The 72,089-nt window shown below is 34.5% G+C and overlaps 1 protein-coding gene and 1 long non-coding RNA gene across 2 annotated transcripts; one reads left to right on the forward strand and one right to left on the reverse strand.

Annotated features, from left to right (window-relative positions):
- The first annotated feature begins 15,327 nt into the window (after positions 1-15,327).
- Positions 15,328-16,625, forward strand: LOC149546206 (uncharacterized). Its single transcript, XM_089791059.1, has 2 exons — positions 15,328-16,083; positions 16,202-16,625. Exons 1-2 carry the CDS (start codon positions 15,839-15,841, stop codon positions 16,278-16,280), a joined length of 324 nt encoding a protein of 107 aa, XP_089647185.1. The 5' UTR covers positions 15,328-15,838; the 3' UTR covers positions 16,281-16,625.
- Positions 16,626-18,334: 1,709 nt separating this feature from the next.
- Positions 18,335-35,449, reverse strand: LOC149546207 (uncharacterized). The gene is made up of 2 exons (XR_016353662.1): positions 35,164-35,449; positions 18,335-18,638 (listed from the first exon to the last, which is right to left on the reverse strand). It is a non-coding gene; the product is annotated as an uncharacterized LOC149546207 (long non-coding RNA).
- Positions 35,450-72,089: the final 36,640 nt, after the last annotated feature.

Consider the following 72,089-nt stretch of genomic DNA (forward strand, 5'->3'; position numbering starts at 1 on the left):
TTTCTTCAAAACAAACTTCTTCAAGCTTTGCAAGCTAAGAAAACTTAATAGAAGAAATACACAGAACTAGAAACTTTGTAAATCCTCACATGCAAACACCATGTAATTCACAAAACTAAGCTTTGATACCAATTGAAAGGAAATGAGAGCACCCCAAAATGTCATCTGAGATCAGTATGCACATCTTGTACCCAATAGTTTTTTGAACAACTTCTAATAAGAAAATAGAAGTGCATACTACTATGTCATAAAAATAGAAACAAACATAGTTGATTTCCCACAATTAAAACCTTAAAGGAAAGTGATTGCAATTTATCGATCTAAATATATTTTAGCAATATTACAACATACAGATTATTATTCTACAATCATGAAACTAAAAGAATGATATAGAATAGAGAAGACATATATATATGTGGGGAAAACCTTTACAAGTAAAAACCCCACCCTCCAAACCATCAAGCTACTGTATTATTTAACAACAAGTTACAATACATTTTCAGCCTTCACATGGAAATTTACATCTTGCTCCACTCTAGAGATAATCCAACACCATAACCCTATTTAAATAACTTCTCATCTCTCTCTTAATTCTCTACAAAAATGCCTTGTGCTTATAGATTTTTCGTACAAGAGGAAACTATTTCTAAAGCATCTACATTCAATGCATCTACAAATTAATTTAGAAACTTCCTTATGAACAACCCTTGCATATAAACAAAGCACAAGAGAATAATCACCAAAAAACATAAGCTTTATGTCTTCCTAATCCAAGTCTTTTCTCGTGGAATAATCCAACTTCATTTAGCAACTTTCCAAGAAAGCACAAATAAAACAATAAATTGTGGTAAGGTTGAGTCACCTTATCCCAATAGGGAGTTGCAACTTCCTTTGGGTTATAGCCCATATAATATAATATATTCATTTTTTAGTAGTGAGAATGGATTTGGATAGTAGATCCAAGTAGCTTACCTCGTCATGGTTTTTCTCTTTTTTTTTAAGACAAGAAAAAATAGGATTTGAAGGGATGAAAAACCCTATAGAAAATAGGTTTTTTCCAGTCAACACTAACTTTGTTCGGCACTTACATGATTTTCTTCTTCTCTTGCAAGACTTGAACATTATTGTCTTCTTTTCTTGTAACATGACTTAAACAATCAACTTATCTTGTCAAAGTCCAGTTAATCAAGTGTCCATTTGTGATTTCCTTTTCATAACTCAACATATCCTCTAGATCTTTTTTTACGAACAACTTTTCAAATCCTCTTCATTAATCAAATAGATATGACACTTAGATTAGATAGCACACTGTCTCACCAATAGGTTTGAGATCAATGACAACATAACAATTGTTCCAATTTTGTAGCTTCCAACAATGTCCCTCTTCGGCATTGATGGAAACACCTCTAGAAATTTTGGGAATACTTCAAGTTACCATACAATCTAAAACTTCTACATACACAAAAAACACTGACAATGTATTATATATGCATTAATACCCTTAGTTGTATTATGATTCATATCTCTGATCTAGCAACACCATAAGTAAATCTTATGAGCTCCCTCTTACTTAGCATCTCTCTGCCAGCTTTCACTTTCTCCCTCTATCATTGTAACTTAGATAATTTCTCCCTCTTGGATATTCTCTCCCGAGCTAGATATTCTCTCCCTCTTTGATAATAATGCCAAAGATATTTTTAACTCATACATCTTTCTCATGTAGATACCTTCATGTCAACTCTAAATTCTTCATATGTTATCTTTGTATGACTGATATATTTTACTATCATTTTTCTTTACTACTACTTAGGGAACTCCTAAAGTAGAACTATCTGAATCAATATGTAAGATAGTTTGATCAATACATTTGATGCAATGTTTCACTATAGCTCAAGTAGCTTTATCTACCTCTAAGATATTCAAGAGCATCCTTAGGTAAAGCTTTAGTGAATATGTTATTTGGTTTCTCTTTTATGTTCACATGCTGCAATTTCACTTCTTTGTCTTGAACTAGCTCTTTCAAATAACAATACTTGATAGAAATGTGTTATTTGTGTGCATAATAGGGTTCTTTGATATGTTAATGGAATGTGTTATCACAATAGATAACCACTAGAACAATAATCTCTTCCTTCATACCTTTAAAAAATTGCTTGATCTATATCCTATTTGAATAGTTCACTAATGTTGCCACATACTTAGCTTTAGCTATTGATTGGAAAATGTAGTTATGCTTCTTGCTTGTCCATGAAATCATTCTCTTTCCTAGAAAGAATGCACCGCCACTAGTGGTCTTTCTGTCATCAACATTTCCTGCCCAATCAGAGTCAGTGAATACCTTCAATTCAAATCTATCAATCTTCTTGTAGTACAATTCATAGTCTTTTGTTCCTTTTAGATATCTCAGTATTCTTTTCACTACCATCATGTGGTTTTCCTTAGGACTTGCTGAGAATCTTGCAACTATCCCAACTGCTAATGCAATATCTATTCTACTATAAAAAATATATTACAGTTCTCCAATCATTGATCTATATTGTTTTTGGTTCACATCAGCAGAGTCATCATTCTTAGATAATTTATGTCTAGTAACCATAGGTGTACTCACTGCTTTTGAATCTTCCATCCCAAAAAAATTTAGTATGTCCTTCATATATTTAGATTGAGTAATGAAGATACTTTGCTTCATTTGATACACTTGTAAACCAAAAAAAATTTATGTCACCAAACATTGACATTTCAAATTCCTTCTTCAATTCATCAGCAAATGATTTGTATAATGATTCCTTGCCTCCAAATATGATATCATTGAAACAAAAATTTTAGATAATAATACCGCATTGATCTTGCTAGTCTTCAAATATAGATTGTTGTTATCATTTGTCCTTGCTAATCCAATCTTCCCCAAATAGTTATGCAGTCTTTCATACCATGCTCCAGGGGCTTATTTCAATCCATACAAAGCTTTGTGCAGCTTGCACACCATATTCTTCTTGATGGGATCTACAAATCCTTCAGGTTGTTCTATGTATACTACTTCTCCAAGTATCCCATTTAGAAATGTAGATTTGACATCCATTTCATATACCCTGAATCCTTTATAAGTAGAATGTGTCAGTTGTGTTCTAACTCCTTCTAGTCTTGCTATAGGGGCAAATGTTTCCCTCTTGTGCATATCCTTTGCATACCAGTCTTGCCTTATTCCTTGTGACCTCACCTTTTTCATTTAGCTTGTTCATGAATACCCACTTGGTTCCACTATCATGTTTGTCTTTAGGTATAGGTATTAAGGTCCATGTTTTATTCTTTTCAACATGTTCAATTTATTCATTCATTTCTTGTATCCAATCTTCATTCTCCAAAGCATCTTTCACAAATTTGGGTTGAAGCTCACAAAGTAAGCATGTATCACTTTTGAGTCTTTTCCTTGTCATAACAACAAACTCTTTATCCCCAATGATTTGTTTAGGTGCATGATGTCTTCTCAAATATTTTGCTAACATGGGTTCTTTTCTTCTTTGTTCTTCAACAAGTTCATCTTGAAAAATGATTTCAAGCTCATTATCTCTCTCTTATTCAAGTTATGGTTCATGTTCTACACAGTCAACATTTTCTTCTTGATGTTTGGTTTCCTTAGTATATGACTCACATCATTTACCTATTGCTCGACACCCATAGTCTGCTACTCTACAACTAGATGTTGCACCTCGACATTCCTAGTCTTCTAAGGATCTGCACCCTTTTTTTCTTGTTCAAGTAGAGTGCTTGGAGCACTATCATTCACATATATGAATGAACTATAGTCTTCAAGTTTTTTCTTACATTCAACTTCATTTCTTTCTATATATTCATCAACTTTCACATTTGCACTTTCCACAACTTTGTTAGTGTTAGAGTTCAAACACTTATAAGCTTTGGTCTTAGTGAAATATCTTAGGAATATACCTTCATCACTTTTAGCATCAATTTTTCCATTTCTATTATCCTTAAGTATGTGACATTTGCTTCCAAAAAAATTGAAATACTTCACATTAGGTGCATATTGGTACCATAGTTCAAAAGGTGTAGTATTTGTAACTTTCTTGACTTGCACTATGTTCAAAGTATTGACAGTTGTACTTACAACTTCTCTCTAGTATTTATGTGACACATTTTTCTTCATCATCAATGTTTTAGCACAATCCATGATTGATTTATTCCTTCTTTTAGCTATTCCATTCTGAGGAGGGGTCTTAGGTGTAGACATCTATCTTTTGATTCCTTTGTCATTGTATAATATGTTGAACTCATTGGAAATGAATTCACCACCTCTATCATATCTCAAACAATTTAGACTCTTATTTGTCTCCTTTTCAACTCTGGCCAAATACCACTTAAATAATTGAAAAGCATTAGATTTTTCTCTAAGAAATATCACAGTCATCATTCTAGAGTAATCATCAAAAAATAGAATGAAATATTTGTCTCCACAATAGCTTTGAATACCAATAGGTTCACATAGTATGAACCAACTCCAAAATATCATTTGATGAGTATGTTTTTCTCTTGAAACTAGACTTTGTCATTTTTTCAAGGTGACATTGTTTACAAATAGCATTGTCAAGTCTCTTCAGCTTTGGAAAGCCCCTTACTCTTTTCATTTCACTAATGCTAACCAATTTTTCAAAAGTTACATGACATAACCTCTTGTGCCATAACCAAATGTCTTCAAGTTGTGCAAATAGATATGTCTCATTAGATAAATCTAGATAGAACAAGTTACCTTTTGTTTGATCACCACTTCCAATCAATTTACCATCAACATCAAAAATCTTGGCCTTTCTATGATGGAATTCAACAGTGTGCCCTAATTTGTTTAACTATCAAACACTCAATAGATTATAGCTAAGTCCTTCAACCCATTAAACATTATCACATTTGATCTTATTAGTCAATTGAATTGATCCTTTACCTTTCACAAGACATGGAACATCATTACCAAATTTAACACAACCACCCTTGTATGGCCCAATATCCTTAAATTTACTTCTATCACCAATCATGTGATTTGAGGAACCACTATCAATTACCCATCTATAACTTTTATTTACATTAAAGCATTTTTCTCATCTCCGTCAGAATCTTCTTTCATGGTAATGTAAACAACTTCTTCTCATTACTTTCAAATTCAGTATCAATTTTTTCTTCAGCAATATAACAAGATTTCTTACTTTTGTCCTTACAGTCCTTATTCTTCTTGAAGTCTCTATCATCTATTCTTCCTTTGTACTTTCTTTTCTTCCTTTCATCCTTGTCTTCTCTATCAGGATACCTTACAATAAAATGACCAACTTTATTGCATGAAAAATAGATTTTGAGAAGTTTACCTTTGTATTTTCCTTTGCCTCTGTCAAATCTCATAGGAATTAGTGCTTCAACTTCACCATTAGATGTATCACTATCACTTTTCACATGTTTTCCCTTTCCTTTCTTGTTAAGAATCAATTGTCATTTAAAAGAAGATTCAAGAGTAGTAGAAGTGTAACTATCAAAAAGACATCTCAAAAGTAGTAAGCATACCAATTGCACCTTCCAGGGTTGGGTCATTACCTACTGTGCATCTCAATTCTTGTATTGCAGAAACCCTAATAGCATAGATAGGAAGTAAAATTTTCAATACCTTGTTGGTTATTATTTCATCTTCAATATTTCCATTTCCTCCTCTTATAGCATTGAAAACCTCTTTGATTCTTGTATAATAGTGTACTATGTTCTCACCTTCTGTCATTCTCATTTCATCAAATTTTCTTCTCAAACTTTTTGATTTGGCTTTCAAGACATTATCATCTCCTTCATAGATAGTCTTTAATTTATCCCACATTTTTTTGGACTTCATGCACATTTCTATGTCATCAAACTCAGCATAGCTTAGAGTTGAAGCAATCTCCAACATTGACTGATTATGTTCTTTCTTTTCTTTCATTTATTGAGCTGTCAGAGGAACTGTTCTTATATTCACATATGAATTGTCCAAAAAATCCAACGCATCATCACCAATACTAGCTATATGAAACCTCATAAACATTTCCATGCAGAAAAATTCTCCTTGTTCAACTTTGGTACCTCCCTTTTCTACACCATGATCTTAGCTTTGAGTACCTTCAAACTTCTCTTTACAAGCACCAATGCTTTGATAACAATTGTTAGCATATTTAGAATAACTAAGAAGGGCAGATCAGTTATCCAAGGTCCAGATGTATCAATTGAATAAATAAAAACTTAAACAATTTTAGATCTTATCATATCATTGTTCAATCTCTACTCTAAACTATTAGCAACATTAGCTAGTTGTCCATTGTTCTAAAATAACATACTTGTAGAATGTAAACATTAATAAGTAAAATGTCATAATAACATCCACACAAGTTTGACACTAGGTTTTAACATAGAAATCCAATTTGGGAAAAACTGCCAGCAACATGTCACCAATTTTCACTCTTCTAAAGTGAGCTCTGTTAAGAACCAACTTTGTTAAAGGTTACAAAACACACTATTAAGTGTGACCTTGTTAAAGGATTTAATCACCCTGTTAAAAGTGGCCTTGTTAGAGGACTTTAGAACATTCCATTAGAATGTCACCCTATTAAAGGATTTACATAGACTATTAGGTCATTATGATTGTTAGGTCAACCTTGATTAAAGGATTTCAAATATTGTTCACAATGGTTAGAAAGTAACAACAAGTTTTGATTTGTTAAGTAACTCACTTTTGCATGTACAGATTTATGTTCAGCTCTCATGTACTAATTCACTGTCTAGCCTCCATTATCATCTCAAGTTTGATTCACTTGGAAACCCTTCAAGCAATCACCCTTCACTTCTTCTCAACTCAATTTAGCCTTCTTCTTAGATTCACCAATCAACAACATTAGTCACTACTCCAATTCTCTTGAACTTCTTTGCATGCACACAACCTCTCTACCCATACAAAAATTTCACCCTTGTACCTCTTTAAATAGGTAGTTCTAATCTTTTCTCACTTAAAAATCACCATAGATCTTAGGGTTTACGATTCAATCCATCAAATACATTATATTTGATCATCATTTTATATTTTTCTCTTATTTTCTATAAGCTTCTCTTGAAATCCAATCCCTTAGGTCGCTTAGCTAATCCTCTCCTTGAATTAAATGATCCAGCTCATCGATCCTTATCTTCAACACACTTTTCATATTCCAAGAAATCAACTTAGTCAGCTAGAGATTACGATTCCTTGCAAACACTTAAAATGTTGCTCCTCGACCAACATTGTTTTTTGACACTCGATCATCACTGGGTTAGTTACTATTTAACTTTTTGTTCGGCACGTACACTGTCACTCGGTCAATACTGATGCTTGATCAACACTAACTTTTATCGGCACTTAATGTGGCTCAATTAACACTAGCATCACTCAACATGTACTACAAAATTATTTAGTCTTCTACTCTATTGCTCAGTCAAGCCTATGCATTTGATCTATCTTTGCTCCCACTTTCAAGACCTGAGCATTAATCTCTTGATTCCATCATCATTGAAAAATGTATTGAACTCATTAGATATGAATTCACCTCCTCTATTTGATCTCAAGCATTTTAAACTCTTACATGTTTCCTTTTCAACTCTAGCCAAATATCACTTAAACATTTGAAAAACATCAGATTTTTCTTTTAGAAACATCACAATCATCATTGAAGAGAAATCATCAAAAAATAAAATGAAGTATTTGTCACCATAATAACTTTGCACTCCAATAGGACCACATAAATCAATATGAACCAACTCCAAAATATCATCAAAACAATAGGTCTTTCTCTTGAAACTAGACTTTGTCATTTTTCCCATTTGACATTTTTTACACATCAATTTATTAAGTTTTCTCAATCTTGGTAACCCTCTTATTCTTTTCATCTTGTCATATTGCTATCGGGATTTAACTGTGTGATTTTGAGTCAAACTCTTTTCATCTTACTAATGTTTACCAAAATATCAAAGTTCACATGACATAACCTCTTATGTTATAGCCAAATATCTTCAAATTGTGCAAATAGACATATATTTTCAGATAGGTCTAGGTAGAACAAGTTACCTCTTGTTTGATAGCCACTTCGAATTAGTTTGCCAGTAGCACCATAGATCTTTTCCTTCTTATTTTGGAATTCAACTCGATATCCTGAATTGTTCAACTGTACCACACTCAACAAATTATATTTCAACCCAATATGCATTGACACATTTGATCTTGTCATTTAGTATTATTAATCCTTTACTTTTCACACATGGGCATCATTTCCAAACTTAACACTACTTCTATTATAATGTTCTATATTTTTTAACTTACTTGTATCACTAGTCATATGAGGTGAGCAACCACTATCAATTATCCATCTTTCATTCTTATTCACATGTGAGATTAAAGTAGTTTTCTCATCTTCATTAGATTCAACTTTCACTATAACATAAAAAACTTCATCAGTTTCATCAGAATCACTATTAGAACCATCTTCTTTAGCAATGTAACAATATTTCTTACATTTTCCTTTGTATTCTTTGTTACCTTGGTTGTCTATGTTGTCTCTCCTTGCTTGGTATTTGTTGTTTTTCATTTCTTCCTTCTCGTCTATGTCAAGATATCTTGCTACAATATGATCAACTTGGTTACATGTAAAACAGATAATAGAAGTTTACCTTTGTATTTTCCTTTTCCTTTTGGTAGCCTTCTTGCCAATAATGCTTCGAGATCATCATCTGATTCACTATCACTATCTACATGGTTATTATTTTTCTTTCTTTTAGGTCCATCAAGGGTTAGTTAAGACTTGAAAGCACATTGAACACTAGAAGGTATATAGTTATCAAAATTTGACAATTCAAATGCAGTGAGTCTACCAATTAGACTATCTAAGGTCAATTCATTACAAAGTGTACATCTCGATTCTTGAATTGCAGATACTCTAATTGCATAGATAGGAAGTAAAGTTCTCAATACATTGCTTATCATAGTCTCAACATATATGTCTGCTTTGACTCCTCTAATTGCATTCACAACCTCCTTGATTTGGCAACAATATTGTGCAACAATCTCTCCTTTCGTTCTCATGTCATCAAACTTGCCTCTCAAACTTTTTGCTTTAGCCCTCAACACTTTTTTGTGTCCTCCATGGGTTTGGGCCAACTTATCCCACAATTTATTTTCATTAGTGCACTCCTTTAGATCATAATATTCAACATAACTCAAGAAAGATGCCAAACCTATCATCATTTTATTATGTTCATGCTTCTCCTTTATTTGTTCAATTGTCATGGGTCTAGGAACTTCAGTGTATTCATTTTTCAAGTAAAATAGTGCAAAATCTCCAAATCTAGATAATGCAATCTTATCAAATGTTTCCATGCTGGGAAGTTCTCTTTGGTCAACTGATGTGCCTCTCTCTTGTACATCTTGATCTTTAGCTTAAGTCCATTCAAACTTTCCTTTCAAGTATCAAAACTCGGATACCAATTGTTGGAATGATTAGAATAACTGAGAGGGGGGTGAATCAATTATCCTCAGGTCTAGATGTATCAATTAACTTATTCAAACTAATAAATTCACATGGCCAATATATCAACTCATCAACAACTTAACTTATTCATACATCATTTAGCTCTATGTTCAGTATATGTCGACTAACAAAAATAGACAATAGTAAATAGCATGCATCATGAAAATAGCATTGATGCAAGAGCATCCTAGGTGTAAGAGCAATCTTGCAACACCCAAAAAAAAAATTCATTTCAGTCTTTTCTATTTTAATAAGGACTAGTAGACAGGGTGATTACTATTTATGGTAACTTGCTATTTTTAGTAAGTTTGTCATATGAGCTTGGAATGTTCTCATTTTCTACATGAAGGTTCATTTTAGAGTTATAAGCCTACCATAAAAATCTCATTGCTCCAGCTTAAGTATCAAAGAAGTTATTACGGATTTTCGGTGGAAAAATTTGTAAAAAAATCTCCAGGCTCACTGTTGGAGGCTTTAGAGTGCTCAAATGAGGTTTGAAAACTCAATGGAATGATGTTTGCGTCATTTCGAGTCTGTAGATCATGAGCTAACATTTCTGAAAAGTGGTTACAATAGCCAATCGAAGCAACGGTTCGTGAGTTATGACCTTTCAAAGTTGGGCTACCTAAAATATCTAAAATAATTGTCAAAGATGTATTTGGCCGACTCTATATGTATTGTTAGGGTCTGTTGGCCCTAGGTATTAAGTTTCAATGTCTAGAACCTTCTTGGGTGACATAAAATTGCCTATTTAAGAAATGCCCGAACACTGCCTAGGATAGCTCTGGGTGATAGTTTGCATCTTGTCATGTAGATTACTATAATCAAGGCACCCATGTGGATTAGCATATTGTACTTGTGAATTCTGTAATTTTGTATTTACAATTCAAATAAGAAGCCCATATTTTGTTCTCGCATTTGTTGTTGTTTCTTTGTTTTTGTTATGTGTTTATGGTATTAAGAGGAGCACCCTTCATCAAACATTCACACATATATGACACTGGTATTGAACATAGAAGCCTAATTTGGGAAGAACCACCAAGTAACATGCTACCATTGTTCACTCTTCTGAAGTGAGCTCAATTAAGAGTCAACCCTATCAAAGGTTACAAAATACATTGTTAGGTGTGACCTTGTTAAAGGATTTAATCACCCTATTAGGAGTGGTCTCATTAGAGGTCTTTAGATCATTCTATTAGAATGTCACCTTGATTAAAGGATTTAAAAATGATTGTTAGGTCAACCTTGATTAAAGGATTTTATTACCATAATGGTTAGAAAGTAATAGCTAGGTTTGATATGTCAAGATACAACTCTCTTTGCTTGTTCATATCTCCATTCGGCTCATTTGTTGGTTCATTGACTAGACTTTATTATATTCTCCATCTCTAATCTACTTGGAAACCCTTCAAGCAATCACACTTCACCAATCTTCTTACTTTTCCTCTACTACTATGTTATTCATTGCCCTTCACAAATTCATCAATCAACAATGAACCAACCCACTTAAAATATCTCTTGTGCCTCCTTAAATAGGTAGCTTTGATCTTTTGTCGCTTAAACATTATTGTAGATCTTAAGGTTTGATCAAAGTCATTGAATCTGTCCATCATTTTGTCTTTCTTCTCCTTTCTTGAAACTTTTAGAAACCTCTCTTTGAATCCTTGCCTTAGATCACTTAACAAACTCATTCATGCATTGAATATGGCATCTCATCAATCTTTATCATTCACGCATTTTGACCAATCCAAAAATTCAACTATGTCGGCTTCAAAACTCGATTCTTTTACAAACTTTTTGTTTGTCGAGACTTGGTTCATCACTATGTTCTTCTATTTGGTCAACACTGTGTAGCTCGATCTCTACTATTGTATCTCACTCAGCTTTCCTTGGCTTACTCAGTCTTCACTACACGTGATCACTACTTCATTTTTCTTCATCATCTTGCTCAGCCATAACTATCATTCAGCTAATATTGTTTGCTTGACTATCTCTTAAGTTTCTTAATCCTTTGCTTCAATTTATCCATTGACCTAGTAAAACTATCACTCGGTCAAGCTTGTTCTTTACTCAACGGCTCTACTACACTTCAACTCAACTATCTTCTTCGCTTCATATAATGATTAAACAACACATTACCTTGTCAAAGACTAATTGATCAAGTGCCCATTGTAGTTCCAACATACTTGCTCCTTTTTACTCAACAACTTCACTAGTTCACCTAGTTATCTCTTGTTTCAAATCTTGTTCATCAATCAACTTATATGGCACTCTACACTATTAGCATAAATGAAAGATTGGGTTTATACCCAACTGACTGGCATAGTGTATTGTTGAGTGATTCATCTCCTTTTCAAACTCGAAAGCTATATAAGAGTTCAAGTTTATATGCAACTCGATGACTAAATATATTGTCGAGCACTTGGCCACTAAGTATACTAATAGAATAGCAATAAATAATTTTAGATTGTTCATTTCCAATTCTAAGGGGATTTTACCCTTGGGATCTCATAAACAATGTATAAATTGATTTTCGAAAGGAATGGAATTACTTATAGTTTGCATCACTTCTTGTCAAATTTCGATGTTCTCAAAAATAAGTTTGTTAATAACATAAGTTATATACCAAGCATTGTACTCTAAATCATAATTTGAATCAGTAAGTCAGAGAGAGTCAGTTGGGGAAGCTTGCTCAAAAAAGAGCTCTTGGAAGTCAAAGTTCTTGTGAGACAAATTTTAGTTTTATTTTACGACGAATAGAATTTAAATACAACTAGGGTTTGGCAAGATGTAATGCATGTTAAGTGTTTTATTTATTTTCATGAGAGATGGGTTCTTGTAAGCCACTCATTACTATGAAACATGTGTCAATGAGTTTGACTTTAAAACCAAATGATTAAATCATAATAGCAATATCACATTTCGTTTGTATTATAGTAGGACCTTTGTGAAAGATGAAAGTGGTGAACCTTTACAACTAAAGCAGGCAATTTGGAGAAACTAAGAGAAATAGTTGTCCTAGTTATTGAAGAAGATAATTATCCATATGTTGAGCACATAGAATATTAATAGAAAGGGGAAAGAGACTTAACATCGGGGATGTAGAACGATTGGCCAAGTTGTTAGATAGACAAATGATCGACATAAGTTCAACTCTCATTTGGTACCCAAATCAGAGTAACATGGTGGGTCTCATGTTGGTTCTATGCAACCCAATGGGATTACTCTTGCCTTCAATCATGCCTTCATGAGCCCAAGTTGGCAATAAAACCAAGCAAGGTAGGATGGGCAATAGGCAAGGTATTGAGGATGCCCACTAGGATACCAAAAGAAGGGAGATATACTTTGTAAAAATTGAATGTTTAATGGCAATGAATGTTTTTATATTCAACAAGATAGTATAACAGTAAAAATTTATTTTCACCTAGATGAAAATATCTCCATGAAATTATTTTTGATGACATGCTATCTATGAAATAGTTGTGATGAGGTAGTAATATAAGGGAAAAGTAAGATGCTTTCCCATGGATGTTAGAGGAAAAGGTAATGTCCAAACAAATTTTTTTTTTTAGTGAGTGAAGTTCATTTCACAAGAAAAGTAAAGGACAAGGGAAAATAAGACAAGATCTTAAATTGCGAGAAAAGGAGTAAAGAGTGCATCAAAGGCAAAGTTGTATCCATGAAAAAGGAAAGGAAGATTCAAATTCTAGTTGCAAATCAAATAAAGTGAAGAGTGCCAAGTGTCATTTATAGATTTAGTTTTAGGGTTTCATTCTCTTCCATATTTTCTTCTTCTTTCTTATTAAATAAATGTTCTAAATTTTATATATTGGCAAGGTAGACAAAGGCTTTGTCCAATATTACGAAGTGTCAAGTTAGGATGAAGTTCTACAACTACTAATCATTAGTTTACAATATTCAATGTTTCATGAATGTAATACTCTTTAAACATAATAACAAAGGATTATTCAAGTTTTTCATGCACATTTGTTGCATTTGAATTGCATTTTTTATTACTAACTTTTCAAGAAGCAATGTCATACTTTTATTAGTGTAATGCAAATTCTATATTTTTTAGGAAGAATTTACAAAATAGTTATTCGATAGGCTTTAGTGCTTTTGCTATTACAAAGTAATCATACTCTATAAGATCTCCAAAACATGTTTAATGTTGTGACATAAAATATTGTTTGTATGACTATGTAGCCCTTCTTGTGGCATTAGTCAATCTTGTGCACTTTTTTATTTGGATTTGGTCTCCCAAATTTCAAATCAAAATCTTTTGCTTTCAAGTTTATTTCCATCATCTTGGAGTTTAAATGTATAAAGGTTGTGTTTAAAATAGATATATTATCAATCATTTCTCTACGTGTTTGAGGAGGAGATGCAAATGGTGTAGTAAGATAAGTGAATTTGACCTTGGAAGAAACTACATGGTTAGTTGTGATTTAGTTTTCATCATAGTGGGATGAGTGACCTTGTGGGAAAGCCCTATGCTTCACGTCTATGAGCATCACCTAGATGCAATGAGTGCTTATTATCCCTTTCATTCTCATAAGAAATGGATTCTCGGGAACCACTACTCATGAAACATGTCTCAAGGAGTTTTAATTGAAAATTACACAATTGAATACTAATAGCAATCTCACAGTAGAGATGTTTTGTTTAAGTTATTTATTCTTAATAATATTCAAGGCAAATGGGATTATGCTTGTGATTGGTGAAATGTGAAACACTTATAAATTTGGAGCTATCCACTTTCATAGGTTTATAACTTCTTGTTTGTCAACAATTTAACATATAATTAGATTGACAATTAGGAATATCCTTTGAATCACATACAACTAAAGCAAAAGCCTTTGGTAGCCTTGTTCCTTGACTTTTCTTGTCTTTAGGGTATCGATAATTCAAGTTTCATATCTTAAATACCTAATCCTATAGTCTAGACTTTGTGTTTCTCCTTAAGATTGAAGGTTGCAAGAATAAATAACAAACAAATATTCTCTCTAATTTATCCTAAAAATACCATAAAAACTCATTTAAATCAAAACAGCATAATTCAAATTAATTGATATTGAGATTACTCAACAGCAACTACTTTACAAAAGCCAAATAATAATAATATATTCATTGTTTGTAGTTGAGGTCATATGAATCTAATATTATTCTAACTTCAACATATTTAACTATAAAATTTCTACAAAATCCTGCCCACTTTAACTAATATTGTGTATTCTTATACAACTCTTATTCCTCTAGAACTCTAATTACAAAACAACAAACGCAACTATTATTTAATTTTAAATTTATGGGCCCCTCTATTTAAATAAATAATTAAAAACAAAAGTTAATCCCTAAACCCTTCTAAACCAAGAGTCCTCTCAGTGCGGGTTTCTATGCATTCCTAATTCATCAATTTTTATTTTTTTAATAGAAACTTAATTATATATATATAACCCGGCGGCTGAAAATAAACAACGGGTATGTATAGATATGGATGATGAATAAATTATTAATCTAGCCCATCTTTTCATTTTAATTACCTGGACAAGGCACTACTATTTAAGTGTCCACCTGTTGCTTAACCTTTCCCTGTGTTCAGGGGGCCCTACAACGACCTGTAAATGGTAATTACATTCATCCTCAGGCAATCTTATAGAAATTTGAGACAAACAGTTCCATATTAATAGATTACCTTTTCTTTAGCTATACAAACAACGGTGAATTTGGTTTATGAATTTAGAAAGAACAATGTACATAAACGACACTAGCAGGTGAGGAAACTATAAAACAATGGGGAGACTGTCACAGTATTGCTATTTGCTGGATGGCTATAAGACAAGTTAGCGCATACAAGTTAGCGCATGCCAACATCAAGCTTTTCATCTACAACTTCTCTTCAATGATAAATCACGTTTTCATGACCAATAAATGATTGTTCCTGGGTTGAAATCCAAACCACGTATGAATCCATGGTAGAATATCCTTATCAGCGAAACAAATAGACTCCGAACCGAAAAGTGCAACATGTGATTTAACGAAAGTTAGGTTTTGACTATAACTAAGCTATCCTTCACTATCAATATTTTGCGTTTTTGTCTAGTAATGAATGTGCTGGAAAGGTCTGGAATCTGGATGTAAGGAGAGGAGATTAAACATAAATGCAAAGGGTCTGACTCGCAGACATCTGAAAGATAAGCTTGAGCAATTTGAAGTAGTGAAGTGTTGTTAGTTGTGGTTGTTTCTCAAGAAGTGTGAGTTGATTTATTAGAAAAATGGGTCCTGGAGGCCCAGGAGGACCAGGAGGGCCTGGAGGACCTGGTTGGGGTCCTGGAGGACCAGGAGGACCTGGTTGGGGACCTGGAGGACCGGGAGGGCCGGGAGGGCCAGGTTGGGGACCTGCAGGGCCGGGAGGGCCTGGAGGGCCTGGTTGGGGACCTGGAGGGCCGGGTGGACCAGGAGGGCCTGGTTGGGGACCTGGAGGGCCTGGTTGGGGGCCTTTTGCTTGCTTAGATCAATGGTATGCCTTATTACCACATCAGATGATACTAATTATTATCCAAATATATGATATGGTTTGGTTTTGTTCTGATCTTGCACCCAGTTCTCCATTTTAACGTTTGACAATTTGCATGCAGTATGTGGTTCCTCTGCTGCTGTGGATTGCTGAGAGGATGCTGTGGATTTTGCTGCCCACCTTTTGGGCCTCCTCGTTAGTTGAACTAATGCATCTTTAGATCCTTACATTAGTTAAGGTTATCATTTATATTGTTAATTGCAGTGTGTTCTGTAGAGAGTAATTTTTGAATATATCAAACATTCTTTGGGATTGGGTTTGTTATTGTAATTTTTCTCAAATGGAAGCTTGAGGAGGACAATTATCTTTCTATCCATTATGGGCTTTCAAAATAAATGGCACCCTGAGATTTCCTTACTGGGAAGACTAGTGCATATGGGACTCTACCACGTTTATTTTTAAGTTCCCATAAGCTGAGCCACTAACTTCCCCTTCATTGTAAATATTGATAACTAGAATAACAGTGCTCGTATATTGATTGTTCATATTTTGTGGTCAAGGATTACTACAACAGATAACCTCCTTATAAACTTATAAAGCATTGAATGAGTTCTCTTGAAGGTAAAATAACATTAAAAAAAGATAGCAGAGTAGCTAAGGTCCTCAAAACTGAAACAGAGATCGATGAGAAATTGATGGTATTTTTATTTTTTGGCAGTGCAAGACAACATTTTCGTATGTATTTTCATAATAAGGCCCTGCCAAAGATAGTATTACTGATCTGCGAGAAGTTGATGGTACTGTTTTTTAAGCATGGAGCAAGACAACATTTATATAGTACTGTTTTGTAAAAATATTTCTTGTATCATCATGACAATGGGAAAATTACAAGTTGGATTAGAAACATATTTATACACAAAAAATGGACCTCACATTCACCATTTACAATTAACCTTAAGGCAAAACAAGGAAAGAAATTGATGTACATATATGCCAGACAGGCAATGTTCCACAAAACTTGTTCGATTTTGATGCACCTAAATTTAAGAGAGAGAAAACATGCCTACTACGGGAAAGGCCAAAAACTAACATTATTTCCCTCAATTCATAGTAGAGTACAAAATGCAAATTCTACCAAAATGCCAGGAAGATTTAAACCATAAAAGACACAGTAAAATAGAATGGGGCTGTCTACATTGAGCGTCTCTGTTCATGTCTAAATTGTTTGGAAATTATCTTCAAATTTTGAAAGAATTTGTGTTTTGTGCAGTGAATGCTCATTTTCTTGAATGTGATGTCTAAAACAGATTCTTAATCCACTCCACAGAATTGATGTAGTGAGGATGAAAGAATGGGAAAACAGGCCATAAAGCAACTACAAAATTAACCATAGACAGCAATGACTTCTTCATCCATCTATATTTTGTTTTCATTGATCACATAATAATTTCAAGCAGCAAATTAATGAATTTCTCAAGGAGTAAAACATGACTCATGAATAGAGCTACCTTAATTGAAAATATGAAATGAATTCGTATGCATTGGAGAGAGGAGGTGAAATAATGTGGGTACATCTTGGGCAAAAAAACCTTTGTGGATTTTAAAACTCCAATGATGTTTCACTTGCTATATAAAAGAGCCAAAGGCATTAACAACTGCATGGAAGATGTTGAATCAAATGAAATGCTGCAGTACATAATGAAAAGCGAAAAAACAGAGCCAAGGCAGACTAGGACGAGAGAGAGAGAGAGAGAGAGAGAGAGAGAGAACCAAGAGAGTCAGGGATTAAATGAAAAGGTGATAATATCAACTTCCATGGATCTCCCTACCCTTCTGTAAAGCTCCACTTTGAGCATATATTGGAAGAGTGATTGCAACCATATCTGTATCAGGTTTTGTAATGTCAAACTGGATTTCACATTGAACATAATGGCTTTTCAAAGCACTCATTCAGTGAATATCCTATGATAATTGTGCGCTATAACACTATATCTTGCAGTAGTGTACTCTTGAATACTTGGAACATTGCATGATGACATGAAGAACTTTACACTCTTGAAGCATTTGTATTTGCCCCTTAAAAGAACAAAGTTCTGATCTATCTTAAAAGAAAACTATTTAAATACGATCAGTTTCACATCAGAACTACATTAAAGCTAAACAACAAACAGCAGTGAATTCAAGTTGAAATTGCAAAACTCAATATTCAACATAGTTTATCCCAACCAGCTAGTCTCACAATATTGGCATCAAATTGTAATAGAACAAAAAGGAGTCCTTAAAGCATTTCTTTCATTTAAAAGTTCAGCTACAAAATGTACATCAACTTCACTTCTATGTCCCGGATCTACAAGATTGAAAGCAGCCCAGTCAAGCAAATTTTTTGCTGCTGTTCAGCTAACTAGGCAACATGTGAACAGAAAGAATGTGCATTTCACATTTTAAAATTTCATTAAATTGCTCGGAATGGGGGCCGAGGGCCTAATTTTGGCTAGTTCCAGGAACTCTCTCTCTTTGTTGCTAGTGATCAGAATCTTATGGATTTGCTTCCTTTCTTCCTACTCCATAAAACATAAGAATTAAGTCTGGACTTGTTTTACCCTCTTCTCAAATTCCAAATGGAAAACAAATCCCACAAAAATCAGTATATCAAATTCTAAACATACAATTTTCTTGCTGAAATCAAATTGGAATTGAAAAGATTGTTATAGTTTAGGCAGATATGAACAATAAACAATATTAAGTTAATTCAAAAAATAGAAAAGACAAAAAAAATAACACAAAGATTCAACACAGTTCACCCGATATGGGCTACATCCACCAGAGAAACAGGCATCCACTTATTTTATTATCCAGCGAAAAGCAAATTACAGTCTGATACATTCTACACTACACCACTGGCAGTTTACCAATGTCAGTGGACAAATTACCCTAGGGAAATGCTTAACCCCATGATACATTGCAAGTATACAGTAACTGCCTAAAAATCAACAGGAAAATACAGGTTTGGGAATGCCTTTCCTGTAGAAAATAATATAACTGGGGCTTACAGAATGCCCACCTATATTTGCATACTTGTGTTCCATCTCAAAAATCCCTTATGAAACCAATTTATCAGTTGCACAAACAAGCATATGACTAAAAATGAATTCAAGAGATCATGATCAAGACAGTGGAGCTTCTTAGAGACAATTGAGTGACAAATGAAGTAAAACAATCTCATTTAACTCATTGAAAAATTCAACAGGATTTATCCAATCAAAGCAACAAAATACAATGTCTCCCCCAACCCATATGCTACCAAGGGCATGTTGTGCACATCACTGGTCATGTAAAAATTTACCAGGCGCACACAGCAGTTTATAGGGGACAGCTACCCAATTCTCGCAGTCCAAAGAAAAGCAATAAAATGCAAAAGATGGAAAAAAAAATACATGCTTAGTATCAGATGGTGTATTCAATGGAGTCCATCTCAGAAATCCCATATGAAACCAATTTATCAGCTGCACAAGCACAAGCCTATAAATAAAAATAAATTTAGGAGATCATGATCAAGACTATGAAACTTCTAGAACCGACAGACTGACAAATTAAGTAAAATAATCCTATCAACCCAGTTAAATAATTCAACCGTATTTACCTAATTAAAGCAACAAAATGCATTAGGAAAAAACATGCTATTAAAAAAAATACATACTTTGTATCAGCTTGTGTACTCAATGGAATTTGTAGCAGAAATGCATTTTGATTACTCTGAATGATATGCAGCGAAACAATAGAGTGAGTTGAAAGCCATTCAACCCCAAAAATCACTACCAAAATTGGGAGTATCAATTTAGTAAACTTTAAAACCCCAAAACTTGCAATCACACAAAAAAAAAAACCCAGAAGGCCTCCTTTAATAATAATATGAGCTGTGGATTTAACAGCAGCATATTAGAATAGCAGTATGTGACGCCACTGCGAATGATGAATTCAGAAAGAATGGCAGAAAAGGGGACAATTAATCTAAATGTGGCATGAATGATAAAGAGTATTTTTAAAGATTTTTGAACCAGTTGATATATATAATTTATGAATTCAAAGAAAAGTGAACCAGTTCTTTTACAAGAGTGATATTCTGTCAATATGCCCAAAATGCAATCCTGCAAATTTCATAGAAATAGCACCTAACCTAAAGACGGGATACTCTTCTTTGCTATTTTACCATTGAAAGGAATTATATGTCAATTTATGTTTTAAGTAATACTCACAAATGTCATTTTCGAGGGTACGCCTAATAGGAACCTTAATCCCACACAAGAGAATTTATTCCCAGATATCTAAAAGGGGGCCTAAATCTGGCATCTTTCAATAGAGCTTATTGTTGGAACTTGAGAAATTAATCTTCATCTTTTATTTTATTTTCAAAAATCACCTTAGTACCTTTAGGATTATTATGTTGTTAAAATGAATTGTTGATTTCCTGTACGTATATTGAGGTAGTTATGTGAACTAACAGGAATGGAATGCTATACAAACATTTTTACAATTCATTATAAATCTCTAAATTTTAATAATATAATTATATGTCTAATACTGTACAAATGTAGATACTTTTCACTTTTCCATTCTGGTACCAAAGCCCATGGCTTACATCATCGAGTACAGCAGAAACACTAGACATGAAGTCAAGCAGTATTAAAAGGCAAGCCACTGCTTCAGGATAATAATCAAGTTGGAGAATACCACCTGCAGGATTAAAACTTCAGATTGCTTATTATATTATGCCATGATGTCATCATATAGGATGTGTGTAATGTCGAATTAAACAAGATTTTTTCATAAAAGCTCATTTGTGATTCTAACTCTATCTATTGTTTGAGGGCAGAATGCTCAGTTTAAAGGTGAGCAGTGGGTGAGGATTTTGTCAATATTTTTTCCTGTAAAGTGGCAGAAATTTTCAGCCAAATATGCTAGAACAAAATTTGCCTAGTGTATTTGAACATTGGGATGATTTACAGCAAAAAGAGCATAACAAAAATGTCAATTGTAGAGGAAATAATATTCAAATGCTTTTTACTATTGTTTACCAAATGTTAGGAGTAGAGTCAAAAATGCATTTATTTCGAAAGGCAATATGTTAGTAAAAATTTGAATGCTCTTGAAGTTTAGAATGAATGAATGAAAGATTTTAATAATGTCCACAAGGCCAAAGCAGCCTAGGGGATACGCAAGCTAGCACACACCTCTAGAAAGGAGGAAGTGAACATAAGCGGGTTGTAACATCTTGACTGACTCATCTCTTTGCTAGTGGATTTTGATAATTAGGTTTGCAGTTTTGGCTAACTGTATTACCTCAAATATGTAGTTCAAGCTGCCTTCCTCTTAAATCTCCGCATACTCGGATCTGATGTCATTGAACACCAAGCACTCCATGACAAAATGGTACTCCATCTCAACAACCCCCATGTCACAGAATAGGCACGTCTTGTTTTCCCATTCCTGCTTTGGCACTCGCCATCTACCCATTTCACATCTCAATTGATGAGAATCAGTTCTAAGTTGGGCTATGAGCATTTTTGCTCTCCATTTGATATTTGCTCCTATATACACTTTTTCCTCATGATCATGACAAAATGGTACTCCATCTCAACAACCCCCATGTCACAGAATAGTCTTGTTTTCCCATTCCTGCTTTGGCACTCGCCATCTACCCATTTCACATCTCAATTGATGAGTATCAGTTCTAAGTTGGGCTATGAGCATTTTTGCTCTCCATTTGATATTTGCTCCTATATACACTTTTTCCTCATGATTTGCTGTGGGATTAAATTCCTTGATGCAACAATATTTTTTTTCCCTCATTGTGCCTCGTCCATATGACACTTCAAAAAATTTCACAAACAAACTTGTTTATTTCTTCATTATTGACTGGGCACCCTTGAATGTTAACATCCCAGTTTTTCATCCACTTGTCATTTTGCTTCTTCCATGTGCCTTTTCTCCTATCTAGCCTTTCCTCAGAGACTAACTTAGGCCAACGGTGGCTTTTCATACCCTGAGTTTTCTTTACGTAACTTAGCAGATGAATCCTTGCCACGGCTTCTAAGGGGAAGGAGTCAGCTTCTGCCAATAAGATCTCATAAGGCACGGTTGTTTTGATTTTGAGACTATTGATGATAAAATGTTTTTGCATTCTTTAACTTATCTCCCTTTTTTATCTCACATGCTGCTGCCTCTAATTTCACACCCATATAAGACCACCAGGGTGACTAGCAGACCAAATACCATTTTCTTGGTCTTCCAATCCCATAGTTTTGCTTTCCTACACTTATTTTGTGGAGAATACAATGATTTACAACCCTCTTGAATTCTTTTTGTCCTGCATGTTTTCCAACTAAGCTTTTTTTGAGAATCAATTCCCAAATATTTGTACTCATTCACTATCTCTAGAGGATTGCCCTCAAAGGAGAAATGTGCTTGAGGGCTTCCTATTTCTCTCCAAAGAGAAGATCACCACTTTGGTTTTGTTGCTGTTACACTTGCATTCCCACTTCTTGACAAAAGCTTTCCAATGCCTTCAGGTGTTCTCTCAAACCATTGGTCATCTTAGCAATAATGATGAGATCATTTGCACAATTCTAAGTTGGGCTATATGCATTTTTGCTCTCCATTTGATATTTGCTCCTATATACACTTTTTCCTCATGATTTGTTGTGGGATTAAATTCCTTGATGCAACAATATTTTTCCCTCATTGTGCCTTGTCCATATGACACTTCAAAAAATTTCACGAACAAACTTGTTTATTTCTTCATTATTGACTGGGCACCCTTGAATGTTAACATCCCAATTTTTCATCCACTTGTTGTTTTGCTTCTTCCATGTGCCTTTTCTCCTATCTAGCCTTTCCTCAGAGACTAACTTAGGCCGACGATGGCTTTCCATACCCTGAGTTTTCTTTACATAACTTAGTAGATGAATCATTGCCACGGCTTCTAAGGGGAAACAGTCAGCTACTGCCAATAAGATCTCATAAGGCACAGTTGTTTTGATTTTGAGACTATTGATGATCAAATGCTTTTGTATTCTTTCAACTTATCTCCATTTTTTATCTCACATACTGCTGCCTCTAATTTCACACTCATATAAGACCTCTAGGGTGACTAGCAAACCAAATACCATTTTCTTGGATTCCAATCCCATAGTTTTGCTTTCCTACACTTATTTTGTGGAGAATACAATGCTTTCCAACCCTCTTGAATTCTTTTTGTCCTAAATGTTTTCCAGCTAAGCTTGTTTTGAGAATTGATTCCCAAATATTTGTACTCATTCACTATCTCTAGAGGATTACCCTCAAAGAGAAATGTGCTTGTGTGCTTCCTATTTCTCTTCAAAGAGAAGATCACCACTTTGGTTTTGTTGGTGTTCACTTGCATTCCCACTTCTTAACAAAAGCTTTCCAATGCCTTCAGGTGTTCTCTCAAATCATTGGTCGTCTTAGCAATAATGATGAGATCATCTACACACAAAAGTAGTTTTATCACATAGCTAGTTAGCTGCACCTCCTCACCACTAGTCTTGTTTAACCATTCTTTCAACTTGTCAATGTAAACCCAAACAAAATTGGAGATAAGGATACCCTTGGTTGACCCCAATGTTATTGCCAAAGCATTCAAACATCCCATCTATAGTTCTGATTTTAGCCTTAACATGCTCATACAATATATATACTGCAGCCCTAAGCTCCTTAGGAATTTCCAGCTCTTCCATTCTATCCCAGAGTTTGTCACGCAACACCATGTCAAAAGGTTTTTAAGAGTCCAAAAAACAACAAAAAGCCTCATCCCCTTGGGTGATCCATATTTTTTCAACAGGGAATCTAAGAGTGACCCTGTGATTAGTAGTGGCATATTTTGGTCTAAAACCAACCTGCCCCTTAGCTCCTTTTCCCTCTATTTCTGCCCATCTACTAATTTATCATTCTACCATGGTGCCAAACAATTTGTCGAGAGGACAGACAATGATAATCCGATAATTTGAAGGGTTGTTTATGTCTCCACTTTTCTGAAGCGGTATCACCACACTAGTTGTGCAGTTTTGAGGGAAACCCTCCTCATTGACATTGTTGAAGATACAATTGATAAGAGGCGCAAGAATATCAAACCCCATTTCAAATATTCATCTTGCAACCCATCAATATCTTGGGATTTTCCTGCAGCTAACCTCTTTATGCCTTGAATAATATCTTTGTTGCTGAATAGATCAACTGTGCACCTAGTTATCAAGGTTCTATGCTCTCTCATCCCACGTTCATAAAGTATCTTGGCATACTCCAATCATTGAGCCCCTGTGATGTTATTCTCTATTTGCTTCTTCTTTGGTCGTAGCTCTTTCCAAAAACAATTGGGATTGTTTTTCCCAAGGTTGATCAACTCAAGCCTTGTTAAGTCCACATATTACTCTTTCTTTCGCCTTAACAACTTTTAATACTCCTCTTTGTTTTCTTTGTTCATTTCCACTCTCATACTCCTTTTTGCCATCTTGCACTCATTATCAAACCAAGGATTAGCTAGGAAAGTATCCTTAGTGTCTCTTTTGGGCCTTGATCTTTTACATTCCTCAAGAGCCTTGATGATAATAAGGGCAAGGCAAGATTATCTTTGTCAACAAGGTGTTGGTTCGGAATAGTAATATTATTTTCCTAATTATTAGACAACCGGTTAAGAGAACCTTTGAAAATTTCCTGAATTTCTTGTGTCATTAAAACCCTACCAATCGAGAGTACTTTCCTTCCTTGAGAAGCGGTTTGAATGTTTTTTTGTCCTTTTATGCGAGTGGCCAACTTCAATAAAATTGGATTGTGATCAGAATTTAGCCCAATTGGGTATTCCCCTATCTCAAATTCAATTATCCTTGAGGGGTAGCCTTGATAGCAAATGACATAGTCAACCACACTTTGTCCATTGTAGGTTTTACAAGTGGTGTCCCATTGCATATGACCATGTTGTAAAGGCTGCAAAAACCTAGTAATTCTGCCACATAGTGATTGACCTTGCCCTTGTTGTCCTGTGATGACCTTTGCCAGTATTGTGTCAATTCTTCTTCTAACCATAGCAGATCACTGCTTTCTTTATGACTGCTTTTGAGGTTGAGAGTTTGATTGTTTGCCATCCTAGCATTGAAGTCACCTATGATCAAAATTTCACCTAAAGAGCTAAAGGCAGAAATGTCCTTTTTGAGTGATGTATATGGATCTTCCCAATCAAGACTACTCTTCTTTTATGTTTTTGAGCCTTTAGGAGCGAAGTAGCAAGTTGCCACCCCTATAGACACTTAATTTTTTGTTATTTTCATCCATATGTACTATTTATTTACCTCTTCTTTCTCTATAATTATAAATCTGCCACATGTTTCCTTAATTAAAATGATAACACCTCCATGCCCCTTGCCACTTTCAGCCCATCCATTCCACATTGAGACTTTCTTATACCCCTCAAATTCCGGGACCTTACACCAATCACATTCATGTGTCTCTATAAGAAAAATAATGTCAATATCTCTAGCTATGGGCCCTAACCCACATCCTCTTCTCCAAGGGTAACCTCTACAATTCCAGCTAATTGTGTGTTAAGTGTTCCTGGTTGGGCTTGAGTTCCTATTTATTATGTGTTAATTTATCACTGATTTGGGCTTTTCCATTTTGCAGCCACGCCAATTTTCCATTTTCTTTTGTTGTTTTAACTTTTTCCCATTCTTTCCTTCTTTCATCTTGTTGGGTTATGGTAAGTTCTTCATCAAGATAAACATATTTGCCTTTGAGAAACCTCTTATTTCTTCGAATTTTGTTTTTTTCTTCTATATTCCTCAATGTCACCCTCACATGTCTTCCCTTGCTATCCTTCATCCATTTTCTGATTCTTTGGGTTTGTAGAACTACTCCATTCCAATCTAGTTGATCTTTGAGGAAGTTTCTTATTAACTCTTTTGTGTTTTCCTATTCTCCATAGTCTCTTGGCCCTTTGATGATGATGTTTGCTGCCTTTTCATTTCTGTCTTTCTCATACCTAGTTTGTCTCCTTACTTGCTTTTCTATGTTGTCGTTTGGCGCATTTGCTAGCCCCCTTACTATGTGAATCCACGACCTGACTTCTTCAATTTGCTGTCTTAGTTGGTTCTCTTTTAGTTCCATGACGGCCATTGCAGATTGGATTTCTTTGATTTGTGGGTCATTATCTTTGTCCCTTTCACTTCCTCCTACCGTGACTCCTGCTAATTCATCTCTCCTACCTCCTCCCTTAACAAAATCAACTCGTACTCCCCTTTGTCCATGTTAAATTGCAGTTTTTGTACTTGCTCTCTAAGCATATTGTTTTCTTTTGTTAGTTTCCAGTTGTTTTTGCTGATCTTTTTTACTTTAATAACCTCTGTGTGAATCCTCTCTTCTAAGGCAAACAACCTCTCTTTCATGAGTACTAGGTCATCAACATATAGATCTAGACATCACATCAAATGTGTTTTCGTTGGGCTGTAAGTATTTGAAAGCTCATTTTCTGTTGTGTTTGTTGTGTGAGAATCATCTACCTTACCTTTGGGAACTGGCATTGAATTGGATGTTTCATTTTTCTCCCTTTGCCCATGTTTCGTAATGTTAATAACCAAGGTTTTTGGTATCGGTTTTGGCAGTATAACTGCAAGTTTCCCCCTCTTCGCATATTTAACCTTTCGAGTCTTTCTATGTCTAATGATTCCTTTGTATTGTTTCGCATTCACATACACACAATTCCCCCTCGAAGTTGGCGCATTGAATTGGTGAAAGCCCAACAAGCCTAGCCATTGGGTGCCACTTGCTTCCCCCAGGTTGCCAAAGTTCCCAAACCCTGTTGGAGAGAACATCCCTAGAAAGACTAGAAAACCCCCTGATTTATCATCCCAAAGACGGGATTCTGAAGTAAACTATCCCCCTCAACCACTTCCAAGGTGTTTGTAATGACCTACTTGGTCTTCAAATAGATATGCTAATAGAAAATAAGAAATCCTTTGTTTTCTTTTGGGGCTTTTGTGTTTTTCTGATTTTTGTGCTTTTGAGATATATATGTCTATTTGTTTTATCCCAAATAAGAAAATGCTTTAATGAAATGACAGACAATAAATATTGTAAACAAATAGCTCATGGCAATCTGGTGCTCATTATTCAAATTATTTGGGAATTGACTTTATAAATAATTAAAATAATAAATTGCCAAGACCCTACAGCAGTATACATGCAGAATTTTCTCACTTCTCAGTTAAGTCACAGCCTTTCCATAATTTTGTTTGCATAATTCCCAAACAACATGCAACAATAGCTGTCACTGAAACTAGTTTCAAAAATCGAAACACATGCACATTATATCAAACACAGGCTCCACATGAGAAAACGCAGGCTTCTTTCAATCCAATTGCAAGCCCTTGAGGAGTAATGGCAGGCACTAACTATTAATTTGCAACCTCAAGTAGCACAGATGCTCAAACCTTGCATAGAGGAATGTATAGAGAATCGCCATCCTTTAGAAATGGTTGCCGAACCCAAGCAATCTTCAGACACTACCACTAATGAACAAACAACTGCCCAATGTGCAGAAGCCAAGTTTGAGCAACCCAAATATCATTCGATCACAGGAATATAACTGCACAATAGCAGAGATTTAGGCTTCCAGCCAGTCCAATTAACAAGTTGTAGATTGAGTTCAAATAGGGTCTGCTACTTGCAGATAATTCTCACACCACACTCGGAATTCCACGTTGCCAACTTGCAGGTCAAACCCACGCTCAAGTGCAAGCAGATTTTGATGTTTCCAATGCTCGGAGAATAACTCAAATGCTGACAATCACTCCTAGGGGTGAATCCCTAAATACCACAATGAATTACAGTCCAAGCATTTCACAGTTCTCAGAATTTACTCACTACACTTAGGGCCCGTTTGGTTGCTGGAATATAAATTAAGCATTGGCATTCAGAATGCTGGCTTTAGGATTCTGGAATTTGGAATCCAGATTATGATTAGGGAATCCAATTTGGGACTGTTTGGTTAACCAAGGATTCATTGTGAGAATATAGATTTCTTCCGTTTGGTTGCACATTGTGGAATTGGAATACTAGCCAAAATAACATGCAAAATATTATCATCTAGCTATAGCATTATCATCATGCAAAAAAATTCAATACTTATTCGGTTTGTTGAAGTCCAAACATTTTTAACAAGCATAAAAAGATTAAGTCATGTTGAAAGTAAACATTATCATAACAGACAAGGATGAGATTGTACTAATGGATACTAAAACTTTTATGACTTGTTCTATAAAAAAAATACCATTGATTATAATTCACATAATTACTGATATGAAATATGTATATTGTTCAAGTCTTGTTGAGTGAATCCGAATCACAAGAATTGATGAAATAAGAGTTAGAAACATCCCATTAAAAAATATATATTTGTAGAGATCCAATAAAAAATGTGATCATCACAACATTCAAACTCATAGGTGCAAAGTCTAAATGTTTATATTAAAATTTTACGAAATCTTACCTAGAAACACTTTTACGCCAGAAAAAAATCAATAGAGTAGATTGTTTTTGTCCTGCATACGATTCATTTAACTGAGAAACAATGTATGTGAAAAAGTTATTTCAACAAACTTTTTTGCAATAACTACCGAGGCGGATCACGCGGAAAAACCTTAATAAATTACTCAACAGTGGCAAATATATGAGCAAGTAATAGCGGAAAATTTTCCCCCCATTTAAAAAATTAAATTTCAAAAATTAGTGCAAAAAAAGGTACCCCGAAATGGGCATCCGGATGTCAAACCCAATTAAATTTTACTTTAGTTGAAATCCTCATTTTCAAAAAATGGTATTTAAAATGGGAATTAAAACGGGAATTCCAAATAACAAGTATTTTGAAGGAATTTGGAATTCTTGATTTGGGGGTCAAATGGGGATACCGGATTCCACTTTTTTCCAATTCCAATTCCGATTGTGTGGACCCAAACAATGGATTAGAATTTTTTAAGAATTCCGAATGCCAATTCCATTCTAATTCCACCAACCAAACGGGCCCTTACCAGAATTCAATTACTCCAAACCCCAGTTGCAAATAATTTGTCAAAACACTATCAACCCAATCTGTCTCTTAGCACGGCAATCACAGAAAAGAGACAAACAACCCTTTGAGAATAATCTGCAATACCTCAACTGCAGATTAGTTGCTCACTAAAACTCAAACCCTTATACTTCAATAAGGGCATAGAAATCCACAAACTTGGAATTGTCACAAGACAACAAAGGACAAATAGATAATCAAATAATTGGATTTTTTTCCAATGAAATGAACTCAAATTTATAATCTCTTGTTGGCAAAAGTTTCCCAAAAGAACTCTAACTCCAAAACTGCGAAAGGTTCCAAAAAGAACTCAACTCCTAAAACTTTCCAATACAACTCTTTTAGTAATATCTTTTATGACATTATTATAATACAATATTATTATTATAATAAAATATTATTATTATAATAATGTGACTTTAATAACTAATTAATAAATAAGAGCTCGCACAACTATAACCACATTCGCTGCAAGTGACAACCAACTGTCAGAGCTACCCACTGCACTGTCAAAAATTTAAATAGACTTACTAAAAATAGAAGTCTGCAACTAAGGCCCCCTAATCACCCTATCAGCTCATGAGGGTCGCTACATGATGAACTAACTCAACCATCCGCAGAAGCTTGCCAAAAATGGGGACATCATAATCCTCCCTCCTTGAGATTGCATGTCCTCAAGCAATCAGGCATTTCACCGAAACCTACACCGAGATCCAATAGGAAACAAGTGGAATCCATGTCACTGCTGAACCAATTGTATGCCAACATCAAAACCAACACCATGACCTAAAGCACAGCACCCAATACTTGTGTTAATGATGCAGGAATTAGGACATCACTGGTAGATAAATGCATAGGAGATCTTAGCACACTCTCCTTCACTACACCTACCCAATCATCCTGAAGACAATCCATCTTAGGCACAGACCAACTCTACGCCCGATGCAAATCCTGAACATGTGAGTCAAATATAAGACTATATACACTTATCACAGTATAAACTCTACTGCCACCATGACTATCCTCCTCCTCATCCTCAGGCTTTTGTGATGACTCTCCCTCAACAATATCAGTATAAACCCACGTGCCATGATTTGCCAATCCCTTAGGCCTCAATGCACAAGTCTGACCTTTAGAGAAAGGCCCTTTGCACCAAAAGAAAAGTTGTCTCCTCCTCAACTCCTCTCTGGATGTATCATCAAAATTCCATGTTGACTTCCCCTTTTCTTCAACAATTGACAAGGACTCCTCATCAACAAGTGGAGGAACAAAAGATTTCAAAGCAACCTTGCTTTGAGAAGATGGCTCCCAAGTCTTATGCATTCCTCATCGCTACCTGTAACGAAGATGGGTCCAATGACTTCACCCATCCACAGAGTGGCTCAATCAATCCCTCCAAAAATAAACAACTTGTCTGTGCTCTGAAATATCATAAACCATGGCTGAGAGCCTCTAGAACTCATTATAATAACTCTCTAATCCACTAGACTACTTCAGTTGAGCCAACTCACAGAAGTACACCTTTGGATCCTTCTTATCAAATCTCTCAAGCAAGCAATCTATAAAAGCCTGATAGGAAGTCATTTGATCATGCCGCAAAGAAACTAACCCACGGTACCACCAACCATGGGCAGCTCCATCCAAATGTAGCACTCCAAATCTGATAGCGTCCACCTCAAACATAGGACACGAAGCCAAATATGTGTCGAGCTTATGGATCCAAGCTCGAGTTGTAACTCTCCTCCTATCGTCAAAGTGCTCCAACGTCATCTTACTGGCAACTTGTTGTAACTATGTCTGTTGAGGCCTTTGTCTCTCAGGTGCCGACCTTGCCCTAGAATGCTCTTGCTTCTGAGTCAGGAACCTATCAAAGTTCAAATGCTCTTTAATCACTTGTGGTAAAGCATTCCAATCCGCAAAGTGCGCCACCACGTCATCAGCAAAAGGAGCAACCTCAAACTCAACACTAACCACATCCACCTCGAATCTCATAAACATAGGCCTTTGCAACCTATCATGAGTGCCAGTATGTCAGTCAGCTCTGTCAATTAAACCATTTCGATCCTCAACTCGAACCCGATGTCCATCTCTATATCTATCACCATCTAGGGTTCTATCCTCGACTCGAGATCTATGAGAACCAACATTAACATCTCGAGCCCTCTCCCTATTTCGTTCCCATGGAAGTGCTATCTATCGCAGAGTATCAGAGAGCTGTTGTAGCACACTAGCCATCTGGTTCTGTTCGGCTACCAAGTTCCTAAATGTTTGCTCAGCCTCTCTATCAATCTTGGAACCTCTACCTGCATCCCTATAACCTATACCAGCAGAACCATCTAGACTACCATCTCCACCATCGCCCACTGTACCAAAATAAATCTCAGGATCACTGACTTTGGGAGGAGATGTGTAACCTCTCCGGGTATAAAGCATACCAAACCTCCTATCCCCATCCATAACGCTGAAAACTAAATCTCCAAAATTAAGCACTAATCAAATTGAGCCCAATCCCTATAGTCTGGTAGGAAACTGCTTTGGTACCACTGTAATGACCCTACCTAGTCTTCAACTAGAATGTTAATGGCAAATAAGAAATTCTTCATTTTCTTCTGGGGATTTTGTGCTTTTCTGATTTTTGTGCTTTTGAGATGTCTTTTTGTTTTTTCTCAAATAAGAAAATGCTTCAATGAAACGACTGAAAATAAATATTGTACACAAATAGCTCATGCCAATTTGTTGCTCATTATTCAAATTATTTGGGAATTGGCTTTACAAATAACTAAATTAATAAATTGGAACCTATTTGTGTAGACGCCAATTGCCAAAGACTATACAACAGTTTACATGTAGAATTTACTCAATTCTCAATTAAATCGCAGCCTTCACATAAATTTTTTTCATAATTCCCAAACAACATGCGACCACAGTTGTCAATGAAACTAGCTTCAAAAATTGAAACACATGCTTGTTATATCAAATGCAGCCTCCACATGAGAAAGTGCAGCCTTCTTTCAATCCAAATGTAGGCCCTTGAGGAGTTATGGTATGCACTAACTATTAATTCACAGCCTTGAGAATGAGCGCAAATGCTCAAACCTTGCACACAGGAATGTATAGAGAATCGCCACCCTTCAGAAATGGTTGCCGAACCCAAGCAACCTTCAGACGCAGCCACTAATGGCCAAATGGCTGCCCAATGTGCAGAAATAGGCGCCAAGTTTGAGCAACCCAAATTCCATTCAATCACAAGAATATGATTGCCCAATACTAGAGATTTAGGCTTCCGTCCGCCCAATTAACAGGTTGCAAATTGAGTTCAAACAGGGCCCGCTACTTGCAGACAATTCTCACACCACAGTTGGAATTCCACATTGCCAACTTACAGGTCAAACCCACGCTCAAGTGCAAGCAGACTTTGATGTTTCCAGTGCTAGGAGAATAACTCAAATGCTGACAATCACTCCTAGAGGTGAACACCTAAATACCACAATGAATTATAGTCCAAGCAATTCACAGTTCTCAAAATTTACTCACTACACTTTCCAGAATTCAATTACTCCAAATCCAGTCACAGATTATGTGTCAGAACACTATCAACTCAATCTGTCTCTCAGCACAATAATCATAGAAATGAGACAAAAAATCTTTTGAGAATAACCTACAATACCTCAATTGAAGATTAGTTGCTCACTAAAACTCAAACCCTTATACTTCAGCAAGGGCTCAAAAATCCACGAACTCAAAATTGTCACAAGACAACAAAAGCCAAATAGATAATCAAATAATCGGATGCTTTTTCCCACAGTTGGAAAACTTGGACTCTGCAACAACTCGCCAAGCCCTCAAAGTTTATTTGGGAAAAAATCGACCAGATTTTTAAAAAACTCGGGCAAAACTCAGAAACCTAAAAAAACTGCTTAAGTTTAATTAAAATCCTGAAAATTTCCAACACAACTCTTCTAGTAATATCTCTTAATGACATTATTATAACAATGTGACTTTAATAACTAATTAACAAATAAGAGCTCACACAATTCATAATCACATCCACTTCAGGTGACAACCAACTACTAGAGACACCCATTGCACTTCCAAAAATGGCAACTACCAAAAATAGACTTGCTAAAAATAGCAAGTCTGTAATTGAGACCCCTTAATCACCCTGTCAGCTCACAAGGGTTGCTATAATGAATTGATTCAACCATTCGCAGAAGCTCACCAAAAATGGGGACATTAACCCTAGGTTGTTATGTGTTGTAGCCTCACGGATGCCGATTTGTGATTCTATTTTCTCAGACTGATCAAACATTGTGTTTTGCTTGACAGTTTTAGTTGGCTGAGACCCATCAAACTCTGGTGTGTCTCCAACATTTCCCTCCATAATGACTACTCAAGGTTCACTGAAGTTTTAAAGGTGTTTTTATCTTGTGTGGATTTACACACTAAAAGTAAAGAGGATTTTGCAGTTGTATGTAGAGTTGTGAGGACTTTTTGCCCTTTCTCAGCATGAGATAAAGGAATAGAAAGAAAAAGAACAAATATAAAAGACCAGAGGAGAAACATAGGCCACATTTGAAACCCGAAGCCCAAAACCCTGTACCTTGTCACTACTCTGCTCTTGTTAACCCTTGTCATTTGGCCTTGCATTGTTCTTGATAACCCTTATTAACTTTGCACTCAGCTCAACCCAGAATTTGGCTCAACCCCGCATTTGGCACAACCCTATGTTGGGAGCAACTTTTTCTTCAGCACAACCTATGAATGTCGGACGACTAAGCAACGGACAGTAAAGAAAAAAATGATTTAAGTACTTATATGGTGTGACAATTTAAAAAGAACTTGCTTTTGATAAATTTCAAAAGCAAAAGCAATTAAATATTTGTCATCAACGAAGCATGGAGGAATTAGTGATGAGGCACATATTTTAAAATGCAAATGCTAGAGGTTCTCAGCTCAAAATTCACAATGTTTCTGTTATTTAAACGTTTTTGTGTTAAAAATTAGAGTTGAAAGTTCTTCATTTCTTTTGAGGGTCATGAGACAACTTCAAAGGTGGTAATCTAAACCTGGAAATTTAATTTGGGAGCTACATCCTTTGAATGTTTACAACACCGCTTGATAGAAATCCACCTAGTTTTAAAATTGTTTTTCTAAAGAAAATGTATTTGTTTGATTTGATCAGCAAACTTTTGTTATGAGAAATGTAAACCTTTGAGTAAGAGTGTTGGGAAATAACATTTACATATTGAATAAAGACACCTCAGTGCTCGTGATTTATTATCGTTACCGAAATAATAAATAATTAGATCCTTGTAGGTAGTTTGGAATGGTTGTGGGAAATTATAGAATTGCAATGCTTTATATGCATAAACACAATTCATTGTAAATTCCCATGTAAGCTTTAATATTACTATATTTGTTCATTGCCGTACAAATATAGATGCAAAAATGAAAAAAGTTTTCCAGTATTTATTTCCAGCATACCCAACAGGCATCCTACTTTTAACAGAGCTTATAACAGGCACTAATCCTGCATCTTTCAAGAGAGTTTATAGTTCTCATATGCATTTATCTGGTTTTACTTTTTCCAAAGCGTTTGTACTGGCCGAGCATATTTTGAGTAGTTCGTCATTTCTAAAAATCAAAGTGATCTTATCAAACCATTTGGAGGTCTTAGCTAGGGTTTCAACATAGGTTTTCCAACTCGTGATCCTCAGCCTCCAACAAATTCATATATCGTTTGGCAGATTTTTCACTCATGAATCACTCCTATCATGGAAGCTGTGATTCCTGCCTAATATATACCCCTGGAATTCTATTATTCTTCATACTTGAAAGATTCAAACTTTAGAACCTCATTGAAATTGATTTGACAGGGATTGTTCAGTTACATAATTTATTGAATTTTGTATAAATTGCCATATGAAATCAACGCAGGCAAACGTGTTCCTCACCGAAAAAAGAAATAAATGATTAAGCTGAAGCCTTGACCCCAATACTGAATGACATGTCTTCAATGATGAGCACGAGCAATATCAGCGGCAGGAGGGTAAAGCACCAAATCGCACAGACGGACTTCTTGGTGTCGTTTTGGTGGGTAATACTAGTACTCGTGAAGTTGTGTCTCTGGGCATAACTGATTCACGAAGAGCAAACCGCAGAACTCTCCCATATATCCCCAAAACTTGGTCTCAAAAACATTTCTCTGCCGATGCCATGGCCTTAGAGGGCTAAACGGCGTTCCCCGCATTAATTCAAATAAAATATTTTAAATAAATTTTCCCTCATTTATAATTAATAATATATAAAAAGAACGGGTATAAGTTTCGCTTTCCACTTGGCATGCTAGGTGAAGGAGAATGACAATGTCAATGCTCTTGGGAACAAAAGAAGTCATTGTTCTACACATAAGCGCACGATCACATTACATAGGTAGCACAAGTATCAAAGGTTTCCTTTTTCAAGGTAGGGCCGACAACAGCGGCAATCGGTGCAGGGGCAAATTTGGTTTGGTTGGCAGTCTTGGCAACTAGTGGGCCCATTCATCCAGTGCTAAAGGCTTTGTTATTACTAGTGGGTCCATATTTGCGGGCTTCTAGAGGTAGATTCCAGGTACGCCTTTTCCCTTATTCTTACCTCTTACATTTCAATGTAGACCTATTTGGGCTTCCTTTATTATTGCTTCTAGCTTTGGTAAATTTACAATGGTAAAACAACATAAAGAATCTATATCAAGGCACCAGTGTGCCCTCATGGAAGGAACAAATGAGGAAATCACAGAAACACCTGTAGAGAAGATACTTGTAAAAGTATCATTGATTGATCAACCAAAGATAATAGAGACATAGCTAGAACTAGGTGGGTCCACCTTGCAAAACACAGGATCTGTCAGTAACAGGGTGGCAGAGAATCTGATAGTCAGGGCACCTGTAACAGTAGAACAACAAACTAATCTGGGAGAAGCTACGAAACACAATGACATCTCTGGTAACAATGGCTTGGTCCTGACATACGGGGATAGTTTAATGCACAGCAGCATCATCAAGTGGAATCAAGGGAGCTTCCTCATTCTTCCAGGACCCTCAGCCAGACACACGAGTTCATTCAATCTTGGAGGGACAAATGGTAATTTACCCACAAACACTTTGAGCTTCTCACAAGCCAGTGGACCACCCACAAGAGGAAACTACACCTATGTGAATGCCAAGCAATATAAAAGAATAATTAGGCGGAGAAAGATACGAAAGTTTTAAAATGCAAAAAGAGGGAAGTTAGCAGCTTTACTTCCGAAACCGATTCCACATACCTCAGACAGCTCAAGGGAGGCAAAAATAAATCTGAGGCTGACTGAAATCTCTGAAACAATTAAGCAGTTTGATAATATCAGAGATATTAACGATAAAGAGAAGACAAATAATTCTCAGGTGATAGACACAGTGGAAGATGGGCTGCCAAATAATTACAGCCCCACAAGGACACCTATGACGTGGTATCCAGACATCTTTGTAAACGATTTGGTAGCTATGAAGGAGAGGGTGTGGGCACTTGAAGAGAGGAGCCAGATAGAAAGTATCACAATGAAAAGAGTTACTGAGGATAACTGGAAATTGACAGCGGAGGTCAAGTCACTTAGAGAACAAATTCAAAAATTGCAATTTAATATGGAAAAAGGAGAGTATGAATTAATATTGTTAAAGAAAGAAGTAGGAGAAAAGAGGACAGCAGCAAGTACTACGGGAGAAGGAGAGGCTACGGAAAGAGATAAAACTCCGCAAATGAAAAATATACAAGATGCCATGGCCAATATGGAAATAAAAGAGAATCAACTCAGAGAACAAATTGAAGAAGTTAGATCATGGGCTAACATAGTAAAGGGACCAGCAAATACTCCTATTGTCGGAGACAGATTAGAGAGGAAAAAGAAAGAAATGAGAAAGCAGCAAATATTATCATCAAAGGACTACGAGACTATGGAGAACAAGAGAAAACAACGGATTTAGTTAAAGACTTCTTTAAAAACCAATTAGACTGGCATGGAACAACCATACAAGCACAAAGAATCGGAAAATGGATTAGAGGAGGCAAAGATAGACATGTTAGAGTGACAATGAGGAATACAGGAGATAAAAACAACATTTTCAGCAAGAGGAAGTTTCTTAGAGGCACACACATACATCTTGATGATGACATCACCGTAACTCAGTAAGAAGAAAGGAGGAAGGAATGGGAAAAAGTGAAAACAGCGAGAGAAAATGGCAAGTGGGCATGGCTACAAAATGGCAAAGCCCAAATTAGCCACAAAATCACATGCAATAAATAGGAACTCGGGCCCACCCAGGAACATTTAACTATAGTTAGTTGGAACTGTAGAGGTTATCCTTGGAGAAGAGGACCTGGGTTAGGGCCGATAGCTAAAGATAATGACATCATTATGCTTACCGAGACACATGAGCATGATGGATGTAGGGTTCCAAATTTTGAAGGGTATAAGAAGGTATCACTGTGGAATGAGAAGATAGATAATGGTAAGGGGCATGGAGGCATCACCATTCTAATAAAAGAAACTTGGAGCAGATTTGTAAACTTAGAGAAAGAAGATGTAAACAAGCAGGATATTTGGATTAAAATAATAGAGAATCAGATTACTACGAGGGTGGTTGTCTGTTACTTCGCCCCAAAAGGCTCAAAAATGTATAAAAAGCATAGATTGGATCGAGAAGACCCATTCGCTGCACTCAGAAAAGACATAGCAGCCTTTAGCTCTCTAGGGGAAATAATGATAATAGGGGATTTCAATGCTAGAACAACAAACAACCAAACTCTCAATCTTAAGGAGAGCTACAGTGAAAGCAGAAACCCAATTTGGCTTGAAGAAGAAGGGACACAAAAATGGGAAAGATCTTTGCAGGATAGCATGGGAAAGATTAATCATTTTGGTATTGAATTACTAAGTTTATGTTGCCTATATAACATGGTCATATGTAATGGTTTGGAAAAGTGGCCTAAATCAGGTGGAATCACATGCAAAAGATACAATGGACAAAGTGTTGTTGACTATGTAATATGCTCGCAAGAATATGTTGCAAAGATAATTAACTTTGAGATAGAGGACTGCCCCATGGAGCTAAAATCTGATCATAACCCCATTTTGGTAAGGGTGGCCACTCACTTTAAAGATCAACATATTGTCCCAAAACCTTTACAAAAGAGGAAGAGGATTCCAATCGGCAAAGTTTTAATGACACAAGAAAACCATGCTACTTTCCAAAACTCTCTTTTGCGGCTGTCTAGAGTTTCGGGAAACCATCCTGAGTCTGATAAACAACATTTCATGGACAAGGATAATCTTGTTCTTACTATCATTAAAGCACTGGAGGAGTGTAAAAGATCTAGGGCCACAAGAGAAGCCAAGAACACTTTTTTGGCTAATCCGTGGTTTGATGAAGAATGCAAAACAACAAAAAGAAATTGGAAAAAGAACATAAATAAAGAAAGTAGAAAGGAGTATGATTAGCTGATTAAAAAGAAGAAAGGAGATTATGTAAATAAGAGAAGAATCGAGTTGATTAATCTTGGTAAAAACAACCTCAGAAAGTTTTGGAAAGAACTTCAGCAAAGAAAAACTCAGATAGAGAACAACATAACAGGAACCAAATGGCTGGAATATGCCAAGACTCTCTACGAGTGTGATCTAGGAGAACGTAGAACCATGGAAATAGAGACTACAGGGGAGTTATTCAGCAAAAAGGATATTATCCAAGGCATAAGGAGGTTAGTTGCCAGTAAAGCGCAAGATATAGATGGGCTTCAAGCTGAATACTTAAAATAGGGTGTTGAAACCCTCACACCACACATCACTAAAATTTTTAATAGTGTCAATAGAGAAGGTTTCCTTGTAAAATGGACAACAAGTGTGGTGATCCCACTCCACAAAAGTGGAGATGTAAATAATCCTTCTAATTACCGAACCATCATGATCAATCCACTTTTTGGCAAGTTATTTGGCAGCTTGGTAGAACAAAAAATCAGCAACTAGGCTGAAACAGAAGGCAAACGTGCAATAGGGCAAGCAGGCTTTAGACCGAAGCACTCTATTATAGATCATGGCATCACTCTTAGATACTTGATTGAGAAAGTTTGGGACACTCCGGGGAACGAGGCTTTTTGTTGTTTCGTGGACTTTAAAAAAGCATTCAACACAATGCCACGTAATAAATTATGGGATAGAATGGAAGAGTTGGAAGTTCCTAAAAAACTTAGGTCAGCAGTTTACAGATTATATGAGCAGGTCAAAGCTAAAATCAGAACGACAGAAGGGCTATCAGAAAATTTTGACAGCAACATCGGGGTTAAGCAAGGGTGTTCGCTATCTCCAACATTATTCAGGCTCTATATTGACAAGTTAGAAGAGTGGATAAACAAGACCAATGGTGAGGGGGTGTAGCTAGCCCACTTTGTGATAAGATTGTTCTTATATGCAGATGATCTCATAATTTTTGCTAGAACAGCTAAAGGTTTGAAAGAGCACTTGATAGCACTAGAAAATTTTGTCATGAAGTAGGAATGCAAGTTAACACTAGTAAAACCAAAATTATGATCTTCTCGCTAAAGAAGAATAGGGGGATACAAGACGAGTTTCTATTGGAAAATAGCCCACTTGAGATTGTGGAAGAGTACAAATACTTGGGCATCGATTTTCATAACAAACTCAATTGGGATACTTGCAGATCAAAAAGGATCCAAGGGGGCTGGAAGGCGTTATACTCTTTACAAAACAAGTGTAGGAACGCAGAATTATGGGATTGGACGACCGTGAAAACTCTTTTTGGTTTGCTGGTCACTCCGGTTATTTTATACGGATGTGAAGTGTGGGGAGGTAGTATTTCCAAACAGAAATGGCAGCAAGTAGAAAGAATTCAAAAACACTTCATCACATGCAATCTTAAAGTCAAGACCACAGTTTCGTATGAGATCCTTTTGGCGGAGGTGGGTTCCTATCCATTAGAAGCCGTTGCTTTGGTCCGAATGATAAGCTACTTAAAGAAAACCCAAGGTCTGGAAACACATCGTTGGCCCAAGTTGATCATAGAGGAAAAACTTGTGAGGCGGAAAAGCACATGGATGAAGCAAAATGACAAATGGATGCGAAAATGGGATATCAACATCCAAACTTGCCCGGATAACATTACAGAAATAAAAAAGTTTGTCAATGAAAAATTTCACAATATTCTGTGGACAAGATGCATAGGGCGAAAAAAATCCTATTACATTAAAGAATTTAATCCCACTTATAGTCATGATGAAAAGGCCTATATAAGAGCACCTATTTACTAGAAAGCAAAAATGTTGATGGCACAACTTAGAACTAGTTCACATTAGCTGCGATGTGAAACTGGTCGGTGGCAAGTTCCAAAGGAAGAGTGGGCAGACAGAACATGTTTATTTTGTAATATGGGAATAGTTGAGACAGAGCAACACTTTGTCAAGGACTGCCTAGCTTACAATGACATCAGATCTGGTTATACAAAAATATTGCAGAACAAGGACTTCAACTATTTATTCGAGGAAGATCAAGTGAAGAGAGCAGCTGATTTGATTACCAAACTTCAGAGAAGGAGAGACAAGTTATCCAAAACTTTACAACTGACTAGTTCCGCTCCTGACTCGGGAGGGTGATCGCATGGGTCCCATAGACTACTTTAGTCTCATGGACATCATTAAAATCTATCATATCATATCATATCAAGCATTACATGTGCATTTATGTAGACCTATCAAAAATACATAGACATCATTTGTTTCAAAGAGACACGTGAGCACCAAAGATGTAAGAGTCTAAAGAATATTTGAAGTTAATAGTATGGAATGAACTAGTAGGTAATGGTAGAGGTCATGGAGGTATAATGACTCTAGTAAAAGAAAGAAGAGTGTTTCATTCGTTAAGAAAGGAAGACATTAATAAATAATTTATATGGTTCAATTTTTTTTAAAATAGTAATTATATAAGGGTTGCATTTGTTCTTGATGTAGGAGCATCTTTGGTTGACATGTTATCCTGCTCATTTGTGTTTATTCTACCAGTTATTGTCGAGTTTCGGTCATTGCCAAGTTGCAACAATTGTCGAGTGCTAGTAATTTTGCAGTTTAAACCAAGTTGAGGTTATCCCACATCATGTTAACACTCAGGTTAGCATGTTATCTCATCTCGCTTTGCAGTGTGTGTCGAGTTCCACAGTGTGTGTTGAGTGACTCTTCATGTGCCCAGAGACTCTTCATGTGCCAAGTGGTTCTTCATGTGCCGAGTTTTCCTATTGATGCCGAGTGTTAGCATTTTGGATGTGTTTTCTGCATTTTTGGTGCGAGCTGACTTGCGAGATTTATTTCGATCGTGACATTTATGATAAGATCTTGCCTTGGGATGTGTCTAGACTGTTGTTGGGTCGGCCTTCCCATTTTGTAATGTTCTAGAATGTTTTGTAAGCCATTTTGGCAAGTATAAATAGGGGTCTTGTGGAGTCTTTTAATGATTCATTCATTTTGGATGGAATGATATTCTAGCTTGGGAAGGGAATGAAGTATAGATGCAAATTTTGAAGAGCTAGGGTTGTGGCTTAGAAACCAGAGGATTGCTTGGTGGACCTGAGGGTACAAGTGTGGATTATTCTTGTTGTTCTTATCCAGTTATGTATTTGGACTAGCTGGGATTGGGTTTGTAAGTTGGATCTTGTTGGATCTTGCAGAACTAATTTTGTAATTGTTTTTTGTATTTGGCCCTAACCCGGAAGGCCTTATAGCTAGGCATATTGCATGTAATCAGTTATATCTATGAATAAAGAGTTGTGATTTGGTATCAGATCTTGCATTATTGCTTCTTGTTGTTGTGTTTTAGCTGTGTGGTTATTTGTTGGGGGCTAGGACATCTCCTTTGGGGATTTTCCTACCTTGCACTGCATCAGTTCCTCTAGTCTCTAAAACTTAAAAGAAGTGTGGTTTAGACCACAAAAGCCCTTTTGCAACCTTAAAGAAGGACATTGTTATGTTCTTGTGGGAAGGCGATGATCTCCATGTTGGGGATTTTAATGTTAAGAGTACAAGAAAACAAGCTTGTATACTCAGCTATATAGAAAGCAATAATCCCATAGCTCACAAAGGATAGAAAACATCACTAAGAAAGAGTACCAAATGACATTAAAAATTTCAACCATTTTTTGGGAAGAACTAGTTACTTTATGTGGCACTTATTATGTAATAATTTGCAATGGTTTAGCTGGATGGCCAAAGTTGAGTACTCTTACTTCCAACACTTACAATGGGGAAAGCATGGTTAGTAGATACAATTTGTTCACATAATTTATATGAAAATATTGAGAAATTTGTGGTTGGTGAACACATATCGGATATGAAATCGTATCATAGACTTACGTATGCCAATTTTTTTGTGGGTGGAAAAGAAGCATCTTGGAGGCAAAGGCTTGGTGTGTTTAGCAACCACTTATATAGGTAGACTTATATTGACTCAAAAAAATGGTAACGCTTTTAAGAATATGCTTGAGAGGCTTTGTAAGGAAAAGAAAATCTAGTTACATGGTATTAATAACCACGAGTTAACAAATTTGATTTGTAAGGCTCTTTTAAAGTGCAAAATAACAAAGAAAGGAAAGTTTGAAACAAATAGTTTTCTAGCTAATGCATGGTTTGATGAGGAGTGTAAAATAGCTACAAGAAATTTAAGAGATCTAAATAAAGAAAGCCATGACATCAAATCTTACAAGCATATAAGACCGCAAATAGGGAAGAACTAATCTTTCTTAGTAAAATTAACCTCAAGTTATTTTGTAAGAAATTTCAATGAAGAAAGAAAGGAATTTACAATAATACAATGACTACCTGATGGTTTGATTATGCAAGACAACTTTGTGAACAAGTGTGTGAGGTGGACCTGTCATCCTAGGTCAATAATAAGACAAATATTTTCACTATGTACCTAAGCTAGAGATGGGTGCTAAGAAGTAGGGTGTTGGTAAAGAAAAAGAATCGGTTAAGCTTCAAGAAAAGTATCTCAAATGGGGCACAAAAATGTTTGCACAACACATTACAAAAATATTCAATAATATCATCCAACAAAGGTTTTCCTAAAGATTTAACAACTACTTTACTAATATGTCTTTTAAGAGCAGTGATGTCAATAATCCCTCCAATTACAAAACAATAATATGTAATCCTTTGTTTGCATAACTTATGGCAGCATGATAGAAAATAAAATTAGCAAACGGGAAAAAGAAAAAACATAAACATGCAAAAGGTTTAGTTGGTTATAGACCTAAGCATTTGAGAGTTGAAGCCAAGAAGGGTTTCCTAAAGACTTAATAGCTAGTTTACCAATACCCCTTTTTAAGAGCAGTGATGCTAGTTATCCCTCCAATTATACAATGATAATGATTAATCCTTTGTTTGTAAAAATATTTGGCAACATGTTAAAAAATAGAATTGACAAATGGGAAAATGAAAAATATGAACATGCAAAAGGGCGAGTTGGTTTCAAACTTAAGCATTTTGTTAGGATTAGTGAGATATAACTAACAATTACATGCAAATATAGCCAATATCATAAATTAATAAGGCTCACATAAGAAAATGCAAGACACAAAGATCTAACATGGTTCACCCAATCCCTAAGTTACGTCCACCAAATGACGAGTTCAATCTCTTCTTGTTATCTAGTGATTACAACCTTATTACAATTTGTAATCCCTTGCAACTCAATATCACTACAAGAAGCAACTATCTCATCACACATTGTATTAAATCCATAACCCTAAGCCATTTTATACAAAATTTTTGTCTACAAAATTAGGGCTAGAATAATTACAACATGTTGGCTTGCAAAAAAAAAGCCAGAAAAACATGCCCAAAAAACAAATTCTTAGAGGTTGCCACCCCCAAATCCCCACTTGAGGCTTGACTCGATCCCAAACCTTGACAAGGATACATGGTGAGTGTACAATACTTTTATGATCAACCACCGAAAGATAACAATCTCTCACTTGCAAAATAATCAGACTCCACACAAAACAACAATGGAACACCTCCCACTTGGAGATTGATCCTCTAGAAATATCGCTACCCCACGAGGCTCCCACTAGATCAAACCAACTTGGCCTCAGTTTTTCATTTATTTTGTTCAGTCTAGAATACCAACCAAAGTTGAATAGGAGTTCAACTTCTCCCTTGTCACGACCTTTATAAACATATATGTTGGATTATCATCTATATGTATCTTGTCTAGCTCTAATTGTCCATCATCCAATACTAGCTGAATGAAATGGTACCACAATTATATGTGTTTTGTCTTTGAATGTAGAGCATAATTATCTACAAGATGAATGACACTCTAGCTATTTGTAAACAAATAATTATCCCCATATGGGTGTCCCAATTCTTCCATGAAGAACTAAAGCCATATGATCTCCTTGGTTTCCTCTATAGTATAAGCATACTTTGTGTTTGTAGTAGATAAAGCATTCACCTTCTATAACTGAGAAATCTAACTCACTTCTATCCCACCAACAATAAATATATATCTTGTAGTACTCTACCTAGTATCTAGATCCTCTGCCAAATCTAAGTCAACATATCCTTGTAAATCAGTAGTAGAGCCCCCAAAATGTAAACATTTATTGGATATTCCTCTCAAACATCTGAGAATCCATTTGACTACATTCCAATTCTCAATCCCAAGATGACTCAAATACCTGCTAATGACTCCCATTGCATGTACAATATCTGGCCTAGTACATAACTTGGCATACATTAAAATTTCTATAGATGAAGCATAATGTATTTTGGACATTTTAGCCTCCTCTTCTTGTGTCTTTGGACACATTTCCTTAGTCAATTTCAAATGGCCAAGAAAACATTTGTTGATAGCTTTGGCATTCTTCATAGAGAAACATTGCAACACTTTTTCAATATAATCAACCTGAGATAGAGTCAATTTCTTGGTTTTCCTATCTCTGTAAATTTTCATACCAAGGATTTGTTTTGCTACCCCCAAATTCTTTATAGAATGAGAAAATTTTAAACATATAAACATAAACTTATGTATTTGTTATCACCAACCTATTAAAATAAACACAATGGTTAGAATGATACCAAATATAACATGCTCATTCATAAAACTATCAAATTTAAGATGTCATTGCTGAGATGCTTACTTCAAGCCATGTAAACTTTTCTTCAATCTACACATTAAATTCTCCTTACCTTTGACCTCAAATCCTTGTGGTTATTCCATATGTATTTCTTCATCTAGATCACCATGAAGAAAATTTGTTTTAACATCAAGCTATTCTAAATGCAAATCTTCAATAGCCACAATACTTGAAACAATATGAATAGAAGTCATTTTTAAAAATGTAGAAAATATATCATCAAAATCAATTCCATTTTTCTATGCAAATTCTTTGATAACTAACCTAACTTTAAATCTTTTCATACCTCCATCCTCTTCTTTTAGCCTGTAAACCCATGTATTTTATAAATCCCTTTTACTTGTAGGCAACTTGCATAAATTCCAAGTCTAATTTTTCAACAAAGAGTCCATTTCTTTCATCATAGTAGACTCCTGTTGAATCTTTCTATCCACCTACACAACTTTATCATAATATCCAAGTTCACCAACATCTATTAATAAAATAGAATACAATGTGGGAGAAAATCTTTCTAGAGGTCTAATTAGCCTTGTAAACAATCTAACATTCACTGGGGTTGTGGTATTTGTTGTTGTGGAGCATAAGGAACTATTAGACAATCATCTTTTGGAGTATCATCAAATACTGCATAATCATCTTCTTTCTTCTCACATTGTTGCAATAGATCTTTGTACAACACTTTCTCATTGAATATGGCATCCATGCTTCTTACAAATTTATGATTTTTGAAATCCCACAACATATAACCAAATTCATAAATGTCATGTCCAAAAAATAAAAATTTCTTTGAATTAGCATCCAACTTGGTTCTATTTTTAGAATCTATGTGTGCAAATGCTTCACACCTGAAGGTTTTGAGAAAATAATAACCCACCTTTGTACCAGTCCATGCTTTCTCTAGAATACCACACCCTAAAGGAGTAGAGGGGCCTCTATTAGTCAAATAAATAGTCGTATTGACAACATCTACCCACATGTTTAAGATCAACCCAACATGCAACCTCATGCTCCTTGCACACTCCATTATTATCCTATTCATGCATTCAACCACTCCATTTTCCTGTGGAGTTCTTGGAATAGTTTTTTGCCTTCAAATACCATTAGTGGAACACTAACCTTCAAATTTATTACTACAATACTCACCACCATTATCAAATTAGAGACATTTTAATCTTTCACCAATCTCATTTTCAACCAAACTTTTTTGTTCCTTAAAAGTTACAAATATGTCTGATTTCTATATAAGGAAACAAATCCATACTTTCTTAGTTGCATTATCAATGAATGTAACATAATAATGAAATCCATAAAGGGAAGATACTAGAGTTGGTCATCATATATCTATATACACAAGCTCTAATTTCTCATTTTTCTTTTCCTTCTCACTCTTCACAAAACTCATTTTGTTTTGCTTTCTAGAAACACAACTTTCATAGAAATTCATATTGACACATTTTAGACCTTGTAAAACTTTCTTTAAATGAAGTAATCTAATGCCTTTCTCACTCATGTGACCAAGTCTATTGTGTCATAGTGTTGTTTCAAAATCTCTAACATATGTTTGATGTTCTTTCCACTCAACTACAAGAACTATTCCCAAGCATTTATTTATGTAAGAATTTACCTAAGGTAAGAATGAAATGCCAAGATCTAGAAGCTCAAGAGATAGCACAAGAGAGACAAGATATGATCAAATGAGAATGGACTAATCGAATAATTGGATGAATACATCATAGAAGTGCCTTGTATATAAAGGCAATCAAGATGACTAGGAGTCATGCAAAAAGATAAGCATACCAACTAAGTGCATGTCCACCAAGAATGGATTTTCCTTCATTGTGCATGAATGTACATGCAACAAGGAGAGGATAAGAATACAAAGGTGTATCTCGTAAAGAGATGTAGTAGACAACATGTGCTTAATTGGAGTGCAAACTACTATGCTGTCTACATGATAACTCATGTGAATGTGCAAACTCCTAGGTGTCTAAATGACAATTAATATGTTAATGCATTAACTTAAGTAAAATTAAGTAAAGTGTAAATAGTATATACTTATTTACACCAGCAATATTTGTCTAAAATAATTAAAGTAGAAAGAACAATATGACATGTACAAAGATGTAATGTGCTTACTTTCATGCATTTTTTTACTACTAAGGAACCTTTGAAACTTTTAAGTGACAATGCAACCCTCATCACTTAGTTTCCCTACTGAAATTAAATTCCAACCCAATCTTGGAACATGTCTTACTGATGTAGGAACATCTTGCATCACAAAAAGGGGGTGTGATCAATTTTTTTTAAAAAAAAAGTGGAGGAGAGAGAAAGTGACTAAAATTAGAGGAAAAATAAAATAAAAAAAGGAAAAAAGGAAAAAGAGGAGAGAAAGAGAAAAATCTATTTTCAAGGTGCATAGGTGGCATAAGTAGAAAATTAAGAAAAATAGTTGTCATTCTATTTATCGAGGTGTGTAGGTGGTATCTTAGAAGTTTGTGGAAAGTTCCTTAAATCATGCATTTAATATTTGTTGTGATCCACAAAAGAAATGTAATTTTCTAATTTGGCTACATGGTGGTGCTTAGTTGTATTTGGGTGGGAATTAAATATTTGGTTTAAGGTAGTTTTATTGACCTTTTATCCCACATTGGTTGTGTTTGTAATGTCTTGGGTTGGAAGTGCCTATTTAAGCAAGGCATATGAGCATTTGTAATCAAGCTCTTCAAGTGTAAGCTCTTTAAATAGAAGCTCTTCAAGTGTAAGCTCTTCAAGAAAAGCTCTTCAAGTAAAAGCTCTTCAAGTGTAAGCTCTTCAAGTAGAAGCTTTCAAGTGTAAGCTTTTCAAGTAGAATCTCTTCAAGTGTAAGCTCTTCAAGGTAAGCTCTTTGAGTAGAAACTCTTCAAGTGTAAGCTCTTCTTGTAGAAGCTCTTGGTGTGCAAGCTAGTTGGAAGCTCTTAGTGTGGAAGCTCTCTTATATTGTAAGAGTTTGGAGTTCTCTCATTTGGATAATATTGTAATGAATGTCAAGTATTAATGGATGCTTTATGAAGAACTTTATCTTCTCTTTGTCTCCATATTGTTGTGTTCTTGGTTGTGAATCTATAAGGGTGGTGTGGCCCTTCATCACTTACCTCTTGTAGTAGCCAATGATTCCCATTGTGTAACTTAATCTTAATTTTTCATTTTCCAACAATTTAACATGGTTCATTATCCCCCAAATAAACATGCCCAAAATACCCTGAGACATATTCAAGAAAACAACCTCTATGGGAGTAGTATGAAATAAAGCCCCTAAATCTAAAACCCATGAACCATCAATATCTTCCAAGGAAAGAAGAGAAACATCCTCTTTTGATTTATTACTTACCATATTTGTCTCCTTGTTTGTATCCTTCATTGTTCTTTTGAGTCCAACGATCTTTCTTCTTGTGCCCTAGTTTTCTGCAGTACCAACAATCTCTTAGTCTCCTAGATTGAGACCTATTTCCCTTTGATTTTCCTCTAAACTTCTCATGATTTCTAGAATTATTTTCTCTCTCATTTTTTTGCCTCTACGATGTGCATTCAAAACACTTTCTAACAGAGATCCACCTAATCTTTTCCTACAAGTTTCCTCAGTCATAATCACACCTATAATATCATCAAATTTTAGGGTATTAGAACCATAAACAAAATCACTCACAACCATTACCAAGCCATTCCACCTTTTGGGAAAAGAACACAAAATCAAGAGAGCCCTGATTTCTTCATCAAAATTGATATTTATAGAGGATAATTGACTGGTAAGTTTACTAAAATCATTTAAATAATCAACAATATATCCACCTTTTTCCATCTTTATGTTCGATAAATACTTCATGAGAAATACATCATTTGAAGTAGATGGATTTTTATACAACATTCCTAGGGCTTGCATCGACTCTTCCATTGTCTTAGCTTTCATAATATTAAATGCCACTGATTGTGCTAGGCATAGAAAAATTCTTCCAAGTGCCTTTCTGTCTAGAATATGCCAATCCTCATTTGTCATAGTTGCCGCTTTCTTGGCCTTCCCTTGTAGTGACCTCCATAAATCCTTCTATTAAAGATTTTCCTCAATTTGCATCTTCCATAATTAAAGGTTCTGCCCATTAAACTTCTCAACCTTTATATTACTCTCATCTTCCATTGCACTCACTCAACTGTGAGACTTTTGCTCAATCATTAGACTTTCTTGCAGAGGATAACTCAAACAACCTTTCTTTGATACCACTTGTTAGGATTAGAGAAGCATAAATAATAATTATATGCAAATATAACCAATATTGGAAAATAATAAAATACATAGAAGAGAACACAAGACATAGAGATTTAAAGTTGTTCAACCAATCCTTGGGCGATGTCCACCAAACAATGAGTCCAATTTCTTCTTATTATCAAGTGATTACAATATGATTACAATCTATAATCCCTTACAACTCAATATCACTGCAAGAAGCAACTATCTCATCATACAATGTATGAAATCCCTAACCCTAAGAAATCATATTTAATATAGAAAATAGTTGACACTCAATCCTAGTGCAAGATAGCTCAATCTCACCATTTCTAAAAATCTGGACCTAAGATGAATTGACTTTTGTTAAAGCATTTATCTACCTACTATCTTATGTGTTTTCCTATAAGAAATTTGAAATTTGTGGAGGTGATATTAAACTAATAAGTTAACATTATTTGATCCATGAAGTAGGTCCCACAATGCATGCCAAAAATGTGTGGAATAAAAGGATTTAAGAACTTACTAACAACCTAGGTTAAACACAATTTAAAGGAAAATTTGAAGATTGGACATCAAAAAGAAACTAAGATAACAAGAATAAAAGCTATTAAAAGAGAATTATCAAGCATCCTTTGTTGAATATATCAATAATTTAGCTTAATAATTTATTATGTGTCCTCACTATAGTGTATATTCTCCATGATTATGAAAAGTTTTGAGAGTGGTGGTTTGATAATGAAAATGAAACTATGATAATGGGCCTAAGATGAGTTAAATAATGCTAAGATTGTACTAAAAATGGATGTAAGTCATACAATCATGAACGCTAAGATCCAAAATTTAGCTCCATAGATAAAATGATAAATTATAACATTACTATACATGAAAGTGGATGAATTGTAAAGGAAATGGAAAAGTTTAAATAGGATTTGAGTACAAGGTGAGCGGTCTCCAAAATGAAACACTTGTCACTATAAATAATAAATGTCATTTCAAATAATGATATGTGAAGGGGAGACTAGGTGTCCATTTTATAGGAACACCAAAAAGAGAAGTCATTTTTCTAATTAATTAAATATGAATGTGTAGATATTTGGATAGGGTTGGTAAATCAAAGGTTCAGATGGATAATATTAGTTTGAACCTTGGGTTAGTTAGTGGGATGTAGGTTATATGTGTTGGAAATCTGATTGAAAAGATCATTGTGAGAAGAAGATTGATTAAAAGAGGGAGATTGTTGTTAAAAGAATGTTTTCAATCATTGTTTTGTCATTAATGTCAAACCTACTATTTGTAGGAATGACAATTGCTTATAAGATCCACTTACTGTCACTTAGTTGATTGATGAAGAGGATTTAATCAACAAGATGTAACAAGAGCACCTAAGGGAAAGGTTGAGTTATGATTTTGTAATGAAGTACAAGGATTAGTTAAGACAATGGTTAAATGATGTATTGGTAACATACTTGAAGATACAGAGGTTGGTCACACTTAGAAACATTAGAAGTATAAGTTGTAACAAGGTTGACTACAAATCTTAAACTAAGTTCATTAGTGGGTGCTGAGTACGCTAGTTCAAGCTAAGCAAATTTTCAGTTGGAGTCGAGAAAATGCAAAATCTAGTGTGTGCTGAGTGAAGTTCAAGTGTCGAGTGATATAGAAGGAGCTGAGTGTTAGAAAATCTTAGTATTTGTTGAGTGAACTTTAGGTACCGAGCATCAATAAAATGTAGTTGATGCCAAGTAACATAGTATGTGTTGAGCACCAGAATTTCAATAGTGCCAAGTTGCTACATTATTGGAAAAGTCAAAGATTCGCCAAATCTAAGTCGATAAAGTTGTTACCTTGAATTTTGTGAACTATTTGGAGGATAAGGATGATGAGTTGGTGGTACAGAATTTCATGTAAACCATTTTTGAGCGAATTTAAGAGGATTCTTCATGATGTTTCTAGAAGAAACAAAATATGGTTTAGATTCAATGAATCCTACCTAATCCATACAAATTGAAATTAAAGGAGGGAAGAATTGATTGGGAAAATAAATTCCAGACTTCTATTTAAGGAGTCATAAGCCAAGAAGCAAGAGCTTCTAGAAGTGCCAAATTGCGAAGTGGTTGAAACAGTGTCAAGAAGAAGACATCTAGGAGAAGGAAGAACAAAGCATAGAGACTCTGCTTCAAGATGATTGCACGGGTACATTGAGCATGGAGACTCAAGGAGGCAAAGCTTGAAAGGATGGCAAGGTGTCAGAGTTGCAGAGATTGAAAGCTAGGCAATGTTATGAGCTAAGAAGTGATCTAAAATCTGCAAGTTAAGTTATACATTGTAATCAGGTCAAAACCCCTTATTGTTACTCTCTAGTAATTGTATTAGTTAGGGTAAAAGGAAATCCTATGGACTTAGGTTGGTTTAATAGCCATTTGTAAATCCTTTAACATGGTGGCATTCCAAGTGAATGTTCTAAAGTCCTCTAACCAGACCCACTTCTAATGGGGTGGTTAAATCCCTTAACTAGGTCACATTTAATAGTGTGTTGTAGCCTTTAACAGGGCAGGCCTTTCATAGGACATCACTTCAGAAGAGTGAGAATTGAGTAGCATGTTACTGGTGGTTTTTCCCAAATTTGGTTTCCACGTAAATCACTATGTTGTGTTGATCTTTTTATGTGTTATGCTTGCATGTTGATTTATAATAACTTGTTGAATAGGAATGTTTTAAGCTTGGAAGAACGAATGGTTGAATGGGCACACTTTACTTAGTGAAAAAGTTTGAATTGGACATTTGGACCTTGAATAACTGATTCACCCCCACCACCCCCCTGCTCCCCTCTTAGTTATTCTGAAGCATTTCTAACAATATGGAGATAAAAGGGATAAGGTTGGTTAGGATCAAGGGTTATTTAGTAGGTTAGGTTGGAGGTTTAGGCTAGAAGCATGGTAAATGTTAGGAGATATTAGGTCTGAAATTGATTTGATTATTTAAATTAATTCATTTTGGAGCAAAAGAGGAAGATGAAAAAATAAATTAAATTATTTAGTTTTTATTTTATTTTAATAGAGGAATGGGGGGAAATAATTAATTAAATAGGTTATGGCTTTTAATTATTTAATCAAATAGGGTATAACTTAATTGATTAGATTAGTTTAGCTAAAGATAACATTTATTTATTTATTTATACATAACTATCTACTCAGTAAATGTAACTAGGGTAGCTAAAATTAGTAATTGTAATTAATCAAATTTAGGTGGCTATAGGTTATAACTAATTTTAATAATATTAAGATATAATAAATAGACAACATTAGAAGAAATATCAAGCCAATCTCACATATGCACAACCTAGGGTGAGTAGATATTGTCACTTTGATAATTCCATTAGGGTATGATAATATTAGGAAATCATCCTTATGGAGGAGAATGACTTAGGCTACATTTAGATTTAGGACTTAACTCTACCTCCCCTCTAGTACCACCATCAGGGCATGGGAAGGTATGCTTAGACCTATGAAGCCAAGTGAAGTCGATGTTTGGTACCTGCATATCACCTATACAAAACAATAAGATATATGCATATATATAATATGCCAACAAAGCCAACCAATGAAAAGAGACTTAAGATATTGTATGTGCCTCATTAACGAGCAATGTAACATCATCATTCTACATAAAGACACATCATGGAAAGATAACCATAAGCATGAACATAAAACATGCCAATATACTAAATCATCCTTAGTGGGATAATCAGAATCAAGAGTTAGACCATATCAACATATTAAACACATGAAACATTATTATCATCGAACATGATGATAGGACACATAAATAATGGTCCTAACCATATCAATGTATTTTTCCTTAGCATAGATCATCAAGAAACATCACTATCAAGTTATAATATCAAATCATCATAACTAGTCTAGTAAAATAAAAAAGTCACAAAAAATGTCCTAGAAAATAGCTCAAATTAAAGCATGTGGAAGGATATTAGAACTATATAATATTTTTGATATTTTTGTTGTTGTAATATTATGTCTAGACATAAAGATATTAACTTTCTTATTTCTAAAGCTGCATACAAAAGTCTTGAAGTCAAATTTGAAGGCCTTGTAGGTCCTACAATAGCTCAAAAGTGTCTATAACTAGTGTAGTTGAGTATTGCTTGATAGAGTGCATCATGATCTTTCCTTGGTGATTCAAATGATTTGTTAATCAATAAATTTATTCAAAAGTTATGGCCCCTTGAAGTCGGGTTTCTTGAATTTGAGAATTATATAAAAAATTTGGGAAACATAAATGAATTAAAGAGGGTACAAGTGTTGATGTGTGTTTTGAAACATCATAGGGTATCTTAGAATATTGGAGATAGGTGGGTGTCGTGTTTGGATGTTTTTAGCTTGTGGTTTTGTAATATAGCTTGATGGTTTCATGTATTATATTTGTATATATCAAGTGCATATGATGTAAGTTGTGTGCAAGATTATTATATCTATTGAGTTAATTCTAAGTTTTTTTTTTTGGCAATACAATTGTGAGAATCTTTCTCTACAAGTGTATTCTCATCTATTGTTGCTTTATAAATAATATATATTTATTCCATTAAGGTTTTAATTTTTTATAAAGTATTTTGCACAAATTTCCTCTCAAAGTTAGTACAAGAAGTTATTTTACTACCTTAACTTCCAAACATTTGCCCCTAGTCATTGATACTCCCTTTACTCTTACAATGTGTTTGAAAAGTTGGAGAGTGTTAGGAAAATGTGTCTCAACCTTGAATTTACATAAATTTATAATGACTAGATAAGTATGTCAATTATTTTTTGTTGTAAGATTATATCTTGATTTGAAGAAATTTAAAGTTCTCATTAGCAAACAATTTTAGAGGAAAATTTTAAGGCTTTGAAGCCACCAAAATAGCTAAAAAATGTTTACAGCTAGTATATCTAATTGTAGCTTGATAGATGGCATAAACAAATTTCCATTTTTTCAAGCAACTTGTTAACTTGACACTCCATTGAAAAGTTATAGTCTATAGAAGTAGAATTTCTTGAAATAGGAAATATAGAAATGTGTCTAACACCTAAGTTATCTATTTAAGAGAGATAGACATATTAATATGTTTTTAAAATTATAGGGAATCTTAGATTGGAGATTAGATGGATGCCACTTCTGAGTGGTTTGAGACCATGTTTATGCAATATTTTTTTGTTGGTTTAATGTATTATATCTCACATATATTAAATATATAAAACAAAAGTTGTGTAAGAGTCTTAGAACTATTGAGTTGTACCTCTAAATCTTTTCTTGGGTGTACCTTTGTAAGAAGCTTTCTTTATAAGTCTATTCTAAGATATTGTTGAATTTTGAACATTATATTGGGAAACTTTTGAAGTGTTGGTTTTGTTCTCCCAAAAGAGTTTTCCTCACATAAATGACTAGGTTTTGGTATGCATGCTATTTTTATTTATTCTATTAATATTTTGTAACTATTTTAAAGATCTAAGAATTTTTTTTGACAACTCTCCTCTCAATGTTAGTGTAAGAAGTTACTTTGATACCATAACTTCTTGACATCTTCCACTCATCACAAATATTCTTCTCTAGAAATTATGACAAAGGTCCATTTAAAAAAATTTGAAATGATAATTATTTTCCTTTTTTTGATATTCTTCTCACAAAAAGAGATACAAAAGTGACCCAAAACAATCTTGGATATGATAGAAAGGGAGAAAAAGTATGAGAAAATTTAGTTAGAGGATATATATATATATATATATATATATATATATATATATATATATATATATAGTTGACATTCCAGTCATGTTTATTATTAGTGACATACACTTATTCAGATTGTGAGTTCATACTGAGCATATTGTACAGTTAACAATGTTAACCAAGCATTTCAGTTGCTACTAAGTCCTATAGTTACTACCGAGTCCTATAGTTGCTACCAAGTCCTATGGACAGATTTCAGTTTGAACTGAGCAATTACTACAGAATTGATGAATAGCAGTGTAAATTGAGCATTTTAGTGTATACTGAGTTTACCAATGCAAACTAAGTTGTGCAGTGTTTATTGAGTTTACAGTTGATGTGATGTGATTCTAGTGTTGACCGAGCTGCTCAATGTTAACCACGAGACTCAGTTTATATCGAGCTTGAAGTGATAGTGTTTACTAAGCTATACAGTATGAATCAAGTGATTCAATTTATGTACCAAGTTTCACAGTATTCATCAAGTCACCAGTGCAGACCAAGTTCAATACTACTTGGAAGTGATCAGTATGGTCTGAGCTTCTATGTCTATTGAGTGCATGATGATGTCGAGCATTGAAAATGGATGTCAAGTATCAGAACCTCACTAAGTTAGTCTTTAGAGCTCAAGTTTCTACACTTTGGCTAACTTTGTAATATTTATGTAAACTTGTATTGTGGATGACTTTGTAATTATGTAATTAGATTGATATATATGTAATGTATTGTATCACATTCAAATATATAAGGAAGGAATTTAATCATAAAAGAAGAGTAGAAAAGTGAATTACAAAGGCTATAATAGTATAAGGAGCAGCAAAGATTCATCTATCATAGCAAGGTGATTTGTACACCTAGAGGAATATCATTCAACAAACCAAGTTGTAGATCAAAGATTAGCTACTATTTCATCCTAACGAGTGGATTAGTCAAATCCTTTAATAAGGTATACCTAACAATCTTATGTAAATCTCTTTATTGAGTGCATACTTCATTGTATGTTTGTAAATCCTTTTGCAAGGTGGACATAGTGTTAGATTAGGCGAAAAACTAATCTCCCAAGAACACCTGCATGCATAACCCTGTTAGATGGATGAAGCAAAAAACAGAGGCAAGGAAAAATCAAGGAGGCCAAAAAGCCAGATCCATCTTATGGACATGCAAAGAGCAATATCTCATATAATCCAATAAGTGAATCAATAAAATACAAAGAGGTGAATCCTTATAAAGGAATAACAAAACCCGAAAAGGGAAACCAAAGCCTAAAAAAGCTAGGGTTGCACAATATAATTAATAAAATATTAATTATATGCACCTACAAGATAGCTTAAGAAAACTAGAGTAATAGGCAACTTAATTAATTAAATCAAAGTGATTTAATTAATAAGTTAGAACAAATAATTACTCTAACACCCCCCCTTAAGTGAAGCTTGGGAGGAAGCTAACCTAGCACAACTATGAAAGAGAATTGGGTCCCAACAACAAGGCCAGATCAGGTACCCAATCACAACAAAATCTCTATAAAGAGGAGAAATAGAGAAAACCACATGGGAAAAACCCTACTACAAAAAGAGATAGCAAAGAATGTTCCAGAAGAAGGAAAAAAGAGATTAGATGAGAATCATTGAAGCATGAAGAACCGCAAAACTCTGTCAAAATGCTGATCTGTAGAACCTCCATGGAAATAGAAGGCATGAACCATCAACCAAAGGAACCTCCATGGAAATAGAAGGCACAAACCATCAACCAAAGAAGCATAGAATAGCAATATAACCTCCCCTTAAGGCAGGTGAGGTGACAAGCAACTGAAAAGATGGGCCAAGAATCTCCTACAGCACAGGAGCCAAACACATCGAGAGTGAGGTACAAAACACCAATAAAGGAATGTGTCATCGTCATTGCATGAGGAATTAGATAAAGAGGGCCTATAAGCGGCAAACAACTATCCCCCCCATGGCACTTTATAAAATAGTGCAAGTACAACGAATCACAATGATGAAAAGGATCTCGAAACGCAAGGGTGGCACTTTATCTCAGTGCATTGCAAAAAGATGCTTACAATGAATATCAACAATGATCAGAAAAAACATAAGGCTTAAACAACAGAAGGTAGAGCCCAAAACGAAGCAACTGAAGCAACAAAATTGATCTCCAAACCTGAAACAATCAAGATATCCACTAGAATGCTAAAATGAAAAAGACTAAATAGGATGTGCCTGAAATAGAATCTGGAACAAAAACTAGCATCACTATAAAGAGCACAAAAAGAACTTTCCAGCGATATAAAGAAGTCCAAAATCAGAGATCGGAAGCTCAAGATACGCCTCCCAGAGTGCAAAATAGAACATCTAGCTTTGACTGCCAAAATAGGCAACCAAATTGCATCAAAACTCAAAAAAACCTGTACCAACATCTTTGTCTCAGAACTAGCTTTTCGACACATTTTTCAGATCAAAAAAATACGTCCGTATGCTCAAGTTACGGAGAAAAAACCTCCAGGGCCTCTGAAAATGCAAAAAATTATTATTTTTTTAATAAAAATAATAATAAAAAAACAAAAAACCTCCACCATCATCGCACCGCCGGTGGAGTGGAGGCCGGGTGGTGGGAGGGCGGAGCAGAGGCCGCCACGGGTGGGGCTGCGGCGGGAACCACTGGCGGAGCCGCTGCGGGCCACTGGCGGACCACCAGCGGTGACCGCAGCGGTTTCTTAACCACGGCGGCTTAAAACAGCCGCAAAATAAATTTTTTTGCAATTTTTTTTTTTGATTTTTGCCTTGTACTGCATGCAAGGGGCCGTACGACCCTGTCCAACAATATTTTTTTTGCCTCCTAGACCAACGGTGTGCAAAATGGACAAATTTTATATGGATTCTGAATGCAGATGGCCTTCCGGATCCAATGGAAGCATCCGTTTGAGCCCAAAGTCCCCCAAAAAAATTTTTGTTCGTAGGCCTCCTATTGCTTCGAAAAACGTAGCTTCTGAAATGCTTCAACAAACCACGAACAGCGAGCAGCAAGCTAGCTCTGATACCATGTTAGATTAGGTGAAAAACTAATCTCCCAAGAACCCCTGCATGCATAACCCTGTCACATGGATGAAGCAAGGAATAGAGGCAAGGAAAAATCAAGGAGGCCAAAAAGCCAGATACATCTTATGGACATGCAAAGAGCAATATCTCATATAATCCAATAAGTGAATCAATAAAATACAAAGAGGTGAATCCTTATAAAGGAATCATGAAACCCGAAAAGGGAAACCAAAGCCTAAAAAAGCTAGGGTTGCACAATATAATTAATAAAATATTAATTATATGCACCTACAAGATAGCTTAAGAAAACTAAAGTAATAGGCAACTTAATTAATTAAATCAAAGTGATTTAATTAATAAGTTAGAACAAATAATTACTCTAACACATAGTAGTCTTTATTGCTCCTAGTAGGGCTAGTCATCAGAAGTGATCATTGTAAGCCTTAACAAGCCAATTTTATACTGCAGTATTAAAGCTTTTGGGTATCATCCCCACCCCAGTTTTACTTTCTATTTGGAAGGTTTTTGGGTCACCAAATCTTGTGTTAAAGTGTTGTGTATGCTTTCATGTTTTTCAGTTTCTCATGCATGAAGTTATATCAAAAGTCACATAAAGGATTAATTGCTAATCAGGGACCTAGTGATAAAAGTTTTAGAAGTTACTGATTCACCCCTCCCCTCTTAGTAACTTAGATTGTCTTAATATTTAGAAAAACATACATACATACATACATACATACATACATACATACATACATACATACATACATACATACATACATACATACATACATACATACATACATACATACATACATACATACATACATACATATATATATATATATATATATATATATATATATATATATATATATATATATATATAATTGAGTCTTATGACCTAGATGAGTGAGTTCCCACCCCTCGTATTAGTGCTTGTAAAGTATTCTACCCTAAGGTAAATTAGGGCTTTACTATTAATAAGCTTTACGAGATAAAAACACATTATAAAAATCATCTTGAGAACCTAGTACTTTTCATCATTTTGTGTAGGGGTATTAAAACCCCCCACAACAAGCCAATTTCAATTAGTGACTTGATAGAAAAAAGTAATCAAGTGCATTCCATATAGATCTTCATGCCTTCTTTGATTTTGGAATGTATCTATTATAGATGATGAGATACAAGTTATCTCCTAGATGGATGACTTTTTTCTAGCAATGTTATAAGAATCCTCTTATAGGCAATTCTCCTTAAATAATCTAGGATTCCACAAGGGATCCACCCCACTTAATGCCCTATCTACACAAATAATGAAGATGTTCACAATATTTGAAGAGCTTATTCTTTAACAATTTAATTTCTAAACTTACTTTTTAGTATATTTTGTTAACAAATATTCATTTTATAACTTTCATTAAAGTTTGAAAGGTTCTCGCGAGAATTATTTAACCCTCTCACATTTTGGGATATAATATACATTCACAATAGTGGGGACTGTTCTTTGAGCATATTTTCAAAATCATATATTAAACCATGTCGCCCACATCCATCTTAATATCTTTATCCCTAGGCACAATAGAAGGATTTATTCTTAAACCTTTCACCTCTACTTCAAAATCAATGTTTCTCCTTTTCCTAGTGAGGAGTCTTTTTAAAAGATGGGAAGAGTTGGAATTTTTATTTCTCATAATAGGACTATCATTTTCATCCAATATTTTAAATTTTTTCCTCAACATGATTCAAACTCTAGAATCAAACCCATTTAAATTAAGAAAAGGGAAATGGTGGGATTCTTTGATAGTAGAAAATAAAAGTGTTCATAATAATGAGGCTTAATTTGATTTCAAAGATACTTACCTTCATAAGTAACAATTATCTTCTAAAGGAAGTAGAGAAGAAGAACTAACATCTTCTAAACCTCCTCTCACTTTTATGTTCCTATTGAACAATATAGGTGTTTTCATCCTCTTCTAACTTCTTGAAATCCTTTAGAAACATGTTTCCAACAAGATTATCTTAAAATGATAGACCTTGTTGTGGAGAAACCAGATCCTACACAAATAAATAGAGAAATTCTCCAAAAGAGAGGCCTCAAATACCTTTAGAGGCATAAGAGAAGACAAGATAGTGATAAGGTAATCAAACAACTTCTACAAAGAATCTCTCATTGTCCCAATAAAATAATGTTAATGGGTTGTCCAATGGTAGGGTCAAGGTCAAGTTTTAACTTTTTAGGCAAAGGAAAACAACCCCTTAAAGAGGTTAAATACTCATCTTGATCCATATTTCTACACCCTATAAACCTATTCCTTCCAAAATTTCCCATGGGTGCAAACAAATGAAGTAAATTACTTCACCTAATATCCACAATTGTAAATTTAAATCATTCAAATGGTATAGATTCATATTAAACCACTTTTTTTAATACCATTAATTTATAATGAATGTTACTGGAAGATAAGAGACTAGCCACCTAATCCAAAGGCCATAAGTATGAGAAAACATGATACATCTCCATGAAGGGTCATATATTCAATAGAAATATATTGGCTAATGGCATTGGTCAAGCGCTCAAAATATTATCCCTTTAAAAATTCTATAGGCAGGCTAGGAAATGATCCCATATGAGAATTAAATTATTTTAACTAGAAATACTTTGAAAATATATTCAAATATTCTAATTATTACATTCCTTTAGTATGGGAATCAAAAGGAATTGAGATGTTTTAAAGTAATTTTTTTTGTCTACGAGTGAATTATTATGTGAAAGTATTATGTAAAATTGACACCCTTAGCTTTGCCAAATAGATAAATTATTCTTAATAATGAAATCAAGATAGTTAATTTTTTATCAATTCAATGTCAAACATTTTAAAATACTATAATACTAGTAGTTGTGATTTTAAAGTTGTTATTAATTATGGACACTAAGAATTGAATAAAATTTATTTATTGGACCTAAAAAGGACCAAATGCTATTATTAATCATGAGCTCTAATAATTGAATAAAAAGTGTTTCATGGATCTAAAAAGAACCAAATCCTATGATTCCATATCGACACACCAATTAAATATGACTTAGTGCACAACTATTAATCTAATATTTATTGAGTGGTGGGGGTGTACATATTGGATACATAAAATAGAAATCATGCTAATGTGGAATCATATTTGATGATGTGGGCTTGAATTATTGTAAAAAAATGTGATTTAAAGTTTCTATGTAAGATTTTGAAAGACATAAAGTTAGGGTGCCCAACTAATATATCATCTCCCCTATCCATATATGAAAAGGAAAGGTGACATGATAGTTGAGTGTGTTCCAATGTTGTGATAGTAGTTGTTGATTTAATGCGTAATATTTTTGACAATAATACACAAATATAGGTGTTAGTGTTGATGCCAACTACAAATAATTAAATGAGATATATCCCTTAGTTTTAAAAATTAATGAATCATATGATGACACATCAATGCACTAATAAAACATGGCTTGACTTGCATGGAATTAGTTTGACTTTTTAAGACTATTTTGGACATCTTAACAAAAAAGAAATGGTAATGTGACACCAAATTTAATGAGATGAGACTTGTCAAATAAACTATTGTAGAAAGTTAACATGGATTTGAATTTTCTACATATTGTTGTATATATTATAGAGAGTTTAAAGAGTTGAACTCTATAAAAATATAATGAGTCATATCAGACCAAGGACTAAACCACACCCATCATTATTCATCTATACATAACTACATATGCAAACATTACCAACAACAAAGACTATTCATGCATCTAATTGACATAATCAAAATAAAGAGTAGAATATGATTTGCAACAACATTAGGGATCACAAGACCTAATAACATTGTTACTACATTCTACATGGTTGACTCATAAGATCCAATATGAGGATCAATTACTTGTGTAATGCCCCACTTGGGAGCTTAGAGGGATTAACCTATTAAAATCACTAAGTTGATTAAACATTTTTTTGTTTAAAGTTTATACAACATTATTTAAAAGAGTGTGGAAGCGATACAATGATAACATATTACTATCATATAATTATGTTACCAATATAGTTACATTCCTCTAAGATTCCTAAATAAGATATCACATGTATTAAGTTTTAATTAATTAAGTTAAGTGTCTATAATAATTACAAGATTATTATAACGCAACCAAAAAAATTATAAACAAATCCTCTTACTGAATGGACCATTATTACAATATAATTGCATCATTAAATTGATTCCACATAATAATCCCAATACATGACATCCACTGCACAAGCTGTAATGTATTCTAGAATAATCCAAATATATATAAAATATATTATCCAAAGTACCTCAATTAAATATTTTTTACATATATTAAAAACATCAAGAGAAAGGAAAAAAATTCAAGTAAGATGAAGATGAATTAGAATCCTCTTGCACTAGCACTGGTAAAAATCAATTAGAACTCATATGGTAAGAAATCCACTACCACTTGACCTTGTGACTAAATAGTTTTCTCCCACCGTGCTAAGGAGATAACATCGGGTCCTTCTTAGACATTAATCCACAAGATACAACTAGGCAACTATGAAAGCTTTTTGCACAATGATTCTATAAACATAGTAAGGATCATAATTATAATTTTCCAGAGGTAACAATACATGCAGGAACCTATGATGCATAAGGGGAAATGTCATCACATGAGTTAGCTCTAAGGTAACCCAATACTCTCTTTGGATAACCTTCATGTAGATAAGGTTACAAAATATGCTTTTCTAAATATCTCTTTGGATAGGAAATCATCTTCTCCCACTCCCATCCTAGTCATTACAAGAACTCGAGGTATGGTCGAGGATCACATCTTTTAAATTCATTTTAAACCTCAAAACCCCATTAATATTTATGTTATCACTTGTATTAAATAACTTATAATGAGATTCTATGGTTGTCCACTTAATTTTTTTACCCTCATTTTAAGCCACTCCCCCTTTGCACATCTAGATTACTTGCCCTAGGTTCAATTAAGTAAAAGAGAAAATAAAATCAATTTTTTATAAATAAAAAACTTTCATAAAACAAAGATCATCATATTCATCAAGTAAATCAATGGAGCAAAGTCCAAAATCTCACATGGGTAAGAGCAAGATGAGTCTCAATTCTACAAAAGTCCATTTTGTGGATTAAGACCTCTTGAGAATCAGGCACTCAATTTTTAAGAGCCGAGAACTCGATTAGCTTCAGTAACTTGATCCATATTAAAAAATAGGGCATCCATTTTTCTAATATAGATCAGGCTACCTAAATGAATTGGGTGCCCAATTTGTAAAATCGTAAAAATCAAATTTTTGGCTTCTTTTTTTTGTCATTTTGACTACTACAAATTTGGGACAACAATTTTTGAGAGATGGTATCCTAGTTTTGAGAGCCCTGTTGACTATACCCCCCCCCCCCCCCGGTATTTTTTCTCACTATTCTAGGTATGTCTAATTATTTTCTATTATTTTATTACATTATTTCAATTTTTTGCTTAGTATTTAGGTCAATTTTATTGTTTTTGTTAATCATTATTACTTTTATATTAGTATTTATATTTTCATTGTATTTACTTTAATTTTTTTTTAATAATAAATTTAGTGTATAAATCATAGAATAGGTAAACTATAAAGAAAAACATAAACCATAGGTTCAACTAATACTAAAAACATAAACTATAGGTTTTGTTTCAATTTAGAAACATAAAATTTAGGTAGAAAATATAAACATCAGCGTTAGGTAAAAAAACAAACAAACACATTAACATTAAAGAAAATAATTAAAAAAAATTTATCGTGCAAAAAAAACTAAAATTTTAAAGTCCCAAACTTAGAAAACCAAAAAACATAAAAATTCACATTCGTCCCTTGTTGTCCTCAAGCTCATCCTTTTCTCTCTCTTTTCATGCCCATTCATCATTTTCTAAAAAAAGAGGGAGGAGAGAGAAATAAGAGAGGGATGAGAGAGAAAGAGGAGAGAGAAAAAAGAGAGGGGGCCCTCTCTTTTTTCTCTCTCCTCCCTCTTTTCTCTCTCTTCTCCCTTTCTCTATCTACCATCTCTTTTTCTCTCTCCTACCTTTCTCTCTCCTCTCTTTTTCTCTCTCCTCACTCTTTCTCTCTCCTCACTCTCTTTTTCTCTCCTCTCTCTCCTTTTTTTCTGTTCTCCCTATCTCTTTCTCTCTTCTCCCTAGGACCTATATTGGTGATGAACTTTTCATATAAGGATATACAAATAAATAAATTCACTTGTCATAACCATTCATTAAGATAAATTTATCTTACAATTTTTAGCTTTTAAATTAAATAATATATAAGATTGACAAAAAAATTGAATTTACTTATTATGTGTATCCTATTTCTTTTGTTCATCTGTTCATCTTTAGTTTCATTTTCAAGATTTTATATAAAATTATTTAAGTCTAGTCTAATGGTCCTCTGAATTACCTCAATGAATTTTTGTTGAGTCAAGATAAGGTTGTTAACCCTAAAGGCAATCTTAGTATTGTCTATTAGTGCAAAACACTTAGTCATTTACTAGGAAAAGTTGGTCGGTTAGAACTATGACTGAGCCACAATAAAGGTTGAGCTACATTAAGTAGAAGTATACAAGTTTAGTGTGTGTCGAGGTAGATAAGTTGTCAAGTACATCAATAGTCATTGAGCATTCCAATTTTGAGTGCTACATGAGCCAAGCAGCTCAAAGGGTAGCATAGTTTAAGTCAAGCATAGTTCATGCTGAGGGATAACATAAAGAACCAAGCATAGTTGAGCATCAAGAAGGTATATGTGTCAAGTTATATAGTTTTCGTATATGAGTTTGGAATGACAAAAACACTTGGGTGAACCATTTTTCCAAGAATGAATCATGTTTCTAAGTTCTAGGATCTAATCAAGGAGGTAATTACACCTATGATTATGCATTATTAATCCCTATTTAGTATGATAGACCAATCAAAAAATTGGAAAGGTCAAGCAAAAAAAAAGAATGAATGTGGATCATTGATTGTGATTTGGATAATTAAGATGATTATAAAAGAAGGATTTCATGACAAAAAATGTTTTTGCAAGTTAGAGGCATTGGTTTATGCAAAGCTAAAGGAGAATCATCAAGTTGAGAAGGAGTAAGGTGATTGAGTAGTGTAGTGAGGATATATTGCATAACATTCATAGTGAGGTGATTACAATTTGGATAGAGAAGACATATTATCAACATTTAAGTGCAAACTAGAGGATCAAGGTACTATTATATTCTAACAAGTGTATCAGGTGAATCTCTTAACATAGTGGTCTTAAGAAGCCTATTGAAAATCTCCTAACAAATTTCTCATTTTATTGTGATGTTAAAATCATTTTATAAATGTAGACTTAACAGTCTTATTAACTTTTAACAGACCAAACCCCTCACATGGTAGATCATCAAAAGTGATCAAAATTGTAGCCCTAATAGGTACTTTATTATTGCAGTAATGAAGATTTTATGGGTGTCATCCCCACTGTAACTTTACCTTTTCCTTGGATGGTTTCTGCATCACCAAATATTATGTCATGTGTTGATTACTTGTTTATGTTTTTTATTCATGTTATTAGATGTTAAATCTAATACTACATGTTATTACATTATGATGCACGGTTAAAATGTTAATGAGGTGTATGGTGAAATAAATTTTATATGGTTTATGTTTGAAGTGGTAAAAGTTTTAGAGATCCTAATTTACCACCCCTCTCCCTCCCCACCCCCCCCCCCCCCCCCCCCCCCCCAACATGTCACTTTCCCATTAGATTTCCAACAATTAGTATTAGAGATGAGTTCTCTAAGAAATAAGTCTAACCACTTAAGAGTCAAAGATCTTTGAGGTCAAAGCCTACAAATTGGGAAAGGTGAATGAAAGTCATATGCTTAATATGTAAAACAAGTTAAGGCTATAATTGAGGAACTAAGGAAATCATTAATGAGAAGGAGGGATATGGAAATCCATAAAAATGACACACAATACTAGGAAGAAAGTATTGAGGACTTATGTGATGAAGGAAGATCTAGTGAAACTAATACAATAATAGAAGATCTATTGAAGAAAGACAACATTTTAAATGAAGAAGTAAGAGCATTGAAGAGAGAACATGAAACATACTCAATAAGGCTATGTGAAATCACTGAACAAAAGGAAATGGTTGATGAAGATAAGAGAACAATGGCTACAAGGCATTATGAAAGGATCAATGAAGTACGAAGGTTGACATAAAATTAATTTGACATGGTCAATTAACTATTAAGTGCCAATTTGTTGGAAATATAAGAGGAGTAACTAAGAGGGGAGGGGTGAATCAGTTACCACTAAAGCAATTCCAAATCCCTTTAATGTCAACAAACTTCTTATCAAATCTTTGCACAACTCGGTTAGAACTAGATATTCACTATAACCCAGTTAACAAAGCAATCTTGAGATATTAATGTGTATTAACCTTTAATAACTTAGTTGCATAAAGATAAAGTAGTTAGAAAATAACATGAGCACAAGAGACATCAAGATTTAACGTGGAAACCCAATTTGGGAAAACCACCAATGCAACTAGTTACAACTTTTCACTCTTTTGAAGTGAGCTCTGTTAGGAGCCAACCCTGTTAAAGGTTACAAAACACACTGTTAGGTGTGACCTTGTTAAAGGATTTGAATCACCTTGTTAGGAGTGGCCTTTTTAGAGGTCTTAAGACACTTAAATCTAGAAATGCCACCTTATTAGAGGATTTACAAAAATGACTGTTAAGTCAACTTAGTTAAGATATTTCTTCATTGCTAAAATTGTTAAAGAGTAATAATGATGGACCTGATTAATGAAGCAACTAGATTGCAGATTTAGATCATTGTTTTGGTTTATCATCTAGATCCTTCCCAATCAAATTATTATTTGTAGCTCCTTGGATGTTCTACCCTTTAATCAGATATCCTTCTTAATTTGCATCTTATCTTCTTCCATTTATTCTATGTTTCAAACCACAACTTCACCTTTCATATATATGAAATAAAATGTCAAGTTGGCTTGAATACCCTTACAAATAAATAATTAACATCCATTGAGTCTACTTTCATAAACAAAATAAAAAAAGAAAGTTATTCTGATACAAGCTGACTTGAACTGAAACTGAGTCACTCAGTTACCACTAAGTTCCTTGGTGATTAACCTAACTCAGTTTACACTGAACTTCTTTGGCGACTAAACTAACTCAGTTACAAATGATCACTAAACTATGCTCAACTGATACAAGAGTTTTCTAATCTTGATTTGAACTAGTAGTGCTCGATTAGAGTATAACATTTGTGTAACGTCAATGAAAATATACAATTGAATAATTGTTATAAACACAATCATAAAATTGCAAGGAAGGTGGAAGAGGTTGTAGATCTAAGATCAGAGAATAATCAAATGAAAAATGAATTGAGAGATGAAAAAGAAATCATTTAAAGAATGAATAGATTTGGAGAGGAAATGAGATAGTTTGGTGAATAGTTAAAAGAACAATGAAGACCTCATGATACTATTGTATTAGGTAATGCCGTGTTTATATCATCTACTGAGAAAGGAGATTCATCAAAGCTTGTAGAAAAAAGGAAAGAAAAACCAAAGAACAAGAAGCCTACATGCTATCACTATGGAAAACTAGGTCATACAATAAATGTTTACAGGAGCAAAACTGGTAAGTCAAATCCCAAGCCAAAATTGAATGGATTTTGATGGATGGGAGGTAGGAGATGGAAGGGGTTTGATAAGTGGGGTGGATGAAATAGGGATGCTAGTGATGGGATGGGGGAAGAGGAATGATGGGTATCAAAGATGGGTTTTCTTTTGGTTTCCTTGTAAAACTCCTTAGAGATGTGTGTGTTGGATTGGGAAGAGTAAGGGGATCAGGGTGATGCATTGTATAGCTAGGATTGGTTGGAAGATTTGGAAAATATTTTGGAGGATATTGGGATGGTGGACTTGGATTAGGGATGTAGCTAGTAGCATTATTCAGGAAGGGTGGAGATTGGGATATAAAGGTGGAGGAAGAGGAAGACATAATTGATATATGAGGGGAATATGTGGGTGCAAGTTAGGAAAGAGGTGTGGATGAGTGCACTAATGGATTTCTCTTGTTAAAGGTATGATAAGGAGTACTAGCAGGTATGCATTGAGGCATGATGGAGTAATTTGGAGGAATGTTTGGATTTTGGAGGAGGTTTAGAGAAATATCTCCAAGGCTTTCAATATACCCATCATGGTCAACATGACCTTCATCATCATTGGAATAGGATGGTGTGGGAGAATAGGTGTGATGACCAAAATCATTATAAAATAATTGTGACATTATGATTTGAGGATGATTTGGATAGGGATCAAGGATGGATATGGATGAACACTAAAGCTCAAATTGGGATAAAAAATAAGCTCAAAACATGATCTAGATGAAGCTCATAATAGGAGGAAGGACTAGTTCCAAGGAAGATGAAAATGGGGTGGGAAATGGAAAAGAAAACTCAGCTAGTTAGGATATGGAGAGAAAAGGAGGACTTGATGGAAGACTTTTAGAAATGATGATATTAGAGGAAATAACATAGGATGTATGTGATTAGAATGAAAATGTTTTGGAAGCTTGGATTAATCTTTGATAAGGTAGTGACTATGTTAAGTATGCCCTAGTTTAACTTTGAGACAATATTTTTGGATCAAGTGAACAAGTAATCCCTCAAAGGACAAATCAACTTTGATAGATGTGTGTGTTCAAAAATTGTTTTCCATGAGATCATTTCACAAATAGGACAGTTCAATAACACTTTATCCCTAAGGTTAAATTAGATCTGATGTAATGCTAAAGGGTAGTTACTAAGTTGGTTTGTAATTAGATCTATGGAGTCAACCAATTAGTTGTTATGTATGTGATTCACTTAAGAATTTTTTCTAGACATGTTGAAATCATGGGAAAGTTTTCCCACCTCAAGCTACCCCTAGAAACACATTGCCAAAACTTGTATGATGCAGAAAGTGTTGGAAGCATGAATGCTGATGATATTCCTATGGGGGAATATTGTAGATATGTTACATTCATGACTAAGTTTTTCATTTATGTCAACATAATAGTCTTCTATGGTATCTAACAGAAGAACAACAGAAAGATCAAGTTGGTACAGATGACTAGTTGAGTATTCTAACTATCTGAGGTTATGGAAGATACTTTTGAGTATCTAGTATATGAAGTTAATGCCAAAAGAAGAAATGATAAGTCTAGAAGAATTTATGTAAGTTTTGGCGATGTCTATTATGATACAAAGTTTATAGAGGCATGTTCTAATAAACTTGTTATATCTCCTAATAGAGTTGTTTTTCTGAGAATCAAGGTTGAGGATGTGAAGAAGACATGTTGGTGATGATGTGGCTAAGTTCTCTCATCATAATATTATGTGTACAAAACCATAATCAAGTTGTAAGGTGGAAGATTAATGTTATCGCTAAGTGTAACATGTTCTTAATGTGGTCCTATAATGATTAATTGAGAAAGTCTAACAACCAACTCAGGGAATTATTTTAAGGACTCAATATAAAGGAAGGATATTTTCCTTTATCATGTGAGAAGATAGATATGACATGGAGAAGTGACTATAAGCAATAGTAAGAGAAGAATGCAAAGTTGAGCAGAGCAGAGCGGAAGTGAAGGAAACTTCATTGCTAAAGTTTTTCTGAGTGATCTAAGGTTTGATATTTGGATCTAAGGTTTGTGACCTAGTCTACAAGGTCTAATAGTGATTGGTTTGGTTGAAAAAACAAGGGAAAGAAGAACATAATAGTAAATTGCATGTTTGAGCAATGACCTCTTCTTGTAGTTGAAATTGCATGTTTGGGCAGTGGGCTCATCTTGCATACATTGTACTATAATTCCTAATAGGATTGACTCAACTCCTAAAAGAGTTGGAATCTGCTAATAGGGATTCAAAGTCTCCTAACAGGGACTCATATGTACTGAATGTTGTAACAGACTCCCAATAGGGTCCATCCTCTAACAAGGAATATTTATATTAGTCCATCATCTTGTGGGCATCATTCCTACCAGGGTTTGCCCTCTAATCAAGGGTTTCCCTAGTTAACACATCTAGTGTAATTTTCTATGTGCATCTTATTATGGTTGTTTTTTACTTTGGTTGAATGGTTAAGTTTTTTTAAAGAAGATAAATGTTTTAATTTTTAGATAACCAATTCACCCCCCTAGTTATCTTGGTGGACTATTGTTTCTAACAATTGGCATCAGAGCACCATTGATGTCTAGGATGAATGCTAATACTTCCTCTATACCCTCATGGATATCAGGTGCCAACATATAGAGGGTCGAGAGAGATATGGAGTCCAGGAGGGTGGGGGGGGGGGGGGGGGGGGGGGAGGGGAGGGGGAAGCATCATTGCCTTATTTCTCTTCCGGGGGATTATATATGATGGATAGAGTCATCTAGGACTCTTTTTGGATGTTGAAATAGTGTCTTTAGACACTTGAGCTAGTAAGAATCAGTTGTTGTTGAGTTTGATGGTTGTTGAAACCTTTGACATTGATGTCAATGGGGGAGAAGTTTGATATGGAAAACATCATGAGGAAGAACATCATGGGGAGAAGAAAAGACAAGCAAGAATAGGTACAACATGTTTGGAAGAAGTACAACATAGAATGAAAGTTTGAGGTATATCAATGGGGGAGAATGATTGATGAGGAAGATTTGAAAAGTAAGATTAACAGTCTTGTTGGTATTCTTGGAACTAGATGTTTTTCATCTATATTGCCATCAATGCCAAAGGTGGAGATTTTTGGAAGCATGAATGCGATGATATTCTTATGGGGGAGTATTGTAGATATGTTAGTATGATGATATGCTACATTCATGAGTGAGTTTTTCATTGATGTCAACATAGTAGTCTTCTGTAGTATATGGTAGAAGAACAAAAAAAAGATCAAGTTGGTATGGATGACTAGTTGAGTATTCTAACTATTTGAGGTTATGGGAGATACATCTAAGTATCTAGTATATGTAGTTAACATCAAAAGAAGAAATTATAAGTTTGGAAGAAGTTATGTAAGTTTTGGTGATGTTTGTTCTGAGATAGAGTTTATAGAGGCATGTTCTAGTAAACTTGTTATATCTCCTTGTAGAGTTGTTATTTTGAGAATCAAGGTTGAGGATGTGATGAAGATATGTTAGTGATGATGTGGGTAACTTTTCTCATCATAATACTACATGTATGGAAAGATATTCAAGTTGCAAGGCAGAAGATTAATGTTATCACTAAGTGTAACATGTTCTTAATGTGGTCCTGTAATGATTAATTGAGAAGGTCTAACAACTGACTCAGGGAATTGTTTTATGGACTTGGTATAAAGGAAGGACATTTTCCTTTATCATGTAAGAAGATAGACATGACATGGAGAAGTGATTATAAGAAGCAATGAGAGCGAAATGTAAAGTTGACCAGAGCAAAGTGGAAGTGAAAGAAACTTCATTACTGAGGTTTTTTTGAGTGATCTGAGGTTTGATATTTGGATCTAAGGTAAGTGACCTAGTCTACAAGGTCT

The sequence above is a fragment of the Cupressus sempervirens genome, chromosome 7 (genome assembly GCF_028749045.1).
Source record: "Cupressus sempervirens isolate cs-2001-9-10 chromosome 7, ASM2874904v1, whole genome shotgun sequence".
Lineage (NCBI taxonomy): Eukaryota > Viridiplantae > Streptophyta > Pinopsida > Cupressales > Cupressaceae > Cupressus > Cupressus sempervirens.

Excerpts from the sequence above, each read along its gene's own strand:
- LOC149546206 (XM_089791059.1), top strand. The coding sequence starts at position 15,839 with ATGGGTCCTGGAGGCCCAGGAGGACCAGGAGGGCCTGGAGGACCTGGT. Across the intron at positions 16,084-16,201 it reads TTTGCTTGCTTAGATCAATG|TATGTGGTTCCTCTGCTGCT; the intron begins GTATGCCTTATT and ends ATTTGCATGCAG.